The sequence below is a fragment of the Ambystoma mexicanum genome, chromosome 11 (genome assembly GCF_040938575.1).
Source record: "Ambystoma mexicanum isolate Mex_15411 chromosome 11, UKY_AmexF1_1, whole genome shotgun sequence".
Lineage (NCBI taxonomy): Eukaryota > Metazoa > Chordata > Amphibia > Caudata > Ambystomatidae > Ambystoma > Ambystoma mexicanum.
In genome coordinates, this window is record NC_090934.1 from 669920671 (window position 1) to 669992759 (window position 72089).

Genomic DNA, 72089 nt, shown 5'->3' on the forward strand with positions numbered 1-72089 from the left:
CATTCATAGCGAGCATACAATGTCTAGTGTGTCAGTAAGGCCTTGTATATGTTAATGGTACCTTATGTTCCTGCTTTAAAGTATTCCACACTAAAAATCAAGGAAATAACACAAAGTTGCACTGAGTAATTAGTTCAGATCACTGCTGTTTATGGTTGAGCATATAATTTAAAAAGTCACTAACCAGATCTGCTCACCAACCTTGACTCTAAAATTCCCTCTGTCCTCATCCTCCTCGATCTCTCTTCTGCCTTCGACACGGTCAACCATACGATCCTGCTCAACCGTCTCTGTGAAAACCTGGTATCACTGATCAGGCTCTGGCCTGGCTGACCTCTTTCCTCTCAGATCGACCCTCCCAGGTCCAACTTGTGTCCTTCTTTTAATCTATCTTCCTCTCTACCTGTGGTGTTCTCCAGGAGTCTAAACTCTCGCCCTGGCTTTTCAACCAATACCTGGCAACTCTCACCCACTGCATTGCCATTTTCTGCTCAAATTTCCAGTGCTACGCTGACGACATGTGTATATGCTGAAAATGTTGCATTTTACTGTTTACTTTGACTATTGGAATACACTGTACATACAATGGACCTCAGTACTAGTTGGGCGCAAAGGGATACCAGGCACCGGTAAGGACACCGGTGCCGGTAATCCCTTTGCGCCCTATTCCGAGTTCCCTTAGCGGGTCCCTTCCTTAATGCCTGGTTTTACCAGGCGTTATGGACGAGACCCATTATGGCACTTTAGAGCTAATAATGGTACCGCAATTTGCGGTACTGTTATTAGCGCCTTCCCATTGAGCCCTATGGGTGCTCAAATGGGAATGGGGAATGGCTTTTTCAATGGGGACATACCAGTCCCGGAAAGGTCAGAATAGACCAGTAAGTCCCATTGAACCAGGGCAGACTCGGTACCAGTATGGGAGGTAGTCCTGGCACTAATAGCGCCATGATTACCTCCATACTCGGAATGAGGCCCAATGTCCAGCCTTGATCAAGAGCAACGCTCAAAACACGTGTCGGCTGCATCAGAAGCTGTTTCGCTTGTCAAATTGCTTAATTAAGTGCAATATTGAGGGCTCATTGGCGCAGTCTGGTTATATCTCTGTAATTGAATTGTTTCACTCAATACATATTCCCAATGGTAGTGGAAGGACAAGCTATCTAATGAAATGTACTACAGAAGAGTTGGGATAGCACTTGCAACACACAAACAAATATACACAGACACACAAACATACAAAATCTATGACAGCCCTCTCCTGAATTTCGAAAATGAAGTAATGGGGAGCATGGCCATTGACTATGCAAGGCACTAGTCACCTTGGCCTGCATCTGGTATAGTTTAAAACCAACAGCATCAAAATAGATTAGCACCATGTATTAAACATATGTTAATGTCCCAAACGTCTAACCATGATCCAAGTGCTTTTCAAATCTTTTCCTCCAGAGTCTGCTAGGCACATTGCTCTGTTTTTCACAAATAAAAAGAACAAAATCAGGAAATTATAACTAATCTTCAACCTCACGCCCTCTCTGCTCAACTAGTTCATCCAGCTATTCTTCCTTCTATGCTATTCCAGTAGATGCCTTATTTTAGGTTGCTGTGAAAAAGCCTTATCACAGGAGACCTACCCTTGTTAAGCAGCTTTCCTTAAGAAAAATCAGGCCACATTGGCTTCCCATCATCGCCTCTCCCTGCAAACTCCCCATCCCCCTTGTCTACATGAACCAGTCCTTCCATACTTAAGAAAGCAAGAATGACTCTCCTTTTAAAGAAAGCCAGGAGGACCCTAGCAACCTGTACAACCTCCATACTATTCCTAACCTTCCAATCAAAGTTAAGATCCAGGAAGACATAGCCACATACCAGCCACAAACACAGAGTGACGATCGTTCCCTGATCTGCAACCATCTGTCAGATTTCAGACCCTCAATAGACATAGAGGGCACTTTTAGAAACATTTCTGGAGAAACCATAAATGTACTGACACTAATTGCCCTGCAAGCTTAATCTTATTGAACTTCTCAGTGGTCTATGATATCATAGGTCAGGAGTCTCAATTACAAAGTCGTGAATATGATATTGAGATTAAAGGAATAGCCACAGCTAGTATCACCTCATTCCTCACACAGCAATCCCACCAAGTCTGTATCAGGGGTCACAATTCTAAAAACCAAAGCCAAATCTTTGGGGTCCAATAAGGATCTGTGTCATCTCTGTGGCTGTTCATATGGAGAACCCTTGCAGCATTGTTAAAAACCTTTGAGTCACTGTTCAGATTGTATGAAGATGGTTCCCAAATCCATGTGGCCCACATAACACCACCAATCTTCCCTACTACTAACCAGCATCTATGCTGCCTCCACAAATACCAACCACCAGAGCACGAAACATGGAAGTCACCTTTGTCTCAGAATTGTCAATCAAGAGCCAGGTCAACACAGTGAATAAATGACTAGATTACTTGCTGTAGAGTCACAGTGGATAAAGGAGCAAGTAACTTGCTGTAGAACCTCTTCAGAATCCTTCCTCTAGTGGACCTACGGCATAAAGGTGATGCCATCCAGGCACTGGTCCCATACAAATTGAATAACTGCAACAGTATGTATATGGGAGTACCTTATTGCATGCTCAAACATTTTCACCTCATTCAGAATGGGCAGTATAGTTAATCCTTTGCCCAAAAAGAAGAAACATCGCCAGCTCACACTTGGAACAACTTCTCTGGCTCCCTATGGAAGACTGAGTGAGCCTTTGCCTGGTTACCAAGCCAACTGGAAAAAGAGTTATTTAAACATCAGCACAGAATTGAGCTGGTATAATACACCAAGGAACCTCACAGCCACCAATACTGGCCTCCTCAGTACACCTGGATTCAAGTAAAATCCATTAATGGGGAAGCTGAATTAGCGTGATTGGGAACACAAGTTTTAATAAATTGCCAATAAATGTGAGAATGCAAGAAAGTTATAGGCTGTTCAAAACAGAGCTGAACTTGCTTCTCCTTCCAAAGGCTTTCTCTTCGTAGCATTTATCAGCCAAAGATTCTACGTATTGACCTCAGTTGTACGGTCGTCTAGGCATGAGTCAACTATGAACCTGTTATGTCCTGGCAGATGAACCCTAACCCGATTATGCACCCTTACAAAATCCTGTAAGCAGAAACCTAATTCAGATAACCTTTGCATTCCTTCAGCCTTATTTTGCTATGTTGTCTAGACATCCTGTCAATTGCCTGAACCATGGATGCCTGGTATGCAAATAAACACTTACCCAATGTGCCACATCAAGGATTTCTGGGATGATGACCTCTCCCCACAGAACCACTGGGACACTCTTCAGGGTTTAACTATTTCACGTCATTAGGACCTTTGGGAACGTTAGAATTATGGATTGATTGCAGAGTGCCTTCCCCTCTCTCAAACAGCATCTCCACCCCTCTAGTACTTTCCTAGTGGCATTCTGATGCAGTTGTTCCTCTGCATCGTGTGAAATACAAACACCCACATGAATGCCTGTGTAATGTATGCTTCTACGTAATCGGTCAGATGTCACTTTTAACAAAGCATAACCACAATATCCTCGTATCAGCACAGCAATGCGTGATACATTCTAAAACACGTTCTTTCACCATGTTTTCCAAAGCAAATTCAGAAAGGGTTACAGTGTGTACACGATCCACAATACCAGCAACGTTCCCCGAGGGTGGCGCTTTGAAAGGACATTCTGTCTCACCTTGTGTCGACTTCGTCTGATTAATCCGTAATTACCTGATTGCACTCACTTCATCAGTATTATGCAATTCAATTTCCAGGGTTTTCAAGGAAGGTGTTAATGAATGTTAGGCATGCCTAAGACATTTGGAAACGGCCTCTCCTCTTTAAGGTAAAACAAACAGTTCGGTGATAATTACCTTCTTCTAGCTCTCAATGCAGTAGAGCGCATCAGTTGTGCACTCTGCACAGCAGTGTTCTTTCCACACTGGTAATCATTGGCCGTGTTAGGAAAATCAAGGGTGCTAAGGAAATGTGATGCTGCAGAGGAAAAATACACCGAAAAGGGCTATAAAAATAGCACTGCATTGCAAACATGCTCCAGGGCTGCAGCATGCTGTGGTGGAAGGAGTGTAGAATAACTGCACGAGACATTTTAGGAAAAATAATAATGTCAACACATATAATGAAATGTTGTTTGAAACCGAGCACTGATTAAGTTGGAGTAAGGTTTTGGCAGCAGAAGTTATTCTGTTCTGGATTGTAGCTGTAACACAAAAAAGCAAACGAAACTTCTACAAAATGTTTAGCAATTCAAATGTATACTTCTGAAGCATGTGTATCACAGTCATTGTGCAACCAATGACAGTCTTGCGTTACCAAACTGTAAGTGATGTGCTCTAAAACTCTATTTGATCTGAAATCACAAGACTATTATAGTTAATTGTGTAAAATGTGTTGCAAACAAAATATTGATTTGGGAACATGTGCAAGTATGGCAGTCAAAGCATTCTCAAAAGGGTTGCTTAAGAGGGGTCAACTCTCAGGCATACATGAACTACAAACAGTAGTGCATAGAATAGCTTAATGTATGAGGCAGCATGTAGTAGAGTATTTGCAGACTAGTGAAGCAGAAAATTAACTACATAGAGAAAGACCTGTTTTGTGATGCTCCTTTTACACACAACTGATATGGTGGGCAATTTGGTGAAGTAAACTCTACAATCATTAATGTCATTTACACACAGGAGGGCATTGGTTGAAAGAGAAGTGGTCTTTTGACCTAGTCCTGGCTAATTGCTGACCAGAAGAGAGTATAATGGTCGGCATGGCTTTTAACCTACACTGGTACCTGGTCCCGTGTTAACTTGTTAACTACTAAGTGTTATGGGGTTTTGGCTAGTGATTTATATGCCATGCTGGTAAATATATCACTGGCTAGTTTGAATTTTCTTTCAGGATCGAGCAGATGATATATGTGTATCAGGAAAAAGTATCAAACATTAAGGTTTTATTGTGCCTTACTATATATGCTAGTGACCTTTGGTCATATTGCTCTTTTTCTGTTACAGAAAATGGCTGTTCCATGAACCCATATTGACACCACTATAGTGGCCACCCAGGTTATTCCTGTGATGCAGTCCAGACAAAAGTGCACAGAACTCTCTAGCATTTTGCCACTAGGGTTCCCCTCTGTTCACAATGTAGGGGTGCCTTGGCCTGAAAGTCAATTTACAGACACCCCAGCATGCATTATATCCAGATCACTGGTGCACCAGAGATTAGAACACTTTTCTTGGAGGAGACCCCCAACAGGAGTGTGGGTTCTGTCCTCCCACCCAATGATCTCACATTATTATTTTCTTCCAGCCATCCTCAATTATAAATATAGAAATTCTTTGAGCTGCAGATCCATACTGTATAAAGCAGTACATGTCATGTTAAAACCTATTAAGATTAAATGCTAGGTATTTAAAAGCGTACATGCTGAGTATGTCAGTATTTTATTGAACTGGCCAAGAGACAAGAATGTCTTCATCCACCTGAACATATGCATTTACCCATTGGCATTGCCTTCTCAGCAAACTAAGTTCATTGGGGAAATTGCAAACACAGGCACTAAGCACAGCCACTGGTCTAATGTCACCCTCTCCTTTAAAACAGTCACACCGCCTTTCAAAGTTTACCCCATTTGACCGATGACCTTTAATACTAGTAGTTCATTGTTTCATTTAAGGAACTCTTCAGACTAAAGAGCGCAATGTCCCACCAACGGCAAACACCCATACTCTATTCTGTGACCAATATCAAGGTATGGGAACGGCTTCTTGCTTTAGAGTACTCCCAAATAACGTTGTCAAGAAATGAATACTCAATATTATTATTTATTTTCAGGGATTTGCAGTCGTGGATTTATAATGGGCTAATGTCGAGTACTATTTCTTTCCTGGACAAGCATCTCTAGCATGGAATATGTTGGCCTGTATGTGACTGTGAGATGTATATATATTGATGGAGGGGCATTTCTAAACACTTCAGTACGGTAACGCTCCCAGTCTCTTAATGTTATTGTATCCTTTACGCAGCCACCTGCTCCCCAATGCTGCAAGAGAGTAAAGTGTCCAAATGTCCTGACCCTTCCTCTTCCCCATAGCAACTATCAAGTGCTCTTTGCACTTGTTTTGCATTCAAAGTAAACAGGAACAATCTACATGCAAGTATTACTCCGTTCCTTTCAGGTGAACTTCCATAGCATACTGTCACCGCAAAAATAAAAGAATGTGCACGTTGTAACATTCCTCCTAGTTCAGCCATTTAACAAGACATTCAACTTAAAGATACGAGAATAACATCTATACAGCGTGTGCATCAAACTGGACATACAGATTCCATTTAGGTTGTGGGCTGTCCAGTCATTTGGTCGACTACAAACTGGTCGACTGCAATTTGGTCGACGTCATTTGGTCGAAAACCAAATGGTCGAATTTTTTTATTTTATTTATATATGTGTTTTGTGGGTTTTCGTGTAGGAAAAAAAAAAGAAAGAAAAAAAAGGGGGTTGGGGGGGACCCCCCAAAAAAAACAAAAAAAGGGGTAAAAATAAAAATAAAAAAAATTCGACCATTTGGTTTTCGACCAAATTGATTCGACCAGTTGTCCAGTCGACCAATTGTTTTCGACCAAATGACTGGCAACCGGTTGTGGTAGTCCACAGAAACTGTTGGGAGCTAAAGAATGGCTCTATCAGCCTAAACGTGTACATTGACCTAGTTCCGTTAGTCCTAGGTGACCAGATACAATCTGAAAAGCCATTATTGTGAAGATTTTCTGTTGGCACACAACTTGGACTGTATGTTGTTACAAATTATCTCATGACTTCTTTTTGATTGTATTGTTTCTTTTCTGAAAGTCAGCCAATGTCCTGTGAGCCACACGATATGAAATTCAATAGGTTATCTGCTGATGTCCAGACTACCCCCAAAGCAATCCAGGGCAATAGCCATCTTGCATAATCACTGCCATTTGGCATTGCTTTTTGCATTCCCCAATTGCTTCCTATTTGTTTGCATTGCTTCCCTAACACTAGCCTAAGTGCTGCTGCTACTCGTCTTGAACCCAGACAGATTCTAAGCAGCAGAGGCACTCTCCAGCATGGAGCACAGATTTGATGACAGTTGTTATGTCCAGCAAGGGTAATATGTGATTGTCTTGCATCACATTCAAACAGGACTGGCTTCCTTGCAATTTGTTAATGCATCACTTCAAGAGGAAACTGTAAACCCAAGAACAGACTTAGCATACCAGCACTGCAAATCAAAATACGAGAGAGAATTTTCAAAGTGCAAGTTCTAGTCTGAACATAGTGTTGGCCATGACCCAATCAGGTGACAGCAAAGATGTTCTACACTTGGTGGAGCACAACACACAAACAGCGGATGTTTATGAATAGATCCATGTTGGGACATGAAATGCCAACCCTGATAAGGAAGAAGAGATCCCCCCAATGAATGAGAATGTTGCAGTGGAGAAGAACAAGATCCTCGTCTGAGCCAAAGGTAAGTTACTGTACTGTGCTGTATGGCTTCACCTTTCTGGGAACCACTTATAACCGGTTACTATTCTTTGAGCCTCTAAGGGGTTTGATATGGGGGTACGAATACATTGTTTAGCTAGTGCATCTTTAAACAAAGATCAAACACAGGCCCTCATTCTGAGTTTGGAGGCAGCCATGGCGCTTCTAGCGCCATGGCTGCCTCCAAAATCGGTCCAACTCCGGTCTGGTGAAGGGAGTAATTACCAGTCCAGTCCAAGGTCGGCGGGACTGGTAATTCCCCATTCACCAGAGCCATACCCCATTCCCATTTGAGCACCCATAGGGCTCAATGGGAAGGCGGCAATAATGGTACCGCAAATTGTGGTATCGTTATTGACCCCGGTATCCCTTTGCGGGTCTGTCCTTAACGACTGCTAAAACCAGGCGTTAAGGCAAGAACCTGCAAAGGGACCTCGAAGTAGGGCGCAAAGGGATTACCGGCACCAGTGTAATTACCGGTGCCTGGTGTTGTGTACGTGGTACACGAAGTGCGCATGCGTGGCCCGCCAGGCCGGCGCATGCGCGCTAGGTTAATAAAGGCGGTGCCCGGGCAGTTCGCGCCGGAGCACTGGAACACACAGACGTCTCCGGCGTGCGTTCTTGTGCGCCCGCCCGCGCGCGCTGGTATTCAGACCCTGGGGGGCCCGCACGCCATCACGGGGCTTCCCCAGGTCACAACACTGGCGACAAGGATGTACGGATCACTTCCCTGCTCCGACAGCCTCGGAGAGAGGAAAGCGCTTCCGTATCACGGAACCGCGGAGTGCCGGCGGCCATTTTGTTTTCGCTCGCACACACAGCTGCAGTGGTTGCCGCCCGGGAGGGTGCTCGTGCGCCACCTGCCAGCTGTGTTTTGGAGTAGACAACCTAATTTTTGGAACTTCCACAGTCCTGCAGGCGCAGGGCTGTGGCATTAAAGAAAAAAGAAGTGGGTTTCTACACCCCAGCTCCACTACAAGCCCGAGACAAGACGCCGATCATTCAGGAATAGACAACTGTGAGTACGTAACGCAGAAATGGGCGAAGAGACTGATGATGAAGGTGCCGTAGCCCCAATCCCGCGCAGATCTCGCAGCTCCCTGGCCCCCATGCCTGAATTCGATACTACCGGCCCCCCTTCCAAACTGGGCCCGAAGTGGCTGCTGTGGGTCAAGAGGCTAGATATGCTCTTCAGGGCATCTGGGGTGAACGATGATGACACCAAGATTGCGACGATGATCTACTGGGCAGGCGCGGAAGTCCACAAAATCTACGATTCCCTCGTCATCCCCGTGGTCACGTATGACGCAGTCAAACAGGCACTCAAAGACCATTTTCTCCTCATGGCAAATGTGGATTTTGATAGATTTGTCATGGGCGCCGAAAGGCAACTAGACGACGAACCCCTAGACAAATTCTGTGCCCGTCTGAGGCACCTGGCGACCACGTGCAGATGGGTCGATGAGGAAGAAATGGTCCGCAACCAGCTATTGCAGGGGTGCAGCTCCGGCAAACTTAGAAGGCAAGTACTGAGAGAACCTGGTCTGACCCTCCAGTGAATTTTGGACCTGGGAAGAGCACATGAGCTGGCAGAAGCCAGAGGTGCGAAGATGGACGCTGCCACGCGACCGACGAATGATGAAGACGCATTTGCTGTGGGACGTTCAGCAACGGGAAGGTCAAAATGGGCGCCGAGGAGGCCTGATGCCCCGCCCACACTAGGCAACGCCTCATCCTGCTCCTACTGTGGATATGACCTTCCCCGCGGAGGAGAATGCCCAGCTAAGTCGAGGACATGCGGCCGGTGTGGCACACCAGGGCACTATGCAAGGATGTGCCGGGCTGCCGCCCCTGTAGCGGCAGGAAGAGGACCGGAGAGAGTGGGACGTGGAGGCGCTCGCAGAGTGAGAGGCATCTCATCGATCAATCAGGGTCTGCAGGACCTGGACATCGCAGAAGAGGAGGAGGAGGAGGAAGAGATCTTCTTCATTTCCAGCATTGTGAAAGGTCCTGGCACGAGACGCCAACCCACATGCACTGTTAACATCGATGACGTCCCCAACCCCATTCTCATAGATACTGGGGCTTCGGTCTGTGTGCTGGCCACCAAACATTATGAAGCCCTGCCAGGCCCACCGGAGCTGTCAGCGTCCACGGCGCGAATATATGCCTTCGGAGGGGAAACACTTCTACCCATCCAAGGGGTGTTTGTAGCACCGGTTTCCCATGGACAGAAAGCTATCAAAGCGAGGTTCTTTGTCACCAGCGTCAGCCCACATTCCCTGTTGAGCTGTGCGGCATCAGAAGCACTCGACATCGTCCACTTCTCGTTCGGAGTATACCATGCCGATCTGAAAAGCATGCTACACAGATTTGAAACTCTCTTCAAGGGCATTGGAAAGCTGAAAGCAGAGCCCATACGCTTACATATCAACAAGTCCGTGAGGCCGACGGCCCTCAAACATCGCCGGATTCCTTTCCACTTGAGAGCCCAAGTGGAGGAGGAATTGCAGCAGCTGGTCGACCCGGATATCATTGAAAGAGTGGAAGGCCCCACCCCTTGGGTTTCGCCCATCGTAGTGGCCCCAAAGCCGAAGCAACCGGGGGCAGTACGCATTTGCGTGGACATGAGACTCCCAAATGCCGCCATCAAAAGGGAGCGTCACTTCACACCCACTCTAGACGACATCGTCGGAGAACTCCAAGGGGCCAAAGTCTTCTCTAAACTGGACCTCAGGTCTGGGTATCACCAGCTCGAGTTACACCCCGAGTCGAGGTACATTACGACATTCACTACTCACGAGGGGCTGTACCAGTACAAGAGACTAAATTTCGGAATATCGTCCGCAGCGGAGGTTTTCCAAAACGCCATCAGAGGAGCCCTGTCCGGACTGAAAGGAGTCATAAACATGTCCGACGATATCTTAGTCTTTGCCAGGTCGGAAATTGAACATCTGAAACGGCTAGAGAACACTTTTGAGAGGCTACAGGCGGTGGGTTTAACCCTGTACCAAGAAAAGTGCGAATTCCTAAAAGACTGACTAGAATTCTTTGGTTTCACCTTCCATGCTGGGGGCATATCCCCGGACCCTGGGAAAGTGAAGGACATTAGAGATGCACCTCCACCCACATCACCGGCAGAAGTTCGGAGCTTCTTAGGGATGGTCAACTACTGCGGCCGTTTTATCAAGGACTTAGCCTCTCTGTCGGAACCTCTGAGGGCACTCACCAGGAACGACGTAGCCTGGCAGTGGACTGAGAATGAACAACGATCCTTCAAGGCCATCAAAGAAGCCCTGTTAAGTACAGTTTGATTTGAGCCACGTTGGCTCCCCTGTTTAATGTGTTTGTTGTTTGGGGGGAAAAGGAGGGATGTTGTGTACGTGGTACACGAAGTGCGCAAGCGCGGCCCGCCAGGCCGGCGCATGCGCACTAGGTTAATAAAGGCGGTGCCCGGGCAGTTTGCGCCGGGGCACCGGAACACACAGACGTCTCCGGCATGCGTTCTTGCGCGCCCGCCCGCGCGCTCTGGTACTCAGACCCTGGGGGGCCCGCACGCCATCACGGGGCTTCCACAGGTCACAACACCCGGTATCCCTTTGTGCCCACCTTGTAATGAGGGCCAGAGACATTTAAAAATGCTTATTTGGATTATGTTGCGGAACCATCAAAGAACCAAGGTCATAGGACACCCACATGTGCAGGGTTTCATCAAGTTTAGGCTCATTTTCAGTGTCCCAACACGTACTGTTGCTTTCAGTGGAATTATCCTAACAGCAAACCTTTAAACTCCCACTTCAAAGAAATGTTAATCTACATTGACAAAAATGGCATCCACATGCAACACCATATGAAAGTCTCCTCTTCTCTTACTCTGTCACATTTGTTAGCATAATTAATGCTTTGTGACTTTTTTTCCAACATCTCAGCTACTACTAATAGTGCTGAAGACTATACCAGAAACTAATGGAGGAGGTGTTTCTGAAAAAAGTCACAAAATAACACTATCACGTGGGAGGAAGGGCTGGTTCAAAAATGATCTACAGAGGTGCATCAGGGGCAGGGAGTGCAGGGGGGCACAGACATTGATATAGCAGACTGTTACAGGGTTCACTGTGTGTGGAAGAGGGAATTTCTGGTGCCAACAGAATAACATGGAACCTGCAAGGCTGCTCATGCCCCAAAGCATATGGAACCAGAGAATTGCAGCACCCTATGAGCAGCCAGAGGTCCCATGTGCACCCTCTGATCGAACCAGGGTCCTCTCGTAATAGAAAACAAAACAAAAAATAACTAGATGAAGTTGCACAGAGGAAGCATCTGAGCAAAATCTAAACTCAACGGGGCTATTAATTTTTGTCATTCTTTATATTGTTCATCAAGACCCTGAGGAGAAACAACTTCACCCTAGACTTTCATCTCTTCCATCCTTGCACCCAACCAAACTGAAAGATCATTCTTCCTTATACTGTATTCTCTTCCACACCTTTTGCTATCATCAGAAGAGTTTTGCTCACAGAACACACCATCTCATTTCGCCACATGGCTAGCTGGCATGACTGCTCCCTGGAATTCACATCCTTCCACAAAAGCAAAACTCCATAACATATCTCCCCCCTTGACAGCATCCGAATGTCATTATTCCATTCAAAACCAAAACCCTATGTACCTTCACTGCACCCCATAACCGTGTTGCTTCCCATGATATGCCACATATTTCTTCCTCACCCTCAGGGTCCTAAAAAGTAGAGCACCGATGCCCCACTGCCCACTTATCCATTGAGAGCCATTATTGAGAATGATACTCAGGTCAATGCTAGAATCTGAAAGCACTGTCTGGGTAAGACGGTTTGGAAACTGTTCTAACATTTGGTTTTGAGCAGTATCAGCAATGGTTGAAAACAGTTAACTTCTATGAGCCAGAGAACAAGGCACACCTAGCACTTAATCTGAGTCCCATTATGATATCTTTTGTCCGCTCAAGATTCATATGTGATTGCATCCAGTACTACAATGATGAATGAGGAAAGAAACATGTGGTCCATGCACCCCTGTGCAATTCCCACCATCAGCACTGCAGCCCCTTTAGTTCATCAACGCTCTAGCTCATTTATCTCATTTAAACACACATACATCGAACCTTCAGGACAAACAGCTTAACATCCCACATATTGCAGTAGTGCCAAATTAATGTAATCTATGTTGTTAGTGTTCTAGAATTCATGTTGAGTCAACACACACAAATACAACCCCCAAAAACAATTTACACTTCATGTTCTTTGTCTGAAATCATGAGTGTCTGGGACAGACATGTGAAAAATTATTAGGGGGGGCCTAAGACTAGACATTAGATGTGACCATCAAAGTACTTCGAAACCTAGGGTGAAACAGTGCTAATCTCAGTAGTTTCCTCATGTTGCAAACCTACTGTCTAAGCATTGTCAGTTCACAATGGATGTATATATTATTTGATAGGGTGTGGTGATCTCTATTAAATGATGCAAGGGCAGAATGATTATTTACATTTTTAAATTCACTATCATTTTTTTCTATAGAAAACATGCTATTCCGTAGGCTTTCTTTAAAGGAAAGGGTGACTCCAATGTGTTATGCATGCTTACTGCCTTGTGAAAGAGACTATGGTGAACTGTGCAATTTGAAGTGTTCCAAAGAAAAAGAACAGAAAGCAAATTCATGTATAAAGTTACAGATGGTAATATAGATTTCTCCCTATCAGTTGATAGAAATACCTATGTTTTGAAAATATAGAATATATAGAATTTCACACCACCCCTAAGTGATTTGTAAACTTATTTTGAACACAAAATGTCTGTTAGTGTGCCAGTGTCAGTTTTCCTAAAAACAGTTGCATTCAGGCCCCATTCAAACACAGTATTGATCAACACAAAGAAGATGTATGGTCCTTTTGTGTTTACTGTACACACCGAACCTTACTTTCAAACTACAAACAATGTGGTTAAATGTGAGTAGTTTGTCTCAGAAAGGCAACATCCATGGTATTTTATGTTTAAGCTAATCTGAAAGTCAACAATTCCAGTTTCTGGATGGCAAGCAAGTCAAAAAATTGATACTGTAGTTAATAGACTGCCTCTCACACATCAAATGTTTTTTGTTGATGCATGGTTAAACCACACACAAATGAAATGCAGTTGGAAATGTGTAGCACAAAAGATGAATAGAAAGAGAACATCACAAATATAATATCAATTGTCATTTCTGAAACATCTGTCCAATTAGAACACAGAATACAGAACTAGAGTCCGCAGAAAACCATGAATGAAATGAATTTATGAGCTATGCATAATTTGCCTATTTTAGTAACTCAATTTTGCATGCTGGTACAGAAACATAAATATGTCCAGATTCAGAATATTCTTATGAATTTCAGTATATCATGCTACTCAATGACACATATCCATGTAGAGATTAATTCAAAAAGTGAATATTGCAGTGTGAGATAATTGCAAAGTTCCTCTCACTCTAAAGAAAAGGCCTATATTGTAGCTACCCCATCCCCTTATGACACATCTAAATTCACTGTGCCAATAGAAACTGGTAGGAGGGCTCTAATGGGTGTGAGAAGGTGAAGGGATCCTACCACATACTTTGTCAAACCAAAAATGTGGTGTCAAATGATACTGAATAGGGGAGTTTGCTGGGTAGTCACTCACAAATATATAAGAAGAAATTAGGTTCTTGGGAAAACAGAGATGCAAGAGAGTCAGTCTGACAGGAGAGAAGATTTGGATTGAAAACATGTAACTGATGGGGAAATCTCCTTGAAAGAGCCTTTTCCCACATTGGAATGAAGGCAGGGCCCATTCCCAAGGCAGGACCAGATTGTCTGAAAGGGATTTTGCGGATAGGTGCACCATCTGAAAGGAAGCTGCCTGAGGTCTGTCTATGTCCGTACTTGTCCTGTACCTTGAAAGACAAACAAAAGATAAGTAACAAGACCAAATACTTTTAGACAAATGTCCCAAGAAATAATCGAATACCAGCTAGCTGTGAAAAGTGGTTTGGGGAACCTTGTTTATAAGAGCTATATCACTAAAAGGGGAATATGGTAGAAGGTGCATGTGCTCAGTGATTTATAATTAAAATTGAAACAGTGGGTAACATCATAATAATAGGGCTGTGTTCCTGAATGTTGAGATCTCTGTTGCTTTGGACATCTCAAACTGAAATATGGAATGACACGTCTTTTGATTGGTGTTTTCCATTGTCAATTAAATAATTGAAGGCTCTTCCTTATTGATCACAATGAACATGGAGGGATGTTTTGAAACAGCACCTGATACATTTAAAATAGCGGGAGAGGTATACATTGTTGTCTCAGCAATCCAAAAGAAGCACAATTCCTGAGAGCCCAAAGACTTTACAATTATTTTCAACCAATCCAACAATGCAACATATGTCAAAAAACACTGATGATCAAGCTACGATCCAATAGTTTGTCAAAGAGGTGAACAGCATTCCAGATTAATTCAGCCCAAGAACTGGTGAACTATATTATGGCAACATATGTCTCTTCCAATACTTGTCAATGGTTTCATAGAAAACTAAGTAACATATTTAGTTTCAAACTTTATAATGCTTAACCTCCTTATTATCCTCATATTCTTTCTACCCATCTTCTCGCACACTCTGCACTCAGTTTCAATTTGTCCACACTGTTCCCAAACCCCTTTGCGCTACCTTACAGTTCCATTACTTTTAACTCTGCTGTTCTGGAATGCTCTGCCCAAGTCTGTCTGAGCTTCTCCATCCTTTACATTCAAATTAAAACCTGGATTAAATCCCACTTCCTAACTACTCTTTCTATTTGATTATTTCTCTGTGTTTCATTCCTTCCGCCTTTGGATTTAAATTGCACTGGTTTATTGGTATCATTGTACAGCACTATTGTGAAAGCACTCTATACAGATCAATTAAATGCAAATACAAATACAAACCTTTTAATTTCTTGGGGGCAGTGGGTTTCACGTTTGTGATAACCTACATTGCATACATTGGGTTAATTGAAAGGGTGCACATGCTCTGGTGGTGTCTTGACCCACAATAGCCCATGACTATGCCTGACTAACCCAGGATGTGAATGTGTTAGGCCCTTGTCTATTTCAAGAGACATTTTGACATGCAGGATCAATGCCCCACTGATCATGTTTTCCTTGAGGAAGAGCGTGTCCATTATCCCTTCAAGCATGACTGCAAGTTTGGGACCAGCATGAGATGTACTACCAAACAAGTACTTTCATAGAATGTTTTGACAGTCGCTGACTAGATAGGCATTCTCTTTTCAAGACCAGCCTCCTTTTAAAATGCAATTGCAGTGGATACTTCATTGGTGAAAAGCATGTTTATGATGTCTTTGTTGTCTTGATTAGTTGTTTTGCATGCACCACCTTTCTCCCCTTTACTCACATCATTCTTATAGGTGAAGGTCGAGGGAAACCTAAAAGTACACCTGTTTTGCACAGCACAGTAGCACTTCACATCAACACTGCACACAAATAGAAATCCCTTCTCCCATCATGTAACACCCCATCACCATATTCAGTCAGTCCACATGGACATTTACAATATGCCATTTACCTGGATGGAATATCATGTTTCTCAACAAGCAACCATCATACAATATAGTTAATTAATTTTCTTTCTCCTAACGTAGATGTCCTCCTTTAATAGACTGGACATACCAACTCCATTAAATACATAGCAGACATCAAAAACATCTGTCTTAACTTGCAGGGCACTATTTCCTAACTCAGATTTTACAGAGCATGGTATAGTATTATATTTGTGACTTTATCTATGTAAATATCAGTCAGCATCAGCGGGAATTTCAGCTGTGACAGTTCTGCCATCTTCTATTTGAAAAAGTCAGTCAGTGATGTAACAGTACAGCAAGCCAAAGTGAAAGACAACACTTGTGCACAGAACCATGTAAATAATTTCATTTCCTATATAGAATAAATCCCCCAATTGAACACCCCATACCAATTAGTTAGCTAGATGTTTATTAATCCTCTTCTCGAAGTGATTGTTCCCAGTGTGATAAAAGTGAGCAGCCCACAAGTGGGAACCCCCTAGCATCAAGAGCCTTTGGTGGATTTTTTTCATTTGTACTCTGGCAGGTCAGAAGAAGGACATGGACACGGGTTTGACATTTCTTAGATTGTTTATTACATTTTAAGAATAACACCTACCTCTCCCTATTGGTGCCAGGGATTTCCTAGCCTATATAAATAACTAAGGTGTTTGTCAGTCATCAACAAGATTCCAAATAAAAAATAGTCTGCTGTTAAAAAACGAATTCTACCTGAACCTAGCATTATTTCAACCAACGTAAATGAAGTCAGGAGAATGACTCCCTTCTTCTAACTGTCGCTTCTTAAAGAGTTTGTTCTTCAATCCAAAGTCGTTTAATATGGTATCTTTAAATAGTCTCTAGTCACTTTCTGTATTAGACCTTGTAACTCCTTCAGTGAATTTGGAGGTTTTCTAATTCTTCCCTGGTCAGTGTTCAATGGATCTCCTCTTCTGCTTTGTCTCCTCCGTTGAACAAGTCTTCTATGCGCTTTTGTTTTTTTTTACATATACTTTCTTAATTGGGACAGAGTTTCTGGGTACTTAACGTTTTATCTTTCCTGAGATAGCTTAATTGGCATTTCTTTCTTATAGTCTCTGTTTGTCTTTACTTCAGACTCAGCAGGATTCTCCTCTCAATATGTTCCACTTTGCACTTCTTGTCTTATGGAATATCTCCCCCTCTTCTCACGGTATTTGTACACAAAACATATTAGTCTGGGTCTTTCTCTCTTATAGGCCCTGCTGGTCTTTACTTCATACTCATAGGATTCCATTCCCAATATGTTCCACTATTTACTTCTAGCCTTATGGGATATCTCCCCCTCTTCCCAGTTTGTACCCGATGCTTACTAGTCCCTTTTCCAGATTTAATCGGGACTCTCTTTCTCACATTGTTACAGTTCCAATTCCTCACCTTTCCATTGCATGTCTCATCAGTTTCACCAGGACAAGTATTTCCTGGTGTATAATGATTTCCTGATGGCCTCCCATTTCTTTCATCTTCCCGGTACCTGTGGCTTAGTAGGAGAAAGTCCCTGGGGTCAGTGCTTGCTCATGCTCTCCCTTTCATCTCCACCTTGTTCTCTCTTTCAGTACAGTGGGATCCTGGTCTCGATCTCCTCTTTCTCATTGACTATGTTTTGCTGCAGGCCACTGGATCTCTCACTGTTTCTTCAGTGGGGTGGTTTTGGTGTCATGATATGGGGGCACTGTCCACCACGAAGCTATCGTGGTCACAACAACACTGCGATTTGTTTTCCCGTCTCCTTGGTTCACCAGTGCAGGTAGATGCTGGGCTTCCCACATTTCACTCTCACAGTCTGACCAATACTGATAGTTGTGGGCTCTGCGGCTCTCCTTCACTCCACATCTCTCATCTGTGATGCTGTCAGTGGGGCTTACCCTGCTTTTGCTCTCTCTCAGCCGTGCCTCTCCTCAAGATATCCTCCTCTCTAGGTTACTCTTCTCAGTCAAATGGAGATTTTTCTTAAAGAGATAGTTTTTCTTTCTTGCTCGTGCTGGCTTATTATGGTTTTCTCGTCAACCAAATTTATGGATTTCACAATGTTGTTTGTCTCTGATAGTCCTATATATGCCATTACAGGCAATGGCATAAGGAGCTCCTCGTAGGAATGGGAGTCCTTGTCCCCAGAGGGGGAGTCTCTCTGGGTGAGGTGCTACTTACCTTGACCACTAGGGAAGGTGTTGTGGAGTGGTCTGACTTCCCAGCGCTCATAGGGTTGCTCCGCTTTGGGGAGAAGGGATGAAATCCCTGTATTTGTCACAGTACCCAGCAGCAAAAAAACTCCCACAGATTCGAACTCTTCTATGCCCTCACATTTTTAGTAACTGTACAGTGCCAGCCTGGTAGAGTACAAATGCAAAATAAAGTGATCCTTAAAAGGTGAGGTGGAGCAGGTTGGCCAAGGCCTAGAAGGTGCTTGAAAATCAAAGATGGGTGCCTCCATAATCATATGACCTGAAAGTTAGCTTTGCAAGAAGTTAACACATGATTCTATTAGTTTAGCACCTCCGTGAGTATTCCAGAAGCATGTGAGAATGACAACAGCATTCATCGATGAACCCCTGATACAACACATCACAAAAACGAATCACTCATGACAACGGGCGAGCCTTATAAAAACACAAAGGCAAACACCAGTGGAGAGTTTTAGGACCAGCTGTAGTCAATATTTAATTTATTACATTAATTGAGCGTAGTGAATTATTATGCTGTTTCATCCTGTGAAAAATATTAAATACAAACATGGTAGAGCAGGGGCATTGAGGTTTGAACCTAACTCACAAGGCTTCTCTCTTGTTGCACACTAAGGTGTCTGATCATATACACTAACAATGCCCTGGTTTCAAGTGAGTACATGCTATGAAACGTTAAACACTGGTAGGCATTTTGCTATACACAGGACAACCAATGCTCTTTTTCTATATTTTGTGCAACCAATCGATTTAAAACACAATCACAGATGTCCTTCAAACAATAATGTGTTTTGTGTGCGATTTTATGTCACAACAGTTTCATCCTGGAAGTAAAAATAGATACAGCACTGTTGGAGTTGTCCTCCAAACAGTGGAGAAGGTAGATAGTGGCACCCCGTTTTCTTTTCAGAGTAGCAATGTGGGGGAACAATAATGTTGGGGGACTGTTTGATCATAAAATGGGTGTCCTACTGTGGACAAGAGCACATTGTGTGAAGGCAAGATTGGAAATGTAAAGGGCATGTACTGAATTCCAATGAACCCTAATCCTTATCAAATATATACTTTGAACACATTATTCTGTACTGTATGTACTATTTGAGCAACGTGATACATTTTTGTGTGATAATGAACACAACAATAATATATAAAAAATGCTGCTGATCTGGGATATGTACATTTGTACAACAAAATTAAGAAACAAAAACTGACCAGCTGTATATTTTGCCTGACAAATTTGCTAATCATGTTGTATTATTCTATGTTACCCATTCATTCAGTTGCATCAAAATCTTTTCTTACATAAGCTTCCCATCTGCATCAAAAAGAGGGATGAATTTGCTGGATGCCAGGCTATCGTTTTTCCCATTTCTAATATTTTCAGATTGTGATGCTTCTACGATATGCAGAGAGTACTTATCCAAAATTGTGGATGTAGTGCCAAATTCCAAATAAGAAAGACCACCATTGTGAATTAATTATTATCAGATTTCTAGCAGCTTCTGAAGATTTCCTTTTCTTTATAGTTCCCATCTCTACAAGTCATATCCCCTTCCCATGAGGCCAGGGAGGTTAGGCCACTACCCGATAGTCCCCCGGGGGTGGGTAAATGCAGGAGGACCTCATGGGGAGGTCCTCTCCCACTGGGGATAAGGATGACCAGCTGAGGGATAACATGCCAAATTACACCACAGACCAAACCTCCTTTATCCCATCTATACATTTCTGGCCTTTAACTTGTCTGTTGTTGTAGGGTAGTGTCTCTTAAGCCAACCTACAGTACTGAGATGAAGAAGCTCCCAACTAACATCACGGCACTGCCTGACCTTGATACTGAGACGAGAAAGATGCACAGAGCCGCGAAGAACACATCATGGAAAGTACCAAAGGACTTTCAAATAAATGCTTGGGAAAATGGAATAATAAGAAGGCAGAACGGACTGACAACAGTGTTCGGGAATGACATGGCAAGTCAGCTGTCGAGGGGACTGCTGGACATGCTGGCGACCCAGCCACCGAACCAGAGGAAGTGACCAGCCAAGGGACACACTGACTCACCTGTGTAGAGGTGGTCCGAGGGTTTTCAGAGAAGCTGCTGAAACTGCCAAAGCTGTTGACCCACAGAGACACAGTGAAGCCTGGAGAAAGGCAAAGAGGCATCCTGAGGCAGAGAGACACCTGACCCAGTCCCTGGAAGTCCACAGGCATGTAGCAGCTCCCAAAGATGGGGCCCGCTCTTTGTCTTCTAATATGTCCTCCATGGACTCTATCCCTAATTCTCAAGATCTATGTGGTTCTTTGGCAGGATTTCTTATTCACAAGATTGTGGATATTCGTAAACACATTGTTCAGTCTGGGCTTAGGACTAATGAGCCTGTGGTCCTCCCACCCACCTCTGCTTCTTTGATGACTTCTCTGTCTTCGGCCGTTTTGGTTCCCTTTTGGGATTATTTCCCTTCTTTCTCACCTATGGATATTCTATCTGCCATGGATAAAATGAAACTGCCTCGCCGACTGATGCTATCTCCCTGAAAATTGTGAAAGAAATGTTGGCATCCATTGTCACTAATGTAGTGTTGGCTATTAATCTTTCTTGATCTATGTGTGAGATCCCCCCTGACCTTAAACAAGCCCAGGTCATGGCATTGTTTAAAAAGACCTCTCTTGATCCCTCAATTCCAGCAAATTTTTCGCCAAATATTGCACCCCCCCCTTTTTTATGAATCTGTTGGAGTCCCTGGTTGCTTCGTTGCTTGTCAGGTTCTGTAAAGATACAGGTCTTTTTGATGCATTTCAATCAGGGTTCCAGCCGGGACGGGGCACTGAAACTCTACATGTGTCCTTGCTGGATGATCTGGCACCTATTTCTGATCTGGGTGGTGTGTCAGCACTGATTCCTTTAGACCTTTCAGCTGCTTTTCACACCGCCAACCACACGTTCCTGCTCAGTCAACCCTCTGCAGCTGGTATTCCTGGTGTGATTTTGTCTTGGTTTTGTTCTTTTCTCTCGAATCACTGCCAGTCTCAATCTCTTCCTACTTTTGTTACGCACTCTTGTCTTTGGTATGCAGTGTTCACCCTTTCCCCTTCCCTGTTTAATATTTACATCCAGCCTCTTGTTGCTCTCATCTGCTCCCATGGCTTCTGCTGTCATTCGTACATGGATGACACAGAGATCATAATTTGCTTCACCCTTCCGATGCTGGTCAGTTAAGGGACTGTCTGGAGGCAGTGGGGAGCTGGGTGAGTGACAACTGGCTCAAATTGAATGGTCGTAAATCAGAGGTGGTGGTGGTGCGTTATGGTCTATCTGCCTCTCTGTGGACTTCTTCCTTTTGGCCTTCCTCTTTTGGGCCTTTTTCTGCACCTGTGTCAACTTTTAAAAACGTAGGTGTTAAATTGTCTACTTCCCTTTCCATAGCCTCTCAGATTGGAACAGTCTGCCAGGCGTACCACTTCCAGTTGAAACATCCAAAGAAAGATTTTGCACTTTATTCCTCAACATCTTCGTGCCCCGCTTGTTGTTACTGCAATTCTCTGTACCTGGCAAAGGCTGCCTTTCTGATTCAACGCGGGCAGATTCTTCAGAATTCTGCAGCGTGGCTGGCCATGGGTACCCCTTTCAGTGATCATATATCCATTATTCTTTCTGTTCTTCATTGGCATCCAGTGGCCATGCATGTGCAATTTACAACTTTGTGCTTGGTACAGAGGGCTTTCCATGCTGTGGGGCCACAATATCTACAGCTTAGGTTCTGCCCCTCTGTTTGGTGCAGTCTTCTTCACTCGAGAGACCAATTTCTTATCTCTGTCCCTAGATTTCGCTATGTTCGAATAGATGGCAAGTCCTTTTCAGTGGCGGCGGCAAAACTATGGAATGCCCTGCCTATTGCTCTGTGGGCTACTGTGGCTCATTTGTTGTTTTGCCGCTCTCTAAAAACCCTGATTTTTTGATAGCTCCTGTCGAGCTATGGCAGTCTGCTCTGTAAGTCCTGCTAGTGCCAAGCTGCCTTCTGGTGTAAGTCACACTGTACTTCTATAAACAAAAGGGATAACATAACATAACATAACATTAAAAAAGAGCTAAAAGGAGGCACATAATCCCAGAAGGGACAAGAGGGTAGGATGAGGGTCTCGGCTCAATCGTTGGCCAGGGTTAGAGAAGCTGAAGTACCTGAGAAGGGTTGCAGACCACCAAGATTGTGCATATTGGATCTGAGGTAAAATGTCCAAATGTCAGTGGTCTGTCAAATCATACTGACCTGAACAAATGTAAACTGTGCATCAGAGCAGCTCTTCCTCATGTCAGTGGTAAGCCTTATCCTACTGATCACCAGTGACAGGTCAAGGACCCCAGACAAGGGAGAAGAAGCCTGAGAGAGGAAATCCTCAACTCATTGATAGAGATAAACCCAAAGGCTTGCGTAGAAGGGTCACAGACCCCAAGAGTCAAGATGACTTTTTAAATCATCTACTTCGGGACAGTACTTCACAGTTTAGTGAACCAAGTCTGTCCAATGAACTAAGAGTGAGTCAAGAGAACTTTGTAAATTATATTCTTCATGACAGTACCTGGCAGGTCTGTGCAATTAGCTGAATAGAGAAATACGGGTCTGAGACCCATGAACAAACAATGCATGAGAGAATGAATCTCTTCCTTGTGGCAGTACTTGGCAAGCCAGAATGGCAATTGCGCTATACTGGGAAAGTCTGGGTCAAGGATCATACTTGAATATACTGAAACATGTGTTACGCGTGTTACAAGATTGACAGTCCTTTGTCTGGGAAGTATTGGGACCAGGAGAAGGGAGTAATTCCCCCTGGTTAAGAACTTGCAACCAGAACTGTGCTAGTCAGTTCGAGAGAAGGGAGTCATTCTCCTGGACCAAGAACATTGGGGCAACCTTTAGTTTATTTATAAGTGTAAGGGACAGAGATAGGGACTTTTGACACAGAAAAGTGGGCTCTTTAAGTTATAAGGACATTCTGACAACCCCATTAGTATTTAAGTTGAGGCAGGGAACTCCCTCTTAGAGATAGGCAAATGTAGGTGTTCTCTTTATTTTCTTGTCTAAAATAATATCTATAGCAATCACTATGCCATCTCTGTATCAGTCTCTGCCTTCTGCACCGTTGCAGTATATTCAGTCTTTCTTCGGAGTGAACATTTTGATTGGAACTTTTGATACCCACACATACAGAAGTATACTGCATTGATTTTCTTATTTCAATGTAATTGCAAGGAATCCTTCTTAACCATAGAACAGTAGAGTTTGTTTCTGTAAGTGTAAATTAACTCAGATAATTTATTTCAATGACTTTCTGCAAAACATCATTCTTCTACACTAGAATGTGTATATCTTTACAAAATACAGGAATGAGTCAAGGTCACCTAAATTCATTTATGTTTTTATTGTTTTTAATCATAATAGCTGTCACAATACCCATACCTACTCTTGAGCATTTACTTAATATTTGTAGGACTCTGTGTAGTAGGGGCTTATTAGTTTAGCATGCACATGTAGTGTTAGTGTTAGTCTTAGACAGAGATGCAGAAATGCGCAATGCACATGGTTGCCAATGCATGGGGCGCGAGATGGCAAAGCACATGCTTAAAAATGAATATTGTTCCAGGTTGATATTTCAATTGACTAATTTGCACTATAGCAAACACTAATAAATTAACATGGTAATACAACCCCAGTAACATGTCCCCTTACTAACATTTAGTGCAAATTAGCCTATGTGGAAATGGCCTGAAAATGATTTTGGAAAATATATTGGGCTTTGTAAAATGGATTCAAGCGTGCAGAATGAGCTTGGTGAAGTTGAACAAGTATGAAATTCTGCTCTTCTGTAGCACAAGAAGCAGAAAATATAAGTGTAACATTTAGCTTCAGAAATTCAGTTGGTGAACGCAGGAAAAGCACAATGGGATCATATGTTTTTCAGTGGTATGATCTGTAAGTGGCAGGATCTCCCTTGACTGGCAGCAATCGGTCATAAAAAGGACTTTATTGGGTGTAGGACAGACAGATACCTTTGATAGCTGGGAGAAAGAACTTCAGGGGGAGATCACTGACAGCTAGCTGGCAGACGGGCAGACTCCAGTGCTGAGGACTGTTTGATGGGAGCAAGTGCTTATCCATGCAACCCAGGTTCCATGCCAAGCTGAGACAGGAATCTTGCCACCAGATTTAGGTAAATATATATAGTAATTGAGGTGCGTGTGGTGGGCCTGGGGATAGAGATATGTTTGTTTAAAAAAAAAATGCATGGTTTATATTTTACGTGGGTTCCCATTTATGAAGTGAGTTTTGTTAAACAACAGGCTCGTATCTGCTAACATTCAAGATTGCCTCGCCAGACTGTTTCTGGCCAGCTAGCAACAAATGTGTAAGTGAAGCTTATCACTCAAAAAAGTTATTTTATGTGTGCGAGTACCCTAATGAAATGCATTTTATCCATGTTCAAATGTAAGCCATTGTAAAGTATTACTGCATTATGTGATTGTCTGGATAGCTTTTGAATTTTAACTTTCTATAAAAATTTAAAGGTTTAAAAACAAATTTAGTCGGTACTTTGTTTATGCATTTGAGTCGTTCTTAGCACATAGACCGAGGTCCAGCAGGCGGTAAGCCTATTTTACTGAAGGTGGTAGTTCACCTTACCACAAGTTGTAAAATCTAAAATAAATTGTTTTTCTGTGAATTGAGTTTTCAGAAGTGCTTGTCGTGTGTGTGTGTGTGTATAATTATTTGTTTATTAAATGATTCATATATTTTGAAACTCAGTCACAAGGGACTACTGCAGTATTGTATATAAAATACTGCAAGAGGAGAAGGTATAGCTTGCCCACACAGGGTGTATCAGATTGTATCAAGTACAGTAACCTGCTGTGGTAAGTGGCCCTGGTAAAAAACAATTGTTAGGCAGTATTCTGAAGTTAGTCTTACCACTCTAAAAAGAGATACCCCAACAAACTACCACAGGGGATACTTCCATCATAAAATACCACCTTTTACCACCATAATAAAAATACCACAAAATTAGGTATAATCCCAAAATATATCCCATATATTCCAGACAACATATATTTACATTGAGACAGCTGTCACGAAAGAGTGGACAGGGTAATTATATAATATCTTAAACCTCCGAAGCTAAATTGAACTTCTGGTCAAGACATGAATATATTACATGGGCTGTGGTAGCGGCCATGTAGTTATGGTTAAGTTGCTAAACCCATAGGAAGAGCACTTTTTGGACGGCTTATAACTTTGCTCCCCATGGACGAATCCTCACTAAACTTTGCAGAAATAAGTATATGGCCTGCACTGAATTGTTTTGCAAAGTTTGGTGAGATTTCATCCAGAGGGGGCAAAATTATAGGGGGGGTCACACATTTTCTTTTTTTCCCACAGACATAATGGGAAAAAACTTTGCTCATGGCTACAGCCCAAACCGCTGGATGGATTTTCACCAAATTTTCGGCAGGAGCGGCGGCTTGATCCCGAAAGCGTCCTTTTGTTAATTCTGTGTAAATCTGTCCAGTAGTTGTTTTTAACTAAAATTAAAAACACAACATTGCACTTGTCAAACTTATCAAATAATCTCTGGGGAGGTGAGGGGTGATGAGGATGAGATGGGATATGGCTGCAAGAAGCAAAAAAACGGGTGTTTTTTGCCGCAAAAGTTCACAAACAATTTGGATGTTCGCGGGCAGACCTGTGAAGTTCAGGGACACTTCAGATGTTTGGGGGCAGTTTTTGGATGGTTTATAACTTTGGCACTACTTCACAAAAACACAATTATATTCCTGACCTGATCCCGAATGAGTTTGCAAAGTTTGGTGAGATTCTGTCAAGAGGTGGCAAAACTAGAGGGGGGTCCCAAAATTATGTTAAGGCTTATAAATGAGGTGCCATTTGACAAATCTACACTTAATTTGGCAAACTGATAATAGATCTAGATATAAATGTTTTTGCGAAGTGTGGTAGGATTTTTTCAAGAGGGAGCAGAATTAGAGGGGGGGTCCGAAAAATATTGTAAAGGCTTATAAATGTGGTGCCATTTGACAAATCTACACAAAAGTTTGCAAAATTATTATAGATCTAGATATAAATGTTTTCGTAAAGTCTGAATGGATTTTGTCAAGTGGGGGCTAGGTTATATGACGATTGTATGTGCATACATTTGACACTTTTGAAAAAATAAAACATGGGTGGATTTCCAGTAAACTTTTGTAAGGAGCATTGGCAAAGACCTGAAAGCATGGTTTTGCAAATGTGCCCGTGTTTTATTTTTTGACAAGTGTCATAATGTAGGTACAAAAAATAGTGATATATCTTTGGTGACTGAGGGGTAGCCTGTGACCATGGGCAGTGGCCAAATTGTCCAGGCAATGGAATAAGGTCATGATCCGGACAATCTGGCTACTGGCCATGACCATGAGGGGCAACACATGGGGTTAAAGTGGCCATGTCCACCTGGGACTGGCTTTGTGGTGAAGTTATTCGAAATGGGGATATATTTGAAAGGGAAGAAAAATGTGCTTGTGGTAATAAGGTCATAGGGTTCTCCTTTCACCTTCTACAGGCTTCCATGGAAAGCGAAGAGGTGCCCTGCATGGAACCCCGTATTCCCTTTCCCTGGTGGCTATCTTGGAAACAGGCTTCCATGGAAAGTGAAGAGGGGTCCTGTATCGAACCCAGCCTTCCCTTTACATGGTGGCCATCTTGTAGGGGACTTTTCATCGAAATGTATTTCACATGTGATGTCATCAGTGATGTCATCAATTACATTTGTGATGTCATCTTTGATGTCGTGGGTGTAAATCTTAGCAGTGCACGGTGATGGCGCAAGTTATGGTTGCTTAGCTTTTTCGGTTTTACATGTAACCATAACGTCCCTTTAGCAAAGGTTTTTCATTGAATTTCATAGGTTTTTATTAGTGCAATTTAACCATGACGTCCCCTTAACAGATTGTTTTCATTAAATATATATATATATATATATATATTTAACATTTAGAATCTAAGAAAAAATTATAGTTTTTGTGCAGAATGCTTTTCTAAAGCACAGTTGTCAGAAATGTATTTGTCACCTGCCGAATTAGGGATGTGTCCTTTTTCAGACATCTGATTTGATTTTGTTAATTTGTATGAGCTAAAGAACCATGTGTTACAAATAAAGCTAAATCATGATGCCTTTACATAGCAGCAAAAGGTGAAAAACATGTAGATTGACAGACAAAATACCAAATCCCTCCCGACACATTACAATACAACCTGTGGTGCTTGTAAAATAGTGATATTTCTTTTTTATTTAAAGTAAAAGTTTTAGGGCTGATTTAAAGTAGTTTAGGGCGAGTGTATCAAATGCAAAAGCCACAAACACGTCCTTATAAGACCTTTAAAAATGAATGGCCAATGTGATTTCACTAATACACAAAGATCATGTACACGTTTGCCAAGCAGGTGCACCACCGAGTTACAGGTCAAATGAAATGCAAAGCAATTAGCAATTATCAATGCACATTTTTGGCAAACAACGCATGCACTATTTGTCTTAGTACCATCTCAAGCACCATTCCTTTTTACCAAGTTGTACACCAAGGCTGAGAATGTGGCCGGCTCATTGTGATGCACTGGTGCAAAGTACCACTATTCTAATTGTGTGATTTTGAAATATATTAAATTAAACAATAAAATCATATATTCAATATCAAATTTGTGATATATACAAATAAAACTGTGTTCAGCCAAGCAGATATAAAAGTATTTATCTTCCATGGTTTTTGCAATGCCAGACTTGGTTTTCACAGTGCTAATTAACTTTCAGAATCTTGGTTTGCGGAATGATGAAAAACACCTTTAAAAGGAAAATAGACCACAAGAAAATAGTTATTTAAAAAAAAAAAACACTGGAGAGTTGTCAACCAATTGATCTCTTTGAACATAGATGAGAACAGATTCTCCTTCCAAAAAGTCAGGAAAACATCACCAAGTATTTTTCTGAAGAGACTGTTCATATAATTTCGTTATCCAGTTGGGTAGCATTGAAATTGGTTCCTTTATAGGCTTGCCAGATTAAGCAATTACATGGCCATGCTGATGTATACAATTGGCAAATGCGGACAACAGTTTCTTTCGGGATAAAGAGCTTCATTTTCCATAAAAAAGCTCTGATTAACAAGGTGTACATTTAAGGATAATGCAAGCATCCATGATGGGCCTGCTTACATCCTCTTTGGACACCAGGAACCATGCTACATGTACTCTTTTGTATGTGGTTCCTTGGGAATAAGTTCTCAGCTAGAATCCCTGGGCTAATAAGTCCTAAGAAGCAGTGATTAGTAGATGTGAAGGATGAGACCCATTTCTTGAGAGACTGTAAATACTTGCAGTCAAAATAAGAGGTTTCAGAAAAAGAACTGCAGCAGAGTTCCAAAAATCCACAAGTGTTTGTTTCAAAAGAAGTGCTGTGTTGAAGTGTGACTTATATGTGCCTTGAAAATCCCTTTGCCTTGAAAGCCTAATAAGCAGTGCTTGATAGCTGTGTCTTCCAAGACCTCCTTGTTAAAGTGGAAGTGAAGAATTACCAGTTAATGTAGAGAGGTCTTGTTGGAAACGTGGGCTTACCAGAAAGTTGTTTTCTTCAGTTCCTACATCCTAGTTAACAAGCCACTTGCATCCCAAGAGCACTTAAAATGATTCCAAGGGGTGGAGAAGACTTCACATGTTCGTTTGAGCTCAGCGATAACTTATGTTGTTATGGATCGCTCTCATTCTAATAAGAATATAAGCAATTGTTCTTGCTTGCCTTGGCCTGGACCTCCCCCCTATAACATCCACTCACCTTTCCATCACGGCCTTAGTTCATGGCTGAAATTACAGAAACCAAGCTACTTCTCAGTCAGTGCAAAAGCATCTAACAACAATCCCTTTAATAATATTTATATTATATGGAACCCATTTTCAGAAACAAATACATTTTATGAAACATATTCTTCAGGATGCTATGAAGATTTTATATTCCTTCTGGTTAAAAGGCAACTATTAAATATTGTAAACATTTTCATAATTAAGGAACTTTACTCTCACATCTATCTCTTAGCAAAGAGAAGTCAACTGGGCTATAAGCAAACCAATGTAATTTTTTCTGATTGTGTTCTAGAGTCACTATAATATAGTCACAATGCTGCTGTGACATTTTAGTCACTGCATAGAGACAGTTGATGAATCTGAGTGTTATTTTATTCTATTTCTAGCAGTATAGGCTTCTCTCTATAGAGATAGTAATTCAAAAGGAGTTCTTAACAAACAGTGATCAGGATAGAGAGCAAAGTAAATAAGTTGTAAGGTTATCTTTGTGGTTTGCCGCTTGGGTCAGAGATTGATGTCCATAGATTTATGGGAGAAACTATCTGGAAGAATTAAACAGTACATCACAGTCTTTACTGTCCTCTGGTTTCCTTGGGGAGTCACCCTAGGGCTGCCTTGCAGTGTGGACAAAGCTACTATGGCCAGATAGTGGTTCTCCTGTGTCCATCAGCTGGCACTTGCCTCAGGCTAAAATGCACTACCCTCCTAGGTGTTTGAATGCCTAAGCCCTTTGAAGAGGTTTGGTTGACGTTCGTTTTTTTAAGATGGACACGCAGGGATTTTCTGTGGCTGTACTCACAATAGCTATCATACAAGCATTTCGTGCACACAGCTCTTTGCACAAGGCACAGCACCACTCTCAGGTATTCATCTACAGGCTACACGTATTTCCAGGGTGGGTATCTAGAATAAAAGACAACGTATTTTGATTGGCCACATAATTCATAAGTGTGCTATTCAGATATTATTTTGTTCATAAAAGTGTGATATATATATTGTTTAATTCTTCAAATAAACCTTTTAATTTGCAAAACAAACCTACGTCTTGGCTCAGTGAGGTCAGGGGGATTCAAAGAGAGGGGTGTTATATAAGGGTTCATCATCCAGGTTTAAAGATCTTTGACATAAACATATATAAATAAGGGCTTCCGTTGGGCATCCCAGACTAGGCATTGACTTAGTTGGAGTGCTGGATTGAAGTCACTTACAGATTGGGGGCTCGGTAGCCGGGACTTCTGGATTAGATCTACCACTTGTGCAGCTTACTACAGTGTGCTAACTGACAGGATACATAAATACTGTTGGGCTACTACGCTGTGTTACACTGTAAAAACACCCCTCGAAAGGCAACGATCTAAGGAAACGGTCTGTTTTGCAAAATAAAATTTTAAAAAACTTCTGTAAGTCAGGAAGGAAATCAATTTCCAGAATGGCGACATTGGTGGACATCAAGATAGCTAGAGAGCACCTTTTGCATAAATTGTTTGTGAGAGGTGAATGGAATGAGCAGTACCAGAATGCGTGGCTGCAGGCGATCACACAACAGGTCACTGCAACTGTGTTAGATAAATGGAGAGATCAGGGTCCCTTACATGTGGCCCTGAGTGAACTATATATGGCCCCTAAGGGCAAGGATGTGCACAACATGATTGCCAGGGTAGCGGCATATTTATATTTGTCTATGGGAGCCATACAGGAGAAATGTGCTGAAGGCCAAGATCTGGCAAGTAGGCAACAGATGGCATTAGAGAAGGCTCATTCTGATCTGGACTCTTCTGAGCAGAGGCTGCAGAGGAGCCAGGAGTCAGGAAACGAAAGTAGGCAGTATATAATTAATATAAAAGAGGATATGGGTATCCTGCAACAGGAAACGGCAGACCAGGATACCAGAATACTGGCCTTGCAGAAGGAGTATCAAGAAGGTCTGGACTCCCTACTGCAGAGCCAGAAAAAGCTGGAGCAACAACTGGACTTCAACAGGGCATGCACAGAGTAGGTAGCCACCCTGCAAAGCCACCTAGATAGAGTGAAGGCAGAGAGCAATAAATTGATGTTGAAAGACCTGGACACCCAGGCAGAATTTGAGGAAGAGCGCCAGAAAGCTATGCCCTTCAAAGGCAGAGGGAAGACCTGGCGGCTCAGAGACAGGCTCTTGCTCAGGAAAGGGATACCTTAGTCCAGGAAGTTTGCAACTTAAAAGGGAAGCTGGAAGAAAATCACCTGGCCCTCCAGGAACTGGGTGATCTCCAAAAAGAGCATCACAACTTGTTCGACCACACCAGGAGGGTGGAAGATGCTTTGGCAAGAAAGGAGCAGGCCAGTAGGGATGGGACTCAGGAGGTAACCCTCTTGCAGCAAAGACTGGCCCAGTACTCCAGGACAAACCAGGAGGCACAGAGAGAAAAATGAGGCTCTCTGTCAGCACAATGATAGGATCCAGCAACAGGTAGCTATGCAAGAGAGACTGATAGAGTCTAGTAAGGCCTTGATTGAGGAACTGAAAGCAGAGGCTCTTGCATGGCAACAGGGAGCAGGGGTTGATAGAGATGAGGTTCGCAGGGAAAGGGAAACACCTGAGCATAACCTCAGGAGCCCTAGGACCAGAGGCCTCCATCTCTCCCAGTCCTTGGACTCTGCCACCCCCATGTCCCATGGTGCACATGAGCCCAAGGCCACAGGGATGGCAGATTACTATCCAGTCAGAAGCATGGGGCTCATAGGCCAGGACCTCCCAGGAATGGAAGGGCGGGCATCCGGGTATGGGCACCCAAGTACAGTGCAATTTAGTGGGGAACCCTGGGAGAGTAGGCCCACTAAGGGCATCCTGAAAACCTCTGCCCATTTAGGTCAGTGGGCGGGTACCCATCAAATCCTGGGAGCAAGGAGGAATCAGAAGACTCCTCTGAGCGCCCCAGGACACAGGAGACTAGGTCCCCACATTCTGCCAGCCATTCCCAGGCTCGCAGAATCTGGGAAAACCTGGAAGATCAGATGGGCACCTCTGGGAGCAGTGCCTCTGAGTCAGAGGATGAATGGACCCAGGTCACCCGAACCAAGAAGGCCAATAAGGCAAAAAGGGCCTTGATTAAGGACCCCTTAAAACAGATTAAGGCAATAAGGAGTGTCATCACCCTTTACCACAAGAATGGCAAGTATTCTGTGTGGGAACAATTAGAGCTCTTTTAACAAATGATGGAGACTTTCCATTTGAAAGACAGCAGTAGCTGCATTCAGTACGTCAAATGGACATTCTCCCCAGAATACTCCAGTCTCTTTGCAGGGCTGGAGGGCCAAAATCATTCAAGATGGTCCACATATAGGGCGGCCATCTTAAAGCACTTTTCAGTTCATAGAAATCCCCAAGAGGCTCGTAAGGCAGCCTACAATTTGCAATGTGGGGAGGATCAGGCCCCACAAGAATTTGTGCAGGAGTTCAAGCGTGCCTTTGCGCAGACTACCAAAAGGGTGCGCATAGACAGTAAAGAATTTGTTAGCACTTTTTTCCATGCCTTACCCAAATACATCATGACCCAACTAGTGAGAGATTTTCATGAGAAAAGGTCACTAGGCTGGGTCATTGAACAGACCACCCGAATCTATGAGGTGCAGAAGCCCATAGAAAATAAAAATGATGCTCAGAAAAGCCCCAAACCGACCAGCACCCGTGCCGCTGCTAAGGTGGCAGAGGTAAAGGTTGCCCCCATTTTAGATTTGGAGATGGGGGGGCCTAAAAACCTGCCTGCACAGAATAATTCCAAGCCCAGAAGGCCCCCGGGCCAGTCACAGATAGGGAGTCAAGGAGGTAGTCCCACAAATGGGGTCCCTCACTCCCCTTACTATGTAAGTCCCTGCTACAAGGGAAACCAACCCATCCTGGGTTATGTGTGGACTCCTCCAGCCCAAGGGGGGGATCCAACCAAGCACCTAACCCAGGGAACTGCCTCTTAACTTCCCCCAGGAGGGTAGAAATTCACCAAATCCTGGGAAGAACTTTTTCCCCAGGTATCCATCAAATTTCCAACCCCAAAATCATCCATCCTTCTTTCCCCACTTCCCTGAGCCCAGACCACCTAATCCTGGAGAGGGGAGGCCAAGAGTGGAGGGGTACCCAAATCTTCCCAACCCAGGGCACTACCAAAGAAGGGATAGCTACCCTTCCCGTGATCAGCCCAGTGGAGAAAACAGAACCCCGCATCAGCCTGAGCGGGTTTCACAGCTTGAGCGCCAGGTCCAAAATATGGCACACGATCTGAGTCACATGCTGACGACTCAGCAGAATCCTCAGATGGGCATGCCGGTGCAGAATGCCCCAAACTCTGGACCTGGTGCTCCAGAACAATGACGGGGGCAGCACCCCAACAACCCACCGGTTCCCAGGGAGGAGGCGCAAGGGGAAGGGGGGTGTAAAGCTTTGGAGGAAGCTTCCTTCCCCACTTGTAAACAACCCCAGGAAACCCAGAAACCGGAAACAAAATCTCCTGCCCCTGAAAGTCTGCCACCCAAGGAGCAGAGAGGGGGTAGGAGAAACAAAGGGCACAAACAGACCCATTTTGTGTAGGAGGTACAGATCTTCCAATTTGAAGGAGAGGGATCCTCAGAGGATCCTGGGAAAAGGATCTTCTCCTTCAGAGATGGGGGAACTCCTCCCAAAGAAAAGTGGGTCCCAAGGTATTTACATCCAGACAGGGTAGATGTGGGGACTGAACTAGCGCCACCCATCATCCCATCCCAGAACCAACAGCATCAAAATTCCCTGGTTCAAACCCATCCTGGTGACTGCCTCCAAAAAGGGGGGGGGGGCGGCCCAGAACCGGAACCAGGGGAACTCAAAACTTCTCCTATCTCTAGTTGCCAACTTTTTCTTTCAGATTCCCAAGACTCTCCACAGAATTATGCTCAAATCTCTTCTTTCTCCATGTCCAAGTACAGGGGCAGGGTACAATTTTGGCACTGGTGGACACTGGATCCCAAGCTACCCTTCTGTCCAAAAAGGCCTTTGATGAACTAAATTCAGGTAGGGGGGAGAAATACCAAATTCCTCTCACCCCTCTTCCTGGACAACTTCAGAACTTTGACGGGAAGGCAATTCCCGTCGAGGGGACTGCGGATTTGGACATTAAAACTCGGCGACACAAGGTGAAACATCCGGTTATAGTAGTGACTCCAGCGGGCACCCCTTGTTTACTAGGGAATAACCTCCTGAGAAGGTTGTCACCCCTAATAGACTGTGTAAACAAGGTCCTCTGGACCCAGACTAGCCGACCAATAAAATTGAAACAGAGTGTCAACCATGTTAGTTTAAACGGCACATGCCACATGGTTAAACAAAAATCTGACCAAGTAGAATTTCACTTCCAGAAAAACCAAATTCCAGACGTGACAGTAATAGCAGTAGGACAACAGACTGGTGATGGGGGGTCCTCTCTATTTCTGAAAATCAACCTTCCTTCCAGTTTAAGGTGGTATTCCACACTGGAAGGAAACACTCTGAAGTTCTTTACCAATCCACAATCAGACATTCCCACTCCAATAGTCCAGAAAGATGTGAAATCAGCTCAGAGCCTGGCTGATATTCAGCAAATTGGAGAGAAGTTGTTCATCCCTGTCAGTTAAATGAAGGGAAGGACTCTGTTCTCGCTCTAGTGTGTGTGAACAACGGTAAGAGCTTCATCAGCAAAGCCATGTTCCGCCAACTCCCAAAGGATCCAGCCATTCCCACATTTAGACTCATAGACAAATGGGAAATGGATCTGGAAGCACCCAATTCCAAACATCTCCTGCCATTGGCACCAAGAGCATAGTCCATATTTGTTGGGTCGTGCGAAACGTCACTGCCGCCTTTTACTTAGGCAGTGACATTCTCAATCGCTTTGCCATTAGTTTGGACCTAATAAACTTCATAGCTTGGTCCCGATTAGCAGATAATCCCATGGGCTTAGATGATCCAGAGAAAGCATTTAGGTCAGCTCAATTACTACCTTATGCAGTTGAAATTCAGATTGGAGAGGAAGTCACCATCCCAGAAAGGACCCCCCAATTATCCCTGGAAGTGAAAGCTAAAAGAGGACAGAAATTGAAAAACCCTGATGCTTACATTCATCTAAATGCTTCTCTCCAACAGCAAGGGTTGTGGGTAAACCCAACACCATTAGTCAATATAGAACATGACACCATTCCAAGAGAGGTGGATAACAGCGACTTAAAGAGTATCACTCTAGCCGCAGGCACCATTATTGGAATGGCGGTTGATGACCGACATTTTTCCATTGATCTAGGTAATGAACTGTTAGGACCAATTCCCAAGGACTGTTTTGACAGTGACAGTGATGACAATACAACACCAGACAGGATCTTCACCCGTCATGGGGGAACTTCCTGGTGTACACTTTCTGCCCTTATGGCAAGGAAGATGTGACTCGGGACATCAGAAGGGATGAGGTAATTTTCTAGGTCCATGAGGGCTGCCTTTCCCACCTGAAGCCACCAGTCCAAATCAGCACTCTGACCAGGGACTTCTCCACCCAGCTGGAGGAGGCCACAGAGATAGCGAAACCAGAAGTCTTTCCAGGCTTCAGGCAGATGGTTGAAGAGAGAGTCAACCTAGCTGATGCCTGTGTGACTCTGGAGCAGAAGCAAAAGTTGAAACAAGTTTTCTTGGATTTTCAAGATCTCTTTGCGGTGGACTCATACGACTGTGGTCGCACCGACATCCACACAACCACAATTCCCATGGACCCTGGTGTGACTCCAGTGTTTGTGAAGCAATATCGCTTGCCTCTCGCATCAATGGAGTCCCTTACTGAAATCATTAAGAACCTTGAGTCCCGTGGGATAATCTGTCCAGTCCACAGCACCTTCAATAATCCGGTGCTGGGGATATTGAAGCCAAATGGCCAGTGGAGACTCTGTGCCGACCTTAGGGAACTCAACAAACGGGTCCATATTTCTCAATGGCCTCTTCCCTACATTGAGCAAGGGCTGGCCAAGATCCAGGAGTCACAGGTATTCACTGCAATAGACCTGACCAATGGATACTGGACTGTACCTGTCAGTAGAGAGGACCAATACAAGCTGGCTTTTACCTTTGTGGACCAGCAGTACACATGGACCCGGACTACTTTCGGATACATCAACCCCGGCAATGAGTTCAACATTTTCCTACATAAGGCCCTGCCCGACCTGGGTGCAGGGGGTAACCTGGCTTATGTAGATGATGTCTTCATCAAGAGCTCAACTGTTGAGGAACACATAGCGGAGATCCGTTATGTTCTGACACAGTTGAGGGCCGCCGGAGCAAAACTTTCCTTCCAAAAAGCACAGTGGTGTAGAACCCGTGTTAATTTCTTGGGGCATGAGATTACTCCTCAGGGTCTCTGTCCCCAGGAAAAGAAGGTTGAAGCACTCCAGAAACTGTAGGTCCCCACAACTCTGCGGGAACTAAGGAGCCTCCTTGGACTGACTAATTACAGTAGAAAGTTCATTGAGGGCTATGCAGAGATCGCCAGATTCATCTTTTGAAGGGGGGGGTCAAGTGGGAATCGGGTCCAGAACAAGCAGAGTCAGTATGACAACTCAAAAGAAGCCTCTCACAAGCGCCTTGCCTAACTTACCCTGTCAGAAACAAGGAGTTCTTCTTGGAGACAGGGTTCTCTGATACATGCTTGACTGCAGTATTATACCAAAAGCATGACAAGGTCAATAAAGTAATCTCCTATGCGTGTAAAACTTTATCCTCTGTGGAGGAAAAATTCAACAATTGTGAGAAGGCACTCCTGGCAACGGTGTGGGCATTGAAGAATTACCGCCCGTTTATCCAGGGGGAACACATCATAGTGGAGACTCCACACCAGCCTCTGCAATATCTCCAAAGTGACAGAATCTGGGTTGGAAATGTGAGTAATTCCCAAATTGCTTCCTGGATTCTGACAATGCAATGCTTTCCTGTGGAGGTCAGATATGGCCAAAACAAGAAGTGTCCCCACGCGCAAGGTCTGGCTGACTTACATGCTTGTGCCAGAGAAAACTGTCTCGAGATCGAAAGTCTAAAAATCAAGGACAACATGGAGGCATACCTCAATTCCCCACACAAAGTCTTTGAAGAAGACAAGTGTGAGGGAATGCCCACTGTCTATGTGGATGGATGCTCTTACCATGTTGACAACAACGGGGAAAAAGAACTTGTGGCCGGCGTAGGAAATGCATGGATGAATGAGTCCCCAGAACCCTCCGCTGGGTACAAGATTGGTCCCCGAAGTAGTCAAGTGGCAGAGTTGATGGCTGTGCATCAAGCCATCCTCACTGCTGTCCAACGTCGGCTCCACGACTAGTCATAATCACTGATTCAAATTATGTACGGAACGGGTACGTGGACAACCTGGGCAATTGGAAAATCAGAGACATGCTATGTGCTAATAACAAACCCTTGAAACATGGGAAGTTAATCCAAAATATTGATGATCTGGTCACCTCGAATGGGATGACCATCTACTGGAAAAAGATCAAGGGTCATTCCAAAGTAGAGGGACAAGACAAAACTGGAAATGACTTAGCTGATCAGCTGGCCAAAACCGGGCCATACAAGGGGATCTAATAGAGATCGAGTCCCTGTTGGGGGAATCCAGGTCACTGCTATCAATAGGTGCCAGGAAAATGCTCACAATGATCTTGCAACTGCACAATGGAGTAAGGAGACCCCAGATGCTGATTTGATTACGGCTCAAAAAGGGGATCCAATAACTGGTAAGTTTTATCAACACATTGAGGACCCTGAGAACTTTCCCCTGACGGATACCGATTACATTGGGAAAGAGGACCTCAGAGTGTTGATGAAATGTCCAAAAATGTTCCGAATACAAGACGGTTTGTTGGTAAGAAAATCCCAAGCTGGCCATGATCAGTGGGTGGTTCCTACCTCATTCCGAAGCCTGATGTTAAGTCACACCCATGATGCGGCCACCGCCGGTCATAGGGGGTTTCATACAACACTTGAAATCTTAAGAGATGTTGCATACTGGCCACACATGGGGCAGGACCTCGACCAATACTTGAAGGGGTGTCTGGTGTGTGCACAATTTCAGCCAACATCCCTCACACACCGTGCGCTTCTCCAAAAGAGGGGGATGACACTGCCATGGTCAGATTTGCAAGTCGACTTTATCGGGCCCGTGATTCGCTCCTCTAGGGGGAATAAGTACATGTTGACTGTGACATGCTTATTTACTGAATGGGTGGAATGTCTCCTGGCCCCAAACTGCAAGGCAGAAACAGCAGCTGCCCTGATGATCAATCACATTTTGGACTACCCCAAAGGATTGAGTCAGACAGAGGTAGCCATTTTGCCAGCAAAGTAATGACAAAGATGGGGGAGATACTTGGGGTTAAAAGGAAGCTACACATTGCTTACCGGCCAGCCTCTAGTGGTGCAGTAGAACATTACAACAAAACAATTGTGAGCATATTAAAAGAAATTGTGGCAGATTCTGGGCCAAGTTGGGATATCCGATTACCTCTTGTCCTAATGGCCATCAGATCTACCCCTTCATCTGCAACTAAAATGTCACCGTTTGAGCTGAGGACTAGACGCAGGATTGTGCTTCCCCAGCATCTGCTCTACAGGACCCAAGAGCAGACATTGATCAATGCCTCCACAACTCATGAGTATGTTGAAAATTTAAGAAAACACCTTCAACATGCTTTTGCCCATGCTCAGCGAAATCTAGAAAGATCAGCCGATAGCATGAAGACCCACTATGACTTGAAGACTACCAGGAAAGAATACAATGTAGGAGATCGGGTCTATCTATACAATTTCCAAAGGAACCAGGCCAACAGCGGAAATTTCTGCCTGCCTGGAAGGGACCTTTTGAAATTGTAGACAAGATCTCATCCCCAAAGGCAGTTTGGCAGAGGGGGAAGATAAGTGGGTCCATATTAATCAGCTAAAGTGTTGCCATCCAAGGCACACTCTGCAGCAACTGGAGGAGTCTTCTGGAACCCCAGAGGGGGCCACTCCAGATCCATAAAATATCAACCCTAAAATATTCCCTAAAATATAGTCTATAAAATACAATAATGCAAATGTCTCCTGATTTATAAAACATCTATGTCCGCCCCACTACATTAATAGTGGTGGGGAAATGCCTACAAACATATTTTTTGCTTTGTCATCGTAGGAGAGAGAGAGAGATAGAGAGAGAGATAAACCATGGAGACTGACCAAGGAGGACGACCCGGGGACCGGGAGCAAAGATCCGAAGGGCCCGGGGTATCGCTCAATACTCCCATCAGGACTGGCGAGCAGATCCGATCGATCCACCCCTGATGGAGGAAAAGACGATGAACTTTGCCATTTGTGGAATCCGGAGAGATGAGGCTTACATCCCAGTCTTGCGAAGTTCCATTGATGGAAGTTCAACGGTCATCGCAAGAGGGGGTCTTGTGGGATTTATCAACCCACTCATCCAAGCCCTGCAACATCACTGTACATTGCTGGCAGCAGAAACATCATAATGGCCACTGGAAAGCATGCTGCTCGCTAGAAATCACCAGAAATTGCGCAGTGAAAACCTGAACAATAGGCCACCATCTACTTTTGCCTATGTCAGTGGTAACACATGAGACCACTGCCAAAACCCATCATTGGGATGCTCACAGAGCAAAATCATTGTAAAAAAAACAGAGCTGGTTTCAAAAATCTGTTTTTATTTGGTGTCAAATTTGCAAAAATCATGGCTCTCAAACCACCTAAAAAGATCAAATCTCCTTGTTGGGTGGTCAACATCATTCTCCCGCAAGAATCTACATAAATATAAGGTCCACAGAAGTGTATGTATATGTGAACAAAATATACTTTTGAGGATTGTTTGCTGGAAGAAAGCTGTAAAAATGGGGGCAATACCGGCACTCACCACTACCAGAAGCCGGCGTTTTAAAACCATTTTCTTTGTAGAGTGGTACATGGAACCCCAAACTATGTCAAAGAAATACTTGCTATCAGAAGCCTAAGGGGTGGAGACAATTTAAAATTATATTCTGAAATGGCTTGAAGGAAGAAATTGTTTAATGTATGTGTTGAAAATGTGGGTTATATTGTAGGAAAAGACAGTTTGTAGACATTGGTTGCAGAGTTGAAAAATGTCCCACACTGGGATCAAACAGATTCCACACTTTCCCCCTGGACAAAGGAAGCTTTCCCCAGCCCTTGGCCAAGAGATTGACAGACCGGTGTGAACAGGAACTAGCCAACGCACCCTGGCATGTTGCTCTCAGTCAAGACAATGGATTATTTGGGATGAATAGGAACATGCTGATTTGGGTGTAACTGACAACAACTCCTGGCAGCAGGACAGGCCATGTGACCTCTGAGTCAGCCCAAACCCTGGAGGTGGAGACAAACCATTGTGTGAATTGAATTGAAAGCAAATGTATGTTTTATAAAAATGCCTATAGCAAAGTGTACCGAACTGACAAAAATGTAAAATATGGAGAGTGTGAAAATGAAAAATTCCCTCACGATTTAAGACTAAGCTGGACTCTGTGCAATGTTCTGAGACCAAACCTAGGAATTTATTAATATTGCAGCTGCATTGTTTTTGCTATGAACATAAGAAATTACAGTAATATGCTCATAGAGGATATGCATGCATGTATCAAATTTGGAGCAGAATGAATATTAGGAAACCCACCAAAAGCGCGAAATGTTGTCATTTCTGAACCCAAGCTCGTAGGAACATGGGACTTGAACAGAGAAATGCCTTAATTAATCTGTGATGTGTATATGTATTATGAACAACTTGAGTATCTGGGAAATATGTTTTTTGGGAAAAATAGAGTTTCTATGAAAAAGCAAAGGGGAGGGATTTCAGTTAAGCCATAAAACACAGCATCACTCTGACATATATGACACACTGCTCCTGTCTCAAATCAGGGGACAGGAAATTCTCTGACCTATCAGGATCCTTAGAGGGTTGGGCATAGTGAGGCAGCCTCCCCACCCACTTTGGAAATACATAAATAGGAACTGCTGAGACCCAGACAGACACTTGTTTCCACTACTAAACAATTCTTGGCGAAGCACCCTGACGGAAGACTCCAGACTCCAGATAGATCCAGAGACCAGACTCTAGAACCAAACTCTAGAACTTTGAAGCAGTGAGGCCTAATCCAAAAGCTGAAACCTTCTCAGCAGGCCTGCAGAATCTAGAAACCTGATTCTAACCCCTAAACTGCCAAGGGGCTCTCACATTCAACAGCCGGGCTGAGCTGTTTTGCTTCTCACTAAGAACCCTGTGCTAGAACCAAGATCCAGACCCAGAAAGCAGTGCTGTATCCAGAGCCCATCAGATCCAGTCTAAGAGGCCGTCCAGACCGCCGTGCAGTGCTGAGAGCAGAACCCAGAGTGCCTGAGACCTGTCCGGTGGCGAGAGTGAAGCCAAACCCTTGACCAGATCTTTGACGAGGTGCATTCCATTCCAAAGCCTAGGAGTGAGTATCTAGTCTAGAACTGCCCATAACCAATGTCTTATCTTAGTCTAAAGTAATCTTATTCCAGCCATTCCACTTATCCAGAACTGCATTATAGAATCCTGTGTCCATCCTGTTGATTCCAAATCTGTAAAGCGCAATCTGTCATTTTGAAATCTTGACTTTATTTCTGAAAATTTACCTTCACAAAAACCTCTGTAACTTTTGAACCGCACGTCCTAGGAAACTTAACTGTCAATTTGAAGCTAAGATCCTAAGCTTTATAACGAACCTACATCGACATTCCAATTCATTAAAGTTTTTCCATAATCACGTTTCACGCACACGGAGAAGTTGCCACGAATTGCAATTTGGTGCAATTTCATTTTCTGTCAAAATAGCTGCTTCTTGCTTTCCACTGCTGAATTTCGTTTTCCATCTGATAATCATTCATGAATCATTACTAGTGTTGACCTGAACCAATCCAAAGTAACTCTCACTTATCCTGAATCCCATTTAGTGAATTAAAAATAATTTTAGCATATTTTCCCATCCATTGCAATCACATTCAAAAGCATTTTTGCCTGTGTTTAAAATCATACCTGTTTTGTCTAAGCTTGCTGGGGAACTGGGATTGAACTGCATTATTGATTGTATTTTTGAAACCTGTGTGCCCTAATTTCTATCTCTTCATATTGGATAGGGGGGAGTGAGTAGTCACAGGGGAAAAAGTGATCATATTATCTTTTGATTGAAATCATATCAAGTTATTTCTGTGTTGCATTCTTTCCCATCTTGCATTTCCTTGAATCATATAAAGTATTCTCTGCTACAGTATCCTCCTTATTCCTACTCCTAAGTGATTAAAGAGATTGTTGATTTTGTAATATTACCCATTGTTGATTACCGTCCATCTTCATAAGTGTGCTATTCAGATATTATTTTGTTCATAAAAGTGTGATATATATATATTGTTTAATTCTTCAAATAAACCTTTTAATTTGCAAAACAAACCTACTTCTTGGCTCAGTGAGGTCAGTGGGATTCAAAGAGAGGGGCGTTATATAAGGGTTCATCATCCAGATTTAAAGAACTTTGACATAAACATATATAAACATAAACATATATAAAAAAAAGGGCTTCCATTGGGCATCCCAGACTAGGCATTGACTTAGTTGGAGTGCTGGATTGAAGTCACTTACACCTCAAAAGCCCAGTCTATCAATCAACTCCCCGTTCCTGGGTCTACAACTGCTTGGCAACTAGATGCAATGTGCCACATTCGCCACCAAATACCACCTGGCTACGTGAGGACCAGGTCACAGCAATGCTGCCCTAAGTTCACCAATGAGGATCTGATGGTTCTGGTGGAGGGTGTCAAAAAAGAGGCCTATCACCTCGTCAGTCCTGAACACTTAATTTAAATATCCGCAATGCCAGTGCAACAAGATCTGGTAAGCCGTTTTGGAAAATGTCAATGCTGTAGTAACAAAACCCTGCAAGGTGTCCCAGATCCAGAAGTGCAGACCTCATGAGGCATGTCTGGAAGCTTGTAGTGAAACACGATAGGCAATGCCTGGCCGCAGGAGCAAGATAACCACCGCCTCCCCATGACTTGCACCCATAGGAGATGTAAACGCGGGCTGTCATTGATGCCTGCCTCCTTGAGAGAATTGAAGGAGTACAGACTGGGGAAATCGGTGGGTCAAATGCAAGCAGGGAACATACTTATGCATTGTCACTTGGGTAAAGTGTGTAAAGAGTCCATAACCAATCTTGGACCCAAAATGAGCACACATGTCATCAAGACAACTCCCCTCTGTACCATTAATATGGACACCTGACATCAACTACATATGCATTGCCAAGACATCTCCCTGAAGGAAATGTGCACATTCCTGTGTACAATTACAGTACTTCCTGTGTTCAAAAGGCGAGATGATGACCACATGAAATGAAACATGTGCATGTGTACACCTGAACAGACTTACCAACACAAGCACATCTGCCATTCACATTGAACACATGCCCTAGCCATGTAACATCTCATGAAGGTGGTGAGCATTAGAGCACAGACAACATCCACCCAACACAGTGTTACCACCTCACCAGGTACATAAAGTCCATTGGCCTCTTTGGCATGTGCTGCCTTTGACTCAGTGCTTATCTCCCTTCATCACTCACAGGTGTGCAGATTAAGGTGTGGTTAACCGACAATGTCAAATTAGGCCCCCAAGTCCCAACACAATGAGTGACATAGAAATGCACATGCAAGGGTGCTGTCAATACATGGATAATCAGATGGTTTTGGAAAAATGCCTGTCCTTGACAAGACACACAGCGACTGGCCCCACAAGAAAAAAGGATGCCCTTGTGGTGGGAAATATATTCACACATCCTTGTTCAAATATATGCCATGTGAGTATGCATAATACAGCATGCTGCAAATGAGGGCCCAGGAGCCCTCCACAGTGATGAAATGCTCAGTGATTCCCGATCCATAAGCCACTCCTAATTCAATAAAGTCAGCATTCACTGTATATTATAAATGTAAATGTAAATCTGAAGTAAGTGGAATTACATGCAACAATTCCATTTCAACACTATCCTCATGATGCACACATTACCCCTACGCTACAGGACAGAGGTGACTGACACATCCATCAGTACATTTGACATCCACACACTTGACCAGTGCAACATGCCTGCAGCACCCACTCAACACGATGTCTGCAAACAAATGAACTGACTGCTTGATGAGAGGGGCCATCGATTGGCAGCATTCATGCCTGTGTACACACATTGGAGACCAGAAAAAGGAAAGAGCCATGAGTGACATCCCGACAATGCACTCAAAGGTATAATCTGGGAAATAGGTGGTATCTTCTATGTGATGGGAGTTACCGTACCACCCTGCAGCCCTTCACTACCATTCCTAAACCATAGGCTAATGGATTAGCATGGATTGCACATCGACCCTGTCAGAGGCAGTGGGGTGCTACAGGAATCCATTCCATGGTCGGACTGGGACAAGAAACAGGCCCAGACATCCAAAAAACGTGGCTCACCCCTCGCCTCGCGACCCCTGACCTCTGATGACATCACCGGAAGGATGTCATTTGACCCCTCCCCAAAATGACATCCCAGGAAGCGATGAAACACAACCTTTCACGCCTTGACAAAACACAAATTGGAATCAAATAGCATTGTCCCTAAGAACACTCCGAAAAATATGGGTCTTAAAAAAAAAAAAAAAAAAATTCAACTTTTTTTTTCAAAACCGCCCCAGGACTTGGCCGAAACTGGAACCACTCCCCAGGGATGATTTCGGGCCGGCCACAGGCCAAAGGCCCAGGGGCCAATCCGACACTGATCCATTCCATATCCCCACTCATGTTGCACACGCCATGTGAAAAATGACTGCAAGAAGCAAGAACAGGGTGTCAGGGACATATATGTGCACTGTGCAGAGCAATGGACTACATCAAATAAGGGACCTATTTGCATGTAACATATGCTATAGAATGGCACCATATCCATTAAATCACACAACAATGGCCTACATGGTAACATGGAATGGCTTATGGCAGCATGAACAGAGTGGCGTGTAGGCATCCCTACAATACAGTGTAATACACAAAGGGCTAGTCATGATGCACCTTTCCCTGATTAATCTGGGGATGCTTGTGCAGAAGTAATGCTTGGTATGTGTATGGTAATGTTTATTTGTAAAGCGCCTATGCACAAGGCAAGTGTTTCAAAACGCTCAAGGAGGGAGAGAACAAGGGGAACAAACAACAGTCATTCAGAGTCCTTGAATTTCTGAACAATACAAGTCTGCCCAGGCAGAGTAAGTGCATATAATACAGTTAACAGTGTATATACCAGCAAATAGGTCTGACAACAATTCTGCAGTTTTTCCAGCAGCATAGAGGTGCCACCATGCAAGGAGGGGAGATAGGGAAGAAAAGATAGACAATCTTCAGGCATGGTACGTTCAGATCGTGAAAGTGCACATATGGTACGGGAGGGGAGGGGGGGTGAGGACAGCTTCAGGAGGTGTGGGGGGGGGAATTGTGCCTGAACAGGAACCATTGCGGCAGCCATTTTGAAAAACACAATCCATGTCACAAACAGGAATGATAAACAAATGCACAGAGCACTGTTCATATATACAAATATCAAATTCCTATTGTCTAATTATTAAAGACATATTTTCTCTGTCCCAACACACAGTGCCTAATAACATGGGTCTTCTGTACCGTGCTGTGTCTCATGGCGAACTCACACAAAAACATAAGGCAATTGTTAAGGGTTTCTAGATGTGTACTAATGTGTGCAATCATACTGTAATTTGAAAGGTATCCGCTTGCAGCACTTGTTGCTGCATTCTCAGTTAGATATCTTAGATATCAGTTAGATATCTAATTAAAGAATCAGTCTTTAGATTCTCAAATTTAAATGTAAGCAATGCATTAACTGATTTATCTAGAGGGAATGTGGTCAAAAATCCCCTTGTGGCATGTGGAAGCTATCAAAGTTTTTGCTTTTGTCAGATGCTTGCAAATGGCAACATCTTCAGAGAAACATTTGAATAGTACTAGATGTGGATTGGTGAGTTAATTAATGGGCGTAACTAATGTGCCACCCCAAGCCTGAGGTCCTTAATGAGTTGTACGCATCTGAATGTTCCTAGGACATGCAATAAACATTGGTGTTGAAATGGGTATGTAGGGGTCTCATATGCCTATGAAATTCATGTGAGTGATGACCAAATGCATTTTATGCTGTCCAGTGCTAAACATACACGCTTCAGGGAAAGGTATATAAAACCACATTTATGTAGAATGGGAGTTAGGAGTAAAGCCAAAGCACTAGATGTGATTTTAGCGCTCTAAGGTATTATTGAATTATGGTATAGCATGTTTGAAGCATGAGTCAATTTTAGTGACATCATGTTAGTAATATTAATTTTATGCATGTTTCAAGAAGAAATGTTTATGTTTTAAAGCTGTTTGCTTCTTATTTTATGGTCTGTCGTGTGGTGTGGAGGCACTGTGTTTATATTACTTGTTGAACATTATGTACGTTTATGCTATATTAGTTTTGTATACTGTTGGAAGCCATTTTATCTTTTTTCATACCCTTTCTGCCAGATATGCATCCCCAGGGATTTTCGTGCTCTTGACATAGCCCTTGCTCTTAGGTAGCTGAGAGCTGTTATCACTGCCAGATATATGACCACAGCAAATGGTGTGCTATGAACACAGTGCATTCTGGGACATATAATCAGTGAGAGTTATGTGCCCACAGTATGTTTTGTGCTTTTAACAAAGCGCATGCTTAGACCTGTAGTCACTGACAGATATGCACCAGCAGTCAATTTGTGTCCTTAATGCTGTGCATGCTGGGATTTGTCACTTTGAGTAATATGCCCACATTGATGTGTATGCTCTTAACACACTATGTCTTATCAGAGGTCCGGCAGTAAATCGGCACAATTACTGTCCGGCGCAAATATCATTACCGTCCGGTCATGCAGCGCAAACTTTTCTGTATCGCAACCTTGCGTGAACGTGCCCCCGAAACGACAGTAATGCTATTAGAGCCTGACAGCAATTGCGCTGGAAAAGGGGCTAGAGTCAAGGAAGTAGCACTAATAATACTATCACTGGAAAACCCAGTGCTATTAGCACCATCATTAATATCACTGGTGGAAATTGTGTCATCGCCGGAACAGGAAGCATCACAGCAGCCATTTTGAAAAACACAAGCCATTAAATATCTCCACTTCCTGCAGACATCCGGTCCTGTAAAGCTCCAAATATGTCACAAGAGATGCTGCGATGCAAGGGGGCTGAACAACACCTGAGAATGCCTACATTTAGAGGGGGAGCCCGTGGTCCTTACAGATGAGGTAGTGGGCCACTGTGAGGAGCTGTACGTAGGCAGGCAATGGAAGACCAGTGGCCAGCGGCGGACAGCAATCTGAAACACTATCACTGAGAAGGTGACAGCAGTTTCTAGTGTACCCTGTGATGGTGAGGACTGCTGTAAGAGGTAAAACAACCTGAGGGTGAGGGTGCAGGGACTGCTGTTCCAACACTGCCGTGAGTCCCTGGTGACAGGAGAAGGCACTGCCAAGCGACTGGTCCTCAACGCCTGGGAGGAGAAATGTAGCACAGTGCTGGACCTCGAGGGGCTAGAGGGAGTCAGCAGTGCAGAGGCGGGAGCCAGCAGCCAGGAGACAGGAGGTGAGTGACCCCCCCAACAAATGCATGCACAAATGACAACCCAGCAAAAGAAGCCCCAGTGGACAGGGACACAAGTCAGCAGACCCCGAAGCTGGGCATGCTGACACGGCAGAGTGATGGGGTGTCATATCAGCCACCTTCCACTGCAGCCATGGGGCATTGCACCAAGGGCACCCCTGAGCGTCACAGCAGCGGAAAGGGCGGGCATGTGAACCAAACAAATTTGATGCACACCAAACCTCTACTGGAGCACCCTGCGTTAGCGGGATTGAGGTGCATGAGTGACCATGATACTGTGCAGCATTCACCCCAGCAAGAAGCTTTCCCAGTAGGCCTGCCCCATGAGAGTTTGGCGAACAAGCCACAGCGATGTACACGTCCCACATACAGACATGAGCCCAGCCTGCCAATCACTATGCACCACAGCCCTGTTTGTTGTGCAGCATTGCCCTATAAAGCCATGACAGTGCCATGGAACAAGTTACCTTCCCTCCCCAGCATGTGAGTGCCACCTGGGTAGGGGATGTGGGTCCTTGAAGGACCACAAGCTTGCATGTCAGACATAAGCCACCCATCATGGACACCATGCCCTAACCAAACACAGGCCAATGACCAATAGGCCTTGGGTCTCACACCCATCACCACAAGCAACCCCATGATTGTGGTCCCACATGCATCCTCCCATGACCAACTATGCTGATTTGTCCATATTTGTGGGGTCACACTCTGTACCATTGCAATTGTGTCTTGCATACCTATACACATGGGGGAACCATACCCAATGACATTTCCTATGTCCCCTACAGGCACTTGCGCATCGTCAGAGATCTCAGAGGAGGAGATAGCAGGCCCATCAGGGAGTGACGCTTCAAGGCCCTCAAGGTCTGCCTTCCACCACCCCACAAAGGCATACATGATCCTCGCCTAGGTGCACAGACTGCTGTGCTACACCTGCAGCCACCAAGGCCAAGCCTGAAGGTGGCATTGTAGTCCAAGCTGCACCCACACTTGCAGCCATATGCACATACACAGAGGAAACACCTGCTGCCAGTGCCACTGAGAAGTCACAGTGGTATACCAGCCAAAAGTCAACAGCTGCTGAAGGCCTACACTCCCCAGGAAGCCCTACATGCCACCAGCACAAAGCAACACCAGAGCCGGATTGGGACATTCCATTTTATGGCTTACCCACATTCAGCCCTGGCCCACGGCAGATCCCACCACCCAGACAGCATAGTCCATCTCACAACATGCTGCTACAAAGGCTGGATGACATGGAGCACAGACAGTGGGAGATGGTGGAGATTGGGCACACTCACTCTGCACACTTGCAGGCCATCAGGGGGAGTATCCAGAGGGCCAATTCTGTGGCAAATGGTGTGGAACAGGGCCGAGATGAGTGCCAACACATCTGTCCTCACACTATATGCACAACGTGTCAAAGAAATGATCGAGGGTGTCTCTGCCCTAGCAGAAGCCACACAGCAGGGCAATGATTTGCAAAAGCAGCAGAACCTGTTGATAGGCTCCCTCTGTCCACTTCCACCATACTGACAGAGGGGCCACAGCAAGGCACACTACAACAACAGTCCCAGCACCTTCTTCGCACAAAGTCACCAGGGACAGGTAGCAGGAGAGGCCCCGACTTTGAATGACTCTGGTATGTGGGCCGCCATGAGTGAGCATGCTGGGGAGTTGGTGGTGGGAGGAATAATGGGGGATAGTGTGCTGGGGTTGGTTGTGGGAGGGTGAGGGGGATAGTGTGCTGGGGAGTTGGTAGTGGGAGGGGGAGGGAAAAGTTGGGGCACTTCATTCCATAAAAACATAAAAATTAATTAATGTGAGGACATTCATGATTGTGTCTTTGTCGTACTTATTGATTATAGTGGTGTCGCACAGTGGTCCATGGCTTGTGCTATGTGAAAATCTCAAACGAAATTGTCTATCAGTCCCTGGAGTGCCATTCTCCCATCCCTCAGATCATCTCTTGCAATGCATGCATTTGCCTCAACCACAGGCACTGCATCCTCATCCTCTGGGGGTGATGTGTCCACTGGTACAGTCGAGACAGTGGAAAACATGCCTTCAGGAGGCAGAAGGTACGCTCAATGCACATAAGGGTCTAGCTGTAAGCGTGGTCCTAGGCATTCTCTTGTGGTGTTTGTGGATCATGCACAGGGGTCATTAGCCGTGGGCATCTTTGGGTATCTGGAGTCACCTGTATGGGTGGAGGCACAGGCATTAGTCAAGGTGTAAGGTGTGGGGGTGGACTTACACAATATCAGGTCAATGTACTTCTTGTGAATGCAGATGGGTCTTCATTTCACGGCATGTATCTATTATATGTCTGTGCATGCAGTGTCAGTCGTGCCATGCATTGTTTGTACTTCGCATGCACCCTATTCCCTTGCAGCATATGTTATGTACGCTGTCTGTCGGTGACATTTGCAGCAGACACTGTGGCTGTGTCTTTACACTGTGCATGTGGCATGCTGGGTTCCCCATGGACCCTCCCTGGGCATATGGTGGCAACAGGTGGGCATTGCAGCTAGGGGTGGTTACTGCTGCGCAGGACTTAATCCCTGCCTAAGAAATACTATATAGAAAGTGACACCAAGTACACTATGTCTGCCTCTACTGTCTGATACCTTTTCCTACTTTATACCCTACTGGCATTAAGTCATTTGACTAGTATCACAAGTCAACTTGCTATACTTGTACTTAACCCTACTACGACAAATAATATGGCTTCTACATTGGGTGCTTTACTTACCACACCGATACCTAAACTGAACCTGAACTCTCAGTATAATACACCTAATAGAGATCCTATAGGGATTAGGATAGAGGAGACATCACAATCTGACCATCACAATACCAGTAACCTGAACCGACGACTACCTTTTAAGGATAACTTCACCCAGGGTTTACCCAAATCTAATCTATTTTGCCATATATCAGCTAGAAACGCCAGACTACGTTCCAGACTGACCAAACTCCACGAACAACCTGTCAACTCAAAGATTTATATAGGCCTCAGGAGAATATGTCCTCCCAACAAACCATATACTAAATCCATAAATACGATTCTTACCACTCTACCCATTCCTAAGACCTATGATTGCATCCACAAAAAACAGCAGCAGGTTAGGCTCACTACTGTGATACCTCACGAAGAAGTAAGCAATTGTACTCTAATGCTTTGCCAGGCAACTTTGTCCCGGACCTCAAGGGTGCCCTAATAAATGCTATATCCCTAGTAGCACATGCCATGGAGATAGTTTACCTAATTCAGGTGGAAAACTACAATTTTCTAGCCATAACAGAATCATGGCTACATGCAGCAGCAGGCCCTGCCCTCATGCTCGCAATACCTGATAATTATACCATTCTCACAGCCGATAGGGTTGATGCACGTGGAGGGGGCATAGCTCTCATAGCTGAATCAAACCTATCCATGAGAATAGCCCCCTCACCTGACTTCAAATCATGTGAATCCCTCACTGCTAAATTACCAATTTCTGACTGTCAAACACTCACCATTCATCTAATCTACAGACCTCCAGGCCCCACCAGCCCATTTGAGAAGGATATCTCCACTATCCTATCTGACAATCTAAAAACCACATCTCGAATACTCCTGCTAGGGCAACTCAGCCTGGGATTCACTGAACCCAAAGACCAGCAAGCTACAGCAATCGCCAATGTACTTACTGAACTTGGGCTTATCAAAAGAGTGACCCTCCCGACACATGACAAAGGGAGAACTCTCGATTGGGTGGCAGATTTTAACTGCAATGTCGCTATTACTGCCATAACTCCACAGCTGTGGACAGACCACTACCATCTATCATTCACACTAGCAGCTAAAATTGTCACAGCTAAAAATAGCTCCATCCATCCTAACTAGGAATAAAAAGAACATCACGTCAGATAAGCTCCTACCCCTAATATTATCAACCCTTAGTTCACTCCCAGATACCAATGATCCTACTATTTAAGTGGGGGAATATAATAAAACCATGACCAGAGGCTTAGATACCATTGCCCCCCTAAAAATGAGGAAAAGTAAACCCAGAGCACACCTGAACTCTTGGTTCACTCTGCATCTCAAAACCTTGAGAGAGGAAAAAAGAAAATGCGAAGTCACCTGGAGGCCCTCACCCTCTGATGAAAAATCACCTCCCTCTATAAAAAAGAAATACTGCTCACCAAGCAGGAAACCTACAATAATGGGATTGATCAAGCAAATTCTAGCATAAAGGAACTCTTTGTAATCCTAAAAGAGCTTGAATCCCCGTTCTCTGTATTAGATAACTCACTGAAGGACAAACTTTGGTGCTCCAATATACAGAAAGCACTAACTAACAAAGTCACCATTCTTCAGTCTAAGATTGCAGACAAAACAGCTAACTTACCTTATATTGACACACCAACTAGTACTCTCACAATCTCCCATAAACCACCACAAGGCTTTAGCATTGCAAGAGTCTCAATTCTTCAGGTTGAAAAAATCATCATATCACTCAAACCCTCAAATTGTCAGGGTGATAAATGCCCATCCCAAATCATTAAAGATACCACAAGGGACCTTGCTCCCTTCACATCCAAGCTAATTAATGCCTCGTTGTCACCTGGCACTATCCCTAGCAACTTAAAGGAATCCTGGGTCCTCCCCCTCCTCAATAAACAATCACTAGATCCAACTATACCCACTAACTACAGCCCTATCACGACAGTGACATATCTACCTAAAATGTTAGATAGGGTGGCCTATCTCCAGATCGAGGAGTATTTGGAGATCAACCAAATTTTAGGAGTTCGCCCATCGGGTTTCAGACCACAACACAGTACTGAAACTGTGCTGATTGATCTCAAGGTCCAGATCGACGAGCTTAAGGACAAGGGGAAATCGGCTCTACTACTTCTACTGGATCTCTTGGCAGCCTTGAATTTGGTGGACCATAAGGTCCTATGCAATCGCCTTGACTCAGCAGCCCACTTTTCACAGGAGGCCATAGTTTGGATTCAATCCTTTCTGAGCTACAGGACTATGAGAGTCTTCTCGCCATCAGCAGCAGCTGAACCCATTCCGATTACATGTGGTGTGCCACAGGGTCTTGTGTCTGACCCACAATGTACAATATATTTATTAAACCCCTTTTCGATGATCTGGACCATCTTGGTGTCACCTACACTAACTATGCAGATGATACTCAGATTCTTATACTGCTTTCTGGGGATTATGATAAGGATTTGGCCCTGGTAAACAAAATCTACCTCATCATCCAGGCATGGATGGCGGCCACGGACTATGCCTGAATGATGCCCAAACCGAGCTCATCATTCTGGGAACCACCTTCAACCGCAATAAACTTTGCCACAAATACACTTCTTTAAACATTGATGGCAATATCATTAAAGTTGCAAGAGAGGTAAAAACTCGTGGTATTTACTCAGATTCCACTATCACCTTTGTCAAACAGGTCAATTCCATGGCCTCTGCCTCTGCTAACACATGTAAGGTGATCAGAGCTGGCAAACCGTTCCTATCTAAGAATAGCTGTACCATTCTGGCCCGAGCTCTAATCTTGTCCAAACTGGACTACTTTCACTCCCTATACCTGAGCACCAGTAAGTACATTATCAACAAGATTCAAATCCTACAGAATAATGCCCTCAGAGCGGCACATAGTTTATCTAGAAAAGAGCACATATCAGAGGTAATGAGACAGAATAAATGGCTGTCCACCAGTGACAAAATTCTGCTTAAAACTGCCTTGTAAACACACAAGTGCTTAAACAATGCTGCACCTCTCTACCTTATGGAGCAAATCAACAGAAAAACCTCTAATTGTCCATTGGACTGCAAACACAAACTGCCTAGTCGTTACTAGGTTCAAATTGACCAATTTACCAAAGCCAGAGGGAGCAGCTTCCCAGTCAAAGCAGCAAAGTTATGGAACATCCCCCCCCCCTCCCGAGGGCAGTCCAAACCTTTCTGAGTTTCAGACATAACATCATTAAATGGCTCAGAGATAAAGACCACTAACACACCCTAGTGTCTATCCCATGGTCTCTACTTTCTTCCACATTACCCACTAGCGTGCATTGTAAATAGATACTCCAAAACCCATTATTTGCTGAACCTCAATCTTGTAAATTATGTAATTTTTGCATTGATCATTGCATGTATATATTTGTCACACAGACCAGTGACTGTATTGCATATGTAAATGTTGTTTCTAATACTATGTACATTTGTAACATTAAGCATAAAGTAATCTTATATCTCTTTGTTCCTCTGTGACCTGATACCTCTGGGTCTGGTGCGCATTATAAATTAATAAACAAAAAAACATTGTGGGCTGGCCACACATGAGTGCATCTCCATGGCACTGGCAGGGATGTTGTGCTTAGTGGCATTTTGGTGATTTGTCTGCATTGCTTTGGTGGGTGCATGTTGCATTGTGGTATCTGTAGTCATGTTGGTGTATTTGGTTGATACTGTATGTGTACTACTGCTTATTCATGCAAGTAAGTCAGACATGTTGTTAAGATGGATTTCTGAACTCTGACCTGGAGGGGCAGAGGTTCAGAAGGCCAGCCTAGGTTCTTGGAACAGGGTAACCTCTGGACAAGCCAGACCAATCAGGGTAGCGATGGCAGCGGTCAAGACTATGTCTAAAGAGGGGTGGGAGTGACTGAAAGACCTCAATGAGCACACAAAGCAAGGACACTTACAAATTACTCCAGACAGGTGTTATATAAAAAATATAGACACATTTATTACAAGGCCTTTGTAACATCGACCATAGCAAAGAATCACAATAATACTGAAGTAAACCAACACATCACCATCAATACAATATATATACAAGACCGAGGGGTCTAAGGAGTTAAGAGCACGAAATATGTAGACCAGGTAGACGGGGAGGAAAACAGGCAGTGCAAGTAATGATTAGACTCAGTTCGACATCAGAAATTCACCTAAGAGGCAGTCCAAGCCCGACGAAGAGAGGAGCCTTATGCTCAATAGTACATGCACGCGCTTGTGCCAATAGACAGAATAGGGTCTCTCCAAGGGTCTCTGACAGTTCAGGAAGGTGGATGAGGCGTTGAAGAACAAGTCCCCACTACTCAAGCAAGACCTCCACTTGCGGGCAGAGGCAGGGTGAGAGTGCCGGATGGAGTCGCTATTTTGCAACAGCGGTAGAAAATAAATGGGTTCCTGCGCTAGGGGCCACCGGTTGGGGTATGGACTACTCACCGGTCCCCGACGCAGGCAGACCAAGACTTCGCCAGTTCAGTTCACTTTGCTGGCAGGTTCGGATGTGACAAGCAGGACGTCTCAACACTGTGTAGTTTCCGCGGTAGCAGGTTTCAGGGTCAAGGGGGGTCACAAGTGCACAGGTCGTTGCCGCAGCAGGGCAACACGGCAGCCGCCTTTACTCCGGTCAGGGCGCACTCGTCTCACTTCAGACCTGGGAATGCCAAGTGTACGAAATTCGGTGTGAGGGTGCCGGGGACACAGAACAAGCAGGATACCAAGTTTCGAGGGCTTCTTCGAAACGGCAGCAGTGACAGAGCAAATGTACAGCTAAGTGCTGTTTGCTGTCCCTGGAAAACTGAGGAACGCATTTTCATGTGCAGCTTCACGGAGCTCGGACTTGCTCTGCTGCAGGAGGACATCTTTAGTGGGAGCACGCGATTTGCCTGACCCATACGGAGGAAACAGGAGGGTGTTGCACGTAGAGGGCGGCTCCGCCTCCGTGCTCGAGTGTCCCTCCTCCCACCACCTCAAATACCCACACCCAGGCGCACATGCGCCGCGCACATCGAAGTACAGCTAAGTGCTGTTTCCTGTCCCTGGAACACTGAGGAACGCATTTTCGTCTGCAGCTTCTTGGAGCTCGGACTTGCTCTGCTGCAGGAGGACGTCTTTAGTGGGAGCACGCTATTTGCCTGACCCATATGGAGGAAACAGGAGGTGACTTTGTGATACTGCCCCTTGTCCACTTGGAGCTCATTGACACTAGAGCTCATTGATATCCGTATGATATCCAAACTAGTTGAACAGTTGAAAACAAACGAGGTGGCATATTTAAAACCCCTTTTCTTTTTTACTTAGGGTGTTGCACGTAGAGGGTGGCTCAGCCTCCTTGCTCGAGTGTCCCTCCTCCCACCACCTCAAATACCCACACCCAGGCACACATGCGCCGTGCACATCGAAGTACAGCTAAGTGCTGTTTGCTGTTCGCTGCTCGCGGTACAGCGGTGACAGCACCTCGCGTACTACTCCTTTGTTCTCCTATGGTTGTTTTGTAGTATTATGTGTACTGTTTGTTTTTATATTTCTTAGCTATTATGCAATCGATTTAGCATTATAATCTGTTAATCCCAGTACGAGTTGATTTGCTGCATAGTAATGCTGCAGCTGCATTGAAAAGTGGTGTGGAGCGCAATTAGACTTTCTGCTGTGTTTGATCATCTCTCTCCCATAGACTCTCTAGTTGCATTTGCAATGCGCTTCATATTTAGTATTTAAGCTCTGTGTTGATTTAGCCGTTTTTTGGATAACATTTGATTCATTGGTCACCCCTTTGTAATGTAGTTTACCATAGCAAGCTTGCATCAATTGTTGTGCCATAGCATCACTGGCATTTCATATAAACGAAATGACTGAACATTTGCAGGAATTAGAAATGCATAAGTCCCTGAGAAACTGACGAATCTGTATCCCCAAAGTTATATCACGTGTACCGGCTCAAGACAATTGCATAACTGATTACTTTGATAAAAATGTTTTGCAACAGCCTCATGCTATGGCGTCAACTTCAAAAGTATCAGTGTCGTGTATGGCACTTTGTGCATCTACCGATGTATTGGTTTCTGAACTGTCTAGTGAGTTGGGCTGTGTTAGTTCAAAACTTCTAAATGATATTCTGGGCGGCCCTATTTCACCCCAACAAGTAATCATGTTGAATGAAATGCTTCCCATTAAGGCCCACAATGATGTATGTACAACCACGGAATTGCAAAGGGAAGAACTTAAATCAATTACACCGTCTAGTCATGACTTAACGCGTGAGCCCACCTCTGGCATGACAGGTGCTATTGATTTACCATGTTCCAAACTCGAGGAAATGGAAATTGAATATTTAGGTCAAGACATTGAAATGTCTATTGGCGAGCCTACTGCCACTCCACTTTGCTTCACTCCTCCATCCAAACCTATTCTTCCATTTCCACCTAAAGAAGATCTATCCCTATTTCCTGTCCCACATCTGCCCAATACAAAGCATTGTCTTGAGGCCATCCCTGAGTTGAATACCCTGTCTCTATTTAAGTTTCAATCAACAGGCAAGTCTGATAGTCGGGGTGAAGATCCTCTTACAAAAAGTGTGGCTACTGATTGTGGGCCTATGTTAGCTGATAGTGAAGCTGGTGTAAGCATGTCATCCGACGAAAGATTTGATGCATTAGAAAATCTATTGTCCAGCCTTCTTACTAAATGTAATGTATTGGAAACCAAAATTGATGTTCAATCCTTGCTCATACATGCAAGTTTGAGAAAAAGATGTAGCTCTCATTGTATCCCACATACCGTCCCAAAACCAAATATTTTGCCTGTAGCGCGATGTGCTAGAAGCCCTGCCATACCACCACGGCAGATGAAACATAAGAGGAAAACACGAATATTTCAAGCAGTCATGTATCAGAAGAAAACCCCACATCATCTCGTTAAACCACATGCTTGTCGGGTAAGATCTTCTGTCCATTCGCTCTCGCCTACTACTTCTAGCAGGTCGTCTCATGTTGACCCTATTGTTACCATACTTAATTCCCCTCTCGAAAAGAACCAACCACCAGATTGTAAAAAGGGTCCCCCTATGCGACCAAAAAAGAAAGATCCAAAAAAACCTAGAAAGACAAATCTATCTCAACCCATCGCAGTTACTCCCCTAGATGATCGTCAAATGACTTTACCAAAAGAATGGGTGCATAAACCTATAAGAACAACAAATAACACAAAAAAAAATAAAAAAGCTCCATCTACGACCACCGACCATGGGTAGTGCTTGGACACACAAACTCCTCTTGCGTCAGCTCTTCAGCTAACCCGTATTGCGAGTGTTGCATCTCGTGATCCCTTAAATAGAGCTGCAATCCTGAAATTATTTCATGAGATAGTGCCGCTTCGTGTTATAATATCTGATGATATCAAGTTAGTTGACCAAATTGAGCTAAGAGACCATTATTCATCGAATGTGTGCTTTAAAAAAGATGCAACCTTGAATTATGTGCTTAAATTTAAAGAGAATTTGCTCAACTTAGGCTATTTTGCTCAGCCTGTTGTAATTCCTATTACGAAACACCTGGATCTTATGCCAGGAAGCTCTGCCTCTCAAGGCCCAAGGTTGCATGGCCCAATCACTGACCATGCAGTACCAGTCGCAAATTTAAAAATACCATGTGCTAATGTTAAGACAGTACCTGTTCAGTCAACTGCAAAAGATTCTTCATCTAGCGAGTCCACTCCTGAAGGTTATTGGCAATGGTTGCCTCTATCCTTCAAGGACCATTTTTCTGCCCTTTCTTATCCCCAAGTTGGTGTCCCTTCCTTACCCTCGTTTCCCCTCCTTTCCTTGTGTGTCGTGTTTAAAAAACCCAAAAAAATATAAAACAACAAAAACCAAAAAAAAGGCTCTTTTCAGAGCCACCTTTCACAGTTTAAAAATAGAAGTGACAAATAAATAGTGCTGGGCCCTGTCCATTTTTTTAGAAGTCTGCAGACAGTTCGCGGACATTTATTTTTTTGGGGTGCTGTCCTATTATAACCATTGCACTTATCTATGGGAGGAAGTAGTAGCTCTGAAAAGAGCCTTTTGGTGGGTTTTTTTGTGTTTGAAAAATTTCAAATGGTCAACACCTACTGCAAAATGGATGGTTGTAATTCCAAAAAAGGTTACAATGCATTTTGTACATTTCTCAGAAAAATCTGACTGCCAGCATAACTAAGATGGACTCCATCTCTGCGAAAAATGTATGTGCTACAAAACATAATATTTTCATTGTGAAAAGAGGACATGCCAACATCTCTTAAAAAGGCACAAACAGCCTTATTGACATTGACCGTATCTTAATGAAATCTCACACGATGGAACAAGCTAAATTAAAGGCTTGTGAATTGTTACCAGCTTTTATTTACTCACATTCAATATCATCAAGTGCAAATGAAGACTTAATCGATGAGTATTCCTCCGTTATGATGAATATAAAAAGCTCTACTATAGAGCAACGTGACTATAAATCTGTCATAGAGAGAGTTAATGTATCGAGACCCGCGCGTATTGGTAATGATAAGGCCATTAAAATGCAGAAAAGGATACTACGTAACAATATAAAAATACTGGTCCAATCCAAAAATGGTATGATGACCCCCTCATCCAGCTCTGCTCAGATTCGTGATCTAAAGAAAACCTACCAACATTGGCTAAGAACACACAAGTTAGACCTGGAGTTACAACTATGGAAAAAGATTGCAAGATTGTCTCTAGTGAGTGATGGTAATGCAATATGGCATCTCCTTGCCAAGAACAAAAAGAGGGACTTGACCATAAATTGTATTAGTGAAGAGTCATGGGCAACCCACATTGCTTCAACTATAGGAAGATGTGACACTGTCGCTGAAACCCTTCCTTTGCCAGATTCACCTTGGGCCTGCACGGCATCGGTGTTAGACATAATCACTATAATTGAAAATTTAAAATCATCCCGTGCGGCAGGCCCGGATGGTATCTCTAATTTGGTGATCAAAAGTGACCCCCCATTATGGTGTGCAGCCCTGCACATTTTATTTTGCCAGATTGGCAAAGAGGGTAAGTTACCACCATCCTGGAAAGAGAGCAATATACTGACTGTTCACAAGAAGGGTGATTGGGATAAGCCCTCTAACTTCAGAATGCTTGCGATGTTAGACTCAACATCTAAAGTCTTCACAAAAATATTACTCCATGAACTAAATTCTTGGATTGACACTAAGAAGATCCTTCCTCTAAATCAGATTGGTTTTCGACCCAAATCTAGCACCCTTCACAATCTTACAATTCTTAGTTCAGCAATTAATCATTCTTGGGAGCTGAGGAATCTCTATGTTTATTGTGCCTTTATAGATTTCTCTGCTGCTTTTGATACGATCTGTAGAAATCAGCTATGGCTCAAATTGACTGCATGGGGGATACCTAGTGGTTTGCTTCGCATGTTGATGCTGCTACATGCAGATACATCAGTCAGAGTTCGTCTTAATGCCCTGGGCAAATTATCAAAATCTATGCCTTCCAGACGAGGTGTAAAACAGGCTTGTATGATTGCTGCAACACTTTTCAATCTTTATCTCGCCGATATGATTATCTCCTTTAATATCTATGCTGCCAACCCTATCAAAATTAAGAACGTGACAGTGGGTTGGCTTGCATATGTAGACAATCTTTTACTTTTGGACTACACACCAGTGGGGCTTCAACTTATGTTGAATGCGTTAGCTACATATGCGACCAACAATGGTCTCATTATTAACAACCAAAAAAGTAAGATCATGGTCTTTACAAAAAAGTTGAAGCCGAAGCAACTACATTGGTCCATATTCAATGCTCGATTGGAACAAGTATCTGCTTATAAATATCTAGGGATTGTCATTGATGACAAGTTGAAGTGGCACTTGCAATTTGCGGAGGTCAAAATGAAATGTGAGTCTTCTACTAATGTTATAAGTGCATTTATTAGTAGGAACAATGGTTACAGTGCAGCTGTAGTCATATCAATATACAAATCGAAAGTCACTGCAATATTATCATATGCAATAGCGATTTGGGGTCACAAATATAAAATTGCACTCATTCGCTTTGAAGCCAAACTATTGAGGCACTTGTTTCGACTTCCTAAAACTATAAGTGTTGAATATATTTACCTGGAGTTTGACATCAAGGGCATATGGAATGTTTATCTCATTCAATGCGTGATGCTATACCATCGTTTGACCACAGCTTCTACTGACACAATAATTGTTCCTTACATACACGCTTTTTTATCTTTAGATGCCTCTAATCCAATCGGAATCATTGGTATCTTAAAAGGTTTCTATAAGCAGTAGCTATATGAAGATGACAATCCATGCGTAGCCGTAAACATCAAACTGTGGCTCAAAAAGAAACTTGCTGTATCTGCTTTTCGCCAAAACATGAACCATCTTGATTTGTTGATATCTGCTACAGATTACTGCCAATATAGAAGAGTTCGTAAAACTATCCCGAAATATTTGTTAGCATATCCGAGCCCACGACATTTCGGGTGTATCTTCTCCTGAAATTTAATAGATCTGTGGCTCTATCCCCCAAGAGCTGGTTGAATAATATTGAATATAACCACAAATACTGTAGATTATGTGGTAATCTATTGGCAGAAACATTGTTTCATCTTTTAATTGCATGTGAAAGTTTGAATTACTTGCGTTTGCAATGTTTTAAATCATATAACAATGCTGTTAATATGTTGGATTTTCCGCAACTGTGGCATGAATTCTTACAAGGTGATGATATCAACTTGATCTATTTTATTGTTAGATGTTATATTCAGATCGTTGAGATTTTTAAATGCTTATCCTGAATGTTTTGTAATAATTATTGATAATGTTGTTTTAAAGATGTCTGTAAATCAAAAGTTATACAAAGCTATGTGCTATACATATATCTAATAAAAAAAAAAAATTAAATGTCCCGTGTAAGCTGGTCAGCCCACTGGTTGGCCCAGGGACACTTCCGAAGAGGCTTACTTGCAGGGTTTTATGAAGGTGCCGAGAAAAGTTGGGCCCACTATTCCAATGGGTCGAAGTGCCTTCACAGACCTTCTAGGATGATCAGATGCAGAGGGGTCTCGCAGGACGACAGCGGCTCAGGGTGCCAAACCTTCCAGGGGGTCACGAGCGGTTCCTCGACTCGACTTCTTGTTGCAGGACACTTGGCTCCTTATCCTTTGTTCATGTAAACTCAGGAGATCGACCTGGTAGTGGTGTTTTCGGCCTCCTTTTATCCAAAGTTCCCTTCGCGCCAAAACGGAGAGGACCCAATGGGAGATCTGCTCACAAACACTCACTCCATACGTGGACCAATCACGGACCACAGTGGTCCCAGGCATTCAGGACACTCCAGACTCTCTGGCACCCAGGATGTGTATTGGGAACAGACATCCCAGCCCACATCCTGGAGGCACACACACAAGGCATGCAGAAGCCCGCGAAAGCTTTGGGTTTCGCAGGAAAGTGCATGACCAAATAAGGACTGACCCAGGTCGGCTCGACCTGGGGAAGGTGAAGGGGCACGATGGCCAAAGGCCAGGACAAAGAACCTTGTGGCATGGCCATTTTAGAGCCAGACCACCTATTCGTGCCAAATACGGTAAGCGTGGATAACATGGCAAAAAAGGGTTCAAAATATAAGATAAATGATAGCTGCCACCAGTCCTGTCCGCGACACACCTGCACAGTTCATAATAAGTCCAGCAAGAGTTTCTAGGGCCTTTGGAATGAGTAGAGACCCAAGGGTGCGGTAAAGTAAGTTACATCGCACTCTTGTAACATGTTGCGCAAAAGCTGCAACATGAGGAACGGACTAAGGGAAACAAAGTCTCCCAGTACTGACTGTTTTACAGGCATGTCAGTTTCCCCATAAGAATTGAGCGAAAGCCCAGAGGAGTGCGGCTGAGGGCTGCGCTACTCTGGCAAAGGTTAGATCCGAGTGTAGAACAGCAGCAAAAAGTTTGGGGGTTGACACATGGAGGTAAAATTACATTAAAATATGAAATCTTTCCTAACACTCGGCCTCCCCAGACTAAGGACAGGGGGAACTAATCTACCCCTGGATGAGTTTCTTGTTCAAGTCGGTTAAACATTCTGGACAACCCATCAGCATTGCTATGTTGAACACCCGGCCTATGCTCAATAGTGAATTCAAAGCCTTGCAGACTTATGGACCACCTAAGCAACTTTGGATTCTCTCCCTTCATGTTCATTAGCCACTTTAAGGGCTTATGGTCAGTTTTCAGAGTGAAGTGGGTCCCATAGAGGTAGGGCCTCAGCTTCCGTAGGGCCCACACAACAGAGAAACATTCTTTCTCTATGGTGGACCATCTCATCTCTCTGTCCTTAAACTGGCGACTAATGAAGCCAATAGGGTGTTCCTTACCCTTCTCATCTACTTGTGATAGTACAGCTCCTATCCCAGTGTCAGAGGCATCTGTCTGCACAATAAAAGGTCTTTGGTAATCAGGGGTCCTGAGCACAGGGGCCTAGCACAAGGAGTCTTCTAAGCCACGGAAGGCCTTCTCACACTCTTCAGTCCAAGTTACCTTCTTGGGTTTCTTTGGAGTAGTGAGGGCAGTCAGAGGGGCAGCTATGGTGCCATAGTCTGCCATAAAAGTTCGGTAGTACCCAGTGAGTCCTAAGAAGGCTCTCACTTGGGTCTGTGTAGTGGGGGTAGGCCAGTCTTGTACTGCTTGTACTTTACTGGGTAGAGGTTGTACCCTACCTCCACCTACTTCATGTCCAAGGTAAACCACTGAGCCTTGTCCAATCTGGCATTTAGTGGCCTTTATGGTCAAGTGGGCCTTTTGAAGAGCCTGTAACACAATCCCAAGGTGTTTAACATGGTCTTCCCAGGTGGCACTGAAAACTGCTATATCATCCAGATATGCAAGACAGAATTCGTCCAACCCATTCAACACATCATTCACAAGCCTCTGGAATGTGACAGGTGCATTCTTCAACCCAAAAGGCATTACCCTGAACTGGTAAAGGCCCTCTGGCATTGAGAAAGCTGTCTTCTCCTTGGCATGTTCTGCAAGGGCTATTTGCCAATAGACTGCAGTGAGGTCAAACACGCTGAGTTACTTGGAGGCGCCAGAGGTATCCACCAGCTCATCTGTTCTAGGCAAGGGGTGTGCATCTGTCTTGGTGACAGCATTCAGAGCCCTGTAATCCACGCAGAACCTCAATTCAGAAGTACCTGCTTTTGGCACCAAAACCAAAGGGCTGGACCAAGGACTACTAGAGGGTTCAATCACCCCAAGATCCAACATTTTGTTGACCTCTGTAAGACCGTACTTTGTCTGACATTCTGTATCACCTACTTTTGGTAGGTACACTGTCTCCTGTGTCTATGTTATGTTATGTTTGCACCAAGGTGTCAAACCAGGGAACTGCAAAAACAGGGGGGAAAATTGCCTAAGCAAACTTCTCACCTCGGCCTGCTGATCAGAAGTCAGGTGAGGGGCCACTCGGACACCCTCAATGGAGTTATCTGAAGGACTGCTTTGGAATAGGTCAGGAAGAGGTTCAGACTCCTCCTCCTCAACATCTGAAGCCAATAGCAGAGCAGGTTCAAGCAGTGCTGCGATTTCAACTCTTGGGATGAAAGCCTTCAGCCTATTTACATGGAACACTTTTGGAGCCTGTCCAGGCCTTCCAAGGTCCACCAAATAGTTGACCTCACCCAGTGACTCCACCACTGTGTAAGGGCCGGACCATTTATCCTGTAAGGCCCTAGGCAGTATGGGATTCATGATCAGGACTTTCTGAACAGGTGTAAAGTTAATGAGGGAAGCCTTCTGGTCATACCAATGTTTCACCAGAGCTTGCCCTGCCTTCAACTTGTCACTAGCCAGACCCATCAGGAGTACCATCCTTTTTTTGAGCCCTAACACATAGTCTACTACGTTTGTAGTAATGGGGGGAGTGGGCATCTCCCATCCCTCCTTGACTATGGCTAAGGGTCCCCGCACAGGTTGGCCAAACAGAAGTTCAAAGGGGCTGAAGCCAACACCCTCTTGTGGTACCTCTTTGTAGGCAAACAGTAAGCATGGTAAAAGAAGATCCCATTTTCTTCTTTGAGGTTCTTCCAGAGCCCCAATCATGCATTTCAAGGTCCTGTGAAACCGTTCCACCAGACCATTGGTCTGGGGGTGGTATGCGGAAGAAAACTTATAGGTGACCCCACATTCGTTCCACATAGCCTGCATATACTTTGACATAAAGTTGCTGCCTCTGTCAGACACAACTTCCTTAGGGAAGCCAGCCCTAGTAGAGATGCCAAGTAAAGCTTTTGCAACTGACTTGGCAGTCACAGTTTTCAATGGGATGGCCTCAGGATACCTGGTGGCATGGTCAACAAGCACCAGGATAAACCTATTGCCTGAGGATATTTGGGGGTCAAGGGGACCAACAATGTCAAGTGCTGGAAGGTGCCAGTTCCAAGGAATTGAAGGACAACACTAGTTTCAACACTGGGGGCACAGCTGTCCGGATGTTGATCCTTCTTACTATGTTGTCCTGCATTGTGGTGCGCTGCTCTGTTATGAACTCCCTGTGAAGGCGGAACAGGGTGACCAACTGGCTTTCAGTGAGGGTCAAAGGTGAGGGTCTGACCCTGTGGATCAGGGCACGCCTTGCTTGGCCTCTCCTCCTCCTGCTGGCCAATCCCCTGCCCCGTACTCCTTGTACCCTGTCCTGGTTGTCCAGCCTCTCTACATCCAAGTACAGCATGAGCAGCTGCCTGCCCCAACTCACAGTGGCTTGTGGCAGCATGGAGTTGGAAACAGTGTTTGGGGTTGGGGCCTTATATATCCCTCTGGGGTGGATTGGGATCCCCTTTGGCTTCATTTCAAGCACCTGCTTTCATTTACCTCCAGCTGGAGGTAACTGTGCCATATTTTTGGTGGTATTAGCGCTGGTTCTTGGTGCTAATGCATAGACTTGTGATGCGGCAGTGTTTGTGCCTCATGTGACCGGCTGTAATAGTGCCGGCTGTAATAGCGCCAGCAACAAGTGGGCATTGTGGGCTGGCCACACATCAATGTATGGCTGTGACACTGGCAAGGATGTTGTGCTGAGTGGCATTTTGGTCATTTGTCTGCATTGCGTTTGTGAGTGCATTTTGCATTGTGGTACCTGTAGTCATCTTGGTGTATTTGGTTGATACTGTATGTGTACTACTTCTTATTCATGAAGGTAAGTCAAACATGTGCATGCTCCCTGGTCTGTACTGTGACGTTGGTGCGGGAGGTGGTCATGTGCAGATTTTGCTTTCGCTTGTCATGCCAGCATTTGTGTGGTCATTCGAAACCCACTGCCCCCAGAATTTGGGCATGTCACCCACTGAGCATGTGTGCTGGCTCGTCTACTCACCCAATATCCAGGTCTGTTGTCCTCTGCGCCTCACCATGTATCCTGGCAGTTTGCTGTTCCATAGGAACATGGCATCGTGGGTGGAACCAGCGTAGCGGCAACATCAGTGGGTGATGATGAGGTTGGGGTAGCAGATCACCTGCACTTCATGGAGTGGTAGTGCTTGCAGATTTGGTATACAGCTTCGTGGGCCTGGCTGTTCACCAGCCAACATGGGTACAGTCCAGAGCAGCAATCACATTTGGCATTTGGGCAATGACATGGAACTATACCTTCATCCCATTGACCTGGGCTGGGTTGGTAGGCAGTGAGATATGACGTTGCACCTACCGCAGGAGGGCTTCAAGCACCTGGGCCAGCACTGCACAGAATGTGGACTGTGCCATGCCGTGCATCATGCGGTCATTGAGGGTCCAAGATGAGGGTCTGACCCTGTGAATTGGGGCAGGCCTTGCTTAGCCTCTCCTCCTCCTCCTGACCACCCACCCATACTCCCTATGCCCTGTCCTGGTCGTCCCTCCTCTCTACATCGAGCACAGTATGAGCAGCTGCCTGTCCCAACTCACAGTGGCTTTTGGCAGTATAGTGTTGGAAACAGTGTTTGAGGTATGGGCCTTATGTAGCCCTCTGGGGTAGATTGGGATCCCCCTGTGTCTTCATTTCAGGCACCTTTTTTAAATTACCTCCAGCTGGGGGCTGGAGGTAACTGTGCCGTGTTTTCGGGCGGTATTAGCGCTGGTCTTGGTGCTAATCCATAGACTTGTGATGCGGCTATGTTTGTGCCTCATGTGACCGGCTGTAATAGTGCCGGCTGTGATAGTGTCAGCTGTAATTGCTCCGGCTGCGATAGCGACGGCTGATTTTACTGTCTGTGGTATTCACGCCGGCTCATGATCTGCAAGAGCAGTTTTGGCGCCGGTAATTCCATTATCATTGCTTTTAATGCTTACCACCAGACTTGTGATGAGGCCCAGTGCTCTACGGTATGTTCAGTCACTGGCAGATATGCACCCGCTGTGGGTTCTGTGCCATTAGCACAGTGCATGCTGAGACATAGCTATAACCCAACAATGAGGTTTTTGATCTTAACGCAGTGCTTGTATAATTGCGTATGGTAGTACAGCACTCCATGTAATGTTTGGAGCACTTGTCTCTCTAGGTTAATGTTTGTGTGCCTTCTGTTTGTTTTATGTTTTTGCTTTGTCCCCGGTCTATTACAGTAGTAATGGTTTATTATGTTCATACTGTTACATTATTAAAAACATTACTTGACTTGTTCTTTCTCAACAAGAATTTCCAGATGATCTGTGAAATCAACAAACAAATGTGTGTTGCACACATCTTGATGGAGGCCTAGGAAATCTTCATCAGACTGAACTGCACAGAAAAATAGAAGCAAATGCTATATGTATGTGCTTTGTCTGAAGGCAATACCTATACCATTGGACCCCTTTCTCTCCTGACCTAGCCCATCTAGGACTCATAAAGGTTTTTTATAGGCTGACTTATCCTGGCCACAGAATAATGAACTCATCACATACTAGATTGAAAGTTTGAGAACATGAAATAGTGGAAATACCACACTTTACTGTTTCTTATGGGAAATCATTGATTGATGACATCCCTTTACAGAGAAGACTACTATTACCCTTGATTGGTTCAACTAAATGGCAGTAAGGAGGAAGGGAAATCACTCTGTAACGATACATTTTTGCAGTGGGATCTCCAACAAGGGGCGAGGGCCAGTAATGTTTTTTTAAGAAGGATACTCAACACTATTTTGTGCAAAGAAAGCATTGTAGGGAAATTCCTCTTGCTGTATATGTGACACCATTAAGTTGAGGACACCCTCAAATTATGGGTCAACCTAGATGGCGTAATTATTTATTTTATTGTTTGCTTGTTAGGCGCTTATACAATAAGAAAATACTGTTTCAAAGCGCCCACAGATGAAGGGAGGGTGCAGGCGTGGGAAATACATAAAACACAATATTTTAGAGCAGTGGGGGGAAAAATGAAAAGAGGATGAACCTACTATGCCTTGTGAGTATTGAGAATGTGCAAATACAGCAAGGAAGAGGGCAGAGGGGGTAAGTGCTGGGGAGTCATATCTCATGGGCGAGCCACAGATGAAGTGCTAGGAATGTTGAGTGCTACATGGCCTGGAGCATCGAGGTGTATAAGTGCGAACCTCCAGGGTGGGGTGTATAAGTGCAAGTGTAGAGGATAGACAGGAGCTGGGCCAATTGGGTGTGGGAGGTCAGGGCCCCGACTATGCATAAGGGCCCAGGACACCAATCACAGCAACTGTGGGATTAGCAGAGGAGAGAAGAATGGAAGGAGGAGGTTAAGAGGAGAGTCTTAAAGAGTTTCTGGAATTTAAGAAGATCCTGCTCGGGAGGCTGTTCCATAGGAGGGAGCCGCTGAGGAAAGCTATCACCTGCCCTCTGTTTAGCAAAGTACTTTACACACAGAGAGTTGTTCTAGTGGGTGAGTATTCAGTATAATAAAGTTGAAGATAGTGTGGTCCCCGGGCCCAGAACACCTTGTGGATGATGCAGAGGGATTTGAATTTAATCCATGCAGTAACTGGGAGCCAGTTAAGTCTTTTTAGTGCAGTAGAGATGCGATCCCTGCGCTTAAGGCCAAGGATACGTCTTGCTGCCCTATTCTGGATTAGCTGGAGGGGTCACAGAGTGGAAGATGGTAGATTCAGGAGGAGGCTATTGCAATAGTCGAGCCTAGAGAGAACCAGGACTTGGATCACATTGAGCCTGTGGGGGAAAGTGAGAAAAGGGAAAATTCCATTGAGAAGGAAGAGCTGAATGTGGGACTTCTTGGCAATGTCCTGAGTATGAGGCAGGAAGGAGAGAGAGGAGTCGAAGATGACAACCCTAAACAATCCAAAGTGGCTGCATTTCTGGGGAAAGAAGGACTCAACAGGGTTAAAACCCCACCTGAATCTCTGGTCCTAAACCTCATAAAGATGGTCTGAGTCCCAATAAAGGGGTGTCTGAAAAGTGTCTAAAGCCAACCAATAATGCAAAACTGATTGACAGGCTCACTAAGTTTTATTTCAAGGTAGTGACAACTGACACCTGCCTGTGGACTATACACCACATCAAAGAAGGTCCTCCCAGTCTTACTTGTGAAGTGGGGGAGGAGCAGCACACATATGAATGAAGTAGTGTGTGTGGTTTATGGATCCTGTGGTGTGAATCTAGAATAATGTATATAAACTTACTTTCACCTCATTTCATGTCCTGCTGCTTCTACCCTCAATAGAAAGTGTGTACTTTAACAAAGAAATAGACACTGCTAGGTAATTCTTCAAATGTGCTTACATCAACAAACATTCAGCACTCAGGATACTGTAGATCAGTGATACGTTTCATGCACAGTGATATAGGTGGTATCATAAAGAAAGGGGTCCCTTAACAAATCATGAAAAACAATGTATTTGGAGGTGCAACATAGAGGGTGCCAGGCATGGCACGAGAAGGTTAATGCAATGTAATATAGTAATATGTTACTGTTACTATGAAGAGTGCCATGGCTCACTATAGGTGCTAAGTATCCACGTGTAGAACCAAAGATGGGGAGTCTATCACCCGAATCTTCCCTTAGTCATCACAATACCACATTATGATTCAGGCGAATTTGTTTTGCGATTACTTTTCACATAGTCATTTATTTTTTGTTCTTTTTGCCCTTTTCCCAAAGTGTTAGTTACTTACTAAGTGAAATTTAGACCAATTTTATTCGGTTTCTATGGAATGCAGCTTTTCTTTATAAAAATAAAAAAAAATAAAAAAGGTTCTTGGCTAACAAGAGAAAAATATTGCCATAGAACAATAGTGGTGTGACTTAATCAGAACACAATTTAAAGAGTGACTGGACTGAGAACTCCTGTGCTCTGGAATGAGGAGTCCAAGTTGGAAGTATTTTTTGGCTCCGTTCCCAGAGTTGATAAGTTTGTGGTCCTTTCTCTTAATTCTTAGAGAGGGTCAATCTGTGGCCTGGTTTGCGAGTCTTAGTTCTTTGCTTCTGTATGCCCAGGCACAGAGCAATAGAGGTGCTGCCAATATGGTCATCAGGAGGGATGTGACTTGGGTGTGATATGCACACAATGAGGAGATGGGGGAAATGTGAGGCTGATACTGTGGTGAGGGAGATAATGATGGAGGTACAAGGGTGGGTGAGGTGCTATGTGTCAAGCAAGGGAGGACTGGGATGGTGTTAAATAATGTTGTTAGAATCACAGAGGACAGGTTGTGGGTGGTCTGGAGTGGATATAGCCATCAGTTGTTAAGGGGAGGGTTGGAATGGGAAGCTATGGGTGGGGTCGTGGCCATATTCTTCACCTTTACATCATCCTGAATTAATGTATGTATTATTTGACAGCTGCAAATGATCACCTTTGAATCTTGTGTCTACATATATGAGTTAGACCAGACGTGTTATCAGCTCCATCAACAGGGGGCTGCTTTTACCACTACTGACACTGCTCAAGGGCATCAAATGTTTAAATAGTATACACACCATTTCTCCCGTGCAGTTTTTGCACTTATCAATAACTGATCCCTCAGCTGAAATGGTTTACAGTGGGAAATATGGAAATGCTGGACCAGTACCCTTCTTCCATTCAGTTATACATTCAGTCCAGTCCGTGCATGGGGCATACAGGAGCAGATGTTGCATGCAGTGTTAGGGAGAATTCTCTGTTTGGGCTGAATTTCCTAACTTAGTGAGTCCCCCAGCAGCTTTGCTGGATTTCTGGAGTTTGTTTTTTTCCATCCTGCCAAGAGTGAGACTCTTTTTCTCCCACTCTTGGACATGAATGTGGTTAATTCCTTTGAATGTCAATGTCAGGGAACTGCACAGGTTTCCGCCTAACACTGGTGTACAGCGGTGGGATTTGTATCGAGTATACACGTTAGGATAACTAACCACAAAGCTTAGCACTAAAAGCAACTTTCAAAAACATGTCTACTATGGAAGTTTACAGTCAAGAATCCTTGTCAGGTGAAAATACTAAGAGTTTACGAGCCCTATGTAGACAAGAGAATCTTTCTGTAAGAGGCAAGAAAGTAGAACTGATAGCGAGATTGCTGGAAAACCAAAATCTGGGTACTGGTTCAGAGGAACCAACTTCTCCAGCAAATGTAGATAACAGTAATGGGGTTGATCTAAATCAAAGTTCTGATGATAGTGATGAAGAGGCTGAAGAGGAAGGAGAGGCTAACAAAACTGTCTCCCCTGCCCTTCTGTCTGCCTTACCAGCTGTACCTACAGGGCCTATAACAGGTTCCACACTAAGTCCTCAAATCCTTGAACTAGAAAAAATGAAAATAGAATTGGAATTCAGAAGGATTACTGCTCAAACTGAACAGAAACACCAAGAAATGCAACAAATTCGTAGGCTCCGAGAAATGGAGCTCAAGCATGAGTTAGAAATGAAAATGTTGTCTGTCGAAACTGCTTCTGTCTCTGGCTCCTCTAGAAGTTGCAGTCCCAAAAGACCCCGGATGCCGAAGGAATTAATTGGTATGTATGAACCAAAGTTGAATGTGTTGGATTGGCTGAGTTTGTTTGAGTACAATCATGGGCTCCAGAACATCACAGGTAATGAGTTGCTTACCTGGCTGTTCTCTAGGCTCCCCTCTGTTGCAACTGATGTGGTAATGGAGTTGGGGAGGAGGATAGGAAAGAGTATGAAAGTGTGAAACTAGCTTTGATAGCTAGATTTGGGAAGACCCCTTCCCAGTATCGTAAGAGGTTTAGAACCCCCAAAAAGCATGATGGTACCCCTTGGGCTACCTGGGTGAGTGAAGGGTTGAAAAACTTAGAGGG